Source organism: Pristis pectinata, chromosome 28 (assembly GCF_009764475.1).
Source record: "Pristis pectinata isolate sPriPec2 chromosome 28, sPriPec2.1.pri, whole genome shotgun sequence".
In the NCBI taxonomy this organism is placed as follows: domain Eukaryota; kingdom Metazoa; phylum Chordata; class Chondrichthyes; order Rhinopristiformes; family Pristidae; genus Pristis; species Pristis pectinata.
The window spans coordinates 7294922-7355869 of NC_067432.1; the positions used below are offsets into that span (position 1 = coordinate 7294922).

The 60948-nt window shown below is 44.5% G+C and overlaps 2 protein-coding genes across 2 annotated transcripts in view; one reads left to right on the forward strand and one right to left on the reverse strand.

Moving 5' to 3' along the window:
* The window catches only part of LOC127584102 (apoptosis-enhancing nuclease-like), a 13866-nt gene extending 10789 nt beyond the window's left edge, over nucleotides 1–3077 (reverse strand). Inside the window, exon 1 of the mRNA XM_052040666.1 lies at nucleotides 2974–3077. The gene's annotated coding sequence lies outside the window, so the exon portion shown is untranslated. The remainder of the gene's footprint in view (nucleotides 1–2973) is intronic.
* A 21543-nt stretch (nucleotides 3078–24620) lies between these two features.
* Nucleotides 24621–60026, forward strand: LOC127584036 (kelch-like protein 25). The gene is made up of 4 exons (XM_052040561.1): nucleotides 24621–24741; nucleotides 42171–44036; nucleotides 49660–49706; nucleotides 59480–60026. Exon 2 carries the CDS (start codon nucleotides 42206–42208, stop codon nucleotides 44018–44020), a length of 1815 nt encoding a protein of 604 aa, XP_051896521.1. The 5' UTR covers nucleotides 24621–24741; nucleotides 42171–42205; the 3' UTR covers nucleotides 44021–44036; nucleotides 49660–49706; nucleotides 59480–60026.
* The last annotated feature ends 922 nt before the right edge of the window (nucleotides 60027–60948 follow it).

The window sequence follows — 60948 nt, forward strand, 5'->3', positions numbered from 1 at the left end:
CCATGGCAAATCTACCCTCACTTCGACAAGTCTCATGGAATTGTTTACATCAAATGGAGAGCAGGTAAAGCAGAGCAAAAGCCCACTGCCTTCCTCTGTGCCAACCAACGCCATACCCCCCTCCTGCACTCTGAACCACCCCCTCCTCTGCTGCACCCTCTGCATCATCAACCCCTCTTCACTCCAAATTAATACCCTCCCCTCCAATTCAAGCCTCCCTACTCATCCTACCCCCACCATGCCCTCCCCCTGCTCCTCCCCATCCCTTCCTCATCCACTCTCCAATTCATGCGTCCCCTTCCCACGCTCCAAATCTTCCCCTCGCACTCCTCCCTCTCCCTCGTCCCCAACCCCCACCCTCGTCCTCCTCCTCCCTCTCTTTTCCCCCACACACCCTGCCAGTGCATTGCCTCCCCCGGCACCTCACTGCCGGCCCACATTTGTCTGGTTCAGATCCCCTTGTGTTGGGACGCAGGGTGGGTCTCTCGCTCCCCCCACCCATGTGTCTCTGTGTGCCCCCCCCGTCCTGTGTCCCTGTGTCTCCTCCGTCCCATATTCCCCCCATTCCTTTTATTGTCCGCCGCCCGTCCCATATCACTGCCCAATCCCTTATCCCATTTGTCCTTCTTCCCCCCCCTTCCACGTCACGTCTACACCCCACCATCCCGGTCCAGTGTCCATCATCCCTGTGCCCTCCTTCCCCCCATGTTCCGTGTCTCCCCACCCCCCCCCCGTCCCCCATCCCATCTCCCCCTTCCCATGACCCGTGTGTGTCCCCTCCATCTCCCGTGTCCCCCCCCCCCCAACCGTGTCCCTGGTCCCGGGTCTCCCCTCCACCCCCCTCCCCCCATGTCCCTGGTCCGGGGTCTCTCCCCCGCATGTCCCTGGGTCCAGGGTCTCCCCTCCACCCACCCCCCCCCATGTCCCTGGGTCCCAGGTCTCCCCCTCCCCCCCGCGTGTCCCTGGGTCCCGGGTCTCCCCTCCTCCCCCGCATGTCCCTGGTTCCCGGGTCTCCCCCTCCCCTCGTGTCCCTGGGTCCCGGGTCTCCCCCTCCTCCCCCGCGTGTCCCTGGGTCCCGGGTCTCCCCCTCCTCCCCCGCGTGTCCCTGGGTCCCGGGACTCCCCCTCCCCCCCCCCCCGTGTCCCTGGGTCCTGGGTCTCCCCCTCCCCCCCGTGTCCCTGGTCTCCCCCTCCCCCCCGCGTGTCCCTGGGTCCCGGGTCCGCCCTCCCCCCCCATGTCCCTGGGTCCCGGGTCTCCCCCTCCCCCCCCGGGTGTCCCTGGGTCTCCCCTCCCCCCCCCGGGTGTCCCTGGTCCCGGGTCTCTCCCTCCCCCCCGGGTGTCCCTGGTCCCGTGTCTCCCCCTCCCCCCCGGGTGTCCCTGGGTCTCCCCCTCCCCCCCCGGGTGTCCCTGGTCCCGGGTCTCCCCCTCCCCCCCTGGGTGTCCCTGGTCCCGTGTCTCCCCCTCCCCCCCGGGTGTCCCTGGGTCTCCCCCTCCCCCCCCGGGTGTCCCTGGTCCCGGGTCTCCCCCTCCCCCCCGGGTGTCCCTGGTCCCCTGTCTCCCCCCCCCCCCCCCCCCGTGTCCCTGGGTCTTCCCCCCCACCCGTGTCCCGGGTCTCCCCCTCCCCCCTGGGTGTCCCTGGTCCCCTGTCTCCCCCTCCCCCCCCCCGTGTCCCTGGTCTCCCCCTCCCCCCCGTGTCCCTCCCTCCCCCCCCGTGTCCCTGGGTCCCGGGTCTCCCCCCCCCCCCCCCGTGTCCTGGGTCCCGGGTCTTCCCCCCCCCCCCCCGTGTCCTGGGTCCCACCCTCCCTCCCTCCCTCCTCCTCCTCCTCCCCCCCTCCCTCCTCCTCCTCCTCCCCCTCCCTCCCTCCTCCTCCTCCTCCCCCCCTCCCTCCTCCTCCTCCTCCCCCTCCCTCCCTCCTCCTCCTCCCCCCTCCCTCCTCCTCCTCCTCCCCCCCTCCCTCCTTCCTCCTCCTCCCCCCCTCCCTCCTTCCTCCTCCTCCCCCCCTCCCTCCCTCCTCCCCTCCCTCCCCCCCCCCCCCGTGTCCCGGGTCTCCCCCCCCCCCCCATGGGTCCCGGGTCTTCCCCCCCCCCCATGGGTCCCGGGTCTCTCCCCCCCATGGGTCCCGGGTCTCTCCCCCCCCCCCATGGGTCCCGGGTCTCCCCCCCCCATGGGTCCCGGGTCTTCCCCCCCCCCCCCCCCATGGGTCCCGGGTCTCTCCCCCACCCCCATGGGTCCCGGGTCTCTCCCCCCCCCCATGGGTCCCGGGTCTCTCCCCCCCCCCCATGGGTCCCGGGTCTCCCCCCCCCCATGGGTCCCGGGGTGTCCCCCCCCCCCCCCATGGGTCCCGGGTCTCCCCCCCCCCATGGGTCCCGGGTCTCCCCCCCCCCCCCCCATGGGTCCCGGGTCTCCCCCCCCCCCCCCCCTGGGTCCCGGGTCTCCCCCCCCCCCCCCCCATGGGTCCCGGGTCTCCCCCCCCCCCCCATGGGTCCCGGGTCTCCCCCCCCCCCATGGGTCCCGGGTCTCCCCCCCCCCATGGGTCCCGGGTCTCCTCTCCCCCCCCCCCATGGGTCCCGGGTCTCCTCTCCCCCCCCCCCCATGGGTCCCGGGTCTCCCCCCCCCCCCCCATGGGTCCCGGGTCTCCTCTCCCCCCCCCCCCATGGGTCCCGGGTCTCCTCTCCCCCCCCCCCCATGGGTCCCGGGTCTCTCCCCCCCCCCCCATGGGTCCCGGGTCTCTCCCCCCCCCCCCCCATGGGTCCCGGGTCTCTCCCCCCCCCCCCCCATGGGTCCCGGGTCTCTCCCCCCCCCCCCCATGGGTCCCGGGTCTCTCCCCCCCCCCCCCATGGGTCCCGGGTCTCTCCCCCCCCCCCCCCATGGGTCCCGGGTCTCTCCCCCCCCCCCCCCATGGGTCCCGGGTCTCCCCCCCCCCCGTGTCCCCGGTCCCCGGTCCCCGGTCCCCGGTCCCCGGTCCCCCTCACCTGCCGCCGCTCCGGTCACCAGGCGCCACGTGCCACCCAGCACCACTTCCTTCAGCTGCTGATTGGTCCATGGGTTCACACCGTCCCGCCTTCCCCTGGACCTCATTGGCTGAGACGCCCCACGCCTTCATTTGATTTGACGCTCTCCCCCTACGTCACAGCCGCGCATGTTGGGACTTGCCCGCTGTCGGGGAGGCGGCTGGTGGCGCCGCCCGCTGCCCGTTCGCGCCGCCCTAGCGGCCGGAGGTCAGAGCCGCGGGAGGCGGCCGCCGGCGCCACCAAGTGATGGGAGGTCAGAGCTGCCACTTGCAAGGCGCTGCCTTGGGGTCGAGGATGATCTGCTTGCACTTCAGTCCCTTGGGGACTCAGTTTGGTGTTGAGCTCAGTGTGGAAGCTGCAGACCCTGACGGGAGGGATACAAGGGTAGTCTGGGAGGTGGTCTGCTCCTTCTGCCATTATTGCTTGTTCCTGATGCATGGATTAAGTATAAGAATTAGAACATAGAACAGCACAGGAACACGCCCTTTGGCCCACGATGTTGTGCCAAACTAATTAATCTAGTAATTAAATGCCTAACTAAACTACTGCCCACACTGCCTCCATTCTCTGCCTGTCTCTGTCGTGTTTGCCTCCACTACCACTCCTGACAGCACGTCCCAGGCACCCACCACTCTCTGTGTAAAAAAACTTGCCCCGTACATCTCCTCTGAATTTACCCCATCTCACCTTAAATGCATGCTCGCTAGTATTAGACATTGCGAACCTGGGAGAACGATACAGACTGTCTATGCCTCTCACGATCTTACAAACTTCTATCAGGTCTCCTTTCAGCCTCCCAACACTCCAGAGGAAACAACCCAAGTTTGTCCAACCTCTCCTGATAGCACCTGCCCTCTAATCCAGGCAGCGTCCTGGTAAACCTCAAAGAGACTTCGCAGTGGGGCAACAAACCGGAGATACAAGTGAGTCTGCAGATGGTGGAATCTGGAGCAACGCATACAAAATGCTGGAGGAACTCAGCAAGTCAGGCAGCATCTATGGAGGGAAATGAATAGTCGACATTTCGGGTCGAGACCCTTCATCAGGACTTCACCATCTACACTTGGTCAGGGGCCAAGGGATCATAGGAGGTGAGGATGTTGCATCTACCTCTAACCCGTACGTCTTTGGAATGTGGGAGGAAACCGGAGCATCTGGAGGAAACATACAAAGAGAGAACGTACAAACTCCTTACAGACAGCGGCGGGAATTGAACCCGGGTCGCTGGCGCTGTAATAGTGTTACACTAACCGATACCTCAATGCACTCTGTACTAACTCAGTGTAACTGCACTGTGTAATGAAGTGACCTGTACGATCGGTTTGTAAGACAAGTTTTTCACTGTACCTCAGTACAAGTGACAATAATAAACCAATACCAACACCAATCTTTGATTCTTCTGACCACCTGGTGATGTCTTCCTGCAACGGAGCTCAAACACCTCACCTGCCGCCTCTCCGGTCGCAGGGCACCACGTGCCACCCAGCTCTACTTCCTTCAGGTGCTGATTGGTCCATGGGGTCACACTGTCCTGCCTTCCCCTTGACCTCATTGGTTGAGATGTTCCATGGCTTCATTTAATATGACGCTTTCCCCGAAACGTCACCAGACGGTTCCTTACGTCACGGGTGCGCGTGTTGGGACTTGTGTACCTGTGACGCAAGTCCCAACACGCGTCCCAACAGGAGTAACGTGTCTGTGCTAGAAGTCTGGTGCTGGACATTCTGTTCAGCGTAATTATGACCTCAGTGCTGGAGATGTTGGGAGAGGGCACCAACATTAGTTTGTTTATTTTGTCAGTCTGCTTGGAGGATTTTGCAAAGACATGGTCAGTGGTATCTCTCCAGTACTTTGAAATGTCGTCTAAGACTGACAAGCATATAGAAAGGCAGGGATTGCTACTTCCCGGTGGCCTATGTGTCTTGTGTCAGATTTGGCATCTTGATTCTCAAACACCCCTTTCCTCAGAGAGCCAAAGAAGGGATGACTAGGACAAAGGGAATTTGACCCAGCCTCAGGTATCACAGGTATTTCCTCTGCACTTTCCACCCCCCTCCCTCCCACCCTCACTGCAATGAAAATTTAACTTGTTTTTCTTTCTTTCCCAGTTCTGATGAAGGGTCTTTGACATACAATGTTCATTCTGCTTCTTTTTCCACAGGTGCTGCCTGACCTGCTGAATGCTTCCAGCATTTTATGTTCTCGAATCTGACATTTATGCCTATGACTTTACCCTCACCCACCATATTAAACCACTTTCATTCTCCTAAAGACTTGGCTCAGGCTGCTCTCTTCATGAAAAAGAAGCCCCATTCTCTCAGTTTAATTCTCTTTCTTCTGAAACCTGCTCACATCTCTTTACTGCCTCATTTCAAATATATGGAGACCAGAACTGTGCACAGTTAATCTAACTAAACCTTCATTCAAGCTTCATCTAACTGCTCTGTTTTTCTGTGTTATCCCTTTGGCAAAGAGCCACAGTGCTTTATTTGCATTTATTTAACAGCATTATTAATCTGTTAATGCACAGACTGTTAAAGTGCAGCTGCCTTCCTTGGAAAATCCCTGGAGGGACCTTCTGAAACTAATCAACAATACAGGCTCAACAGCACAAATGTGACAACTAACATTAAACAAATAAAAGTGGGGAAGGCAGGGCAACAAATCCCACATTGCTATTCATGACTTACAAAACACGGATCTGATGAAGAATTTTTTCACGCAAAGAGAGTGGAATGCACGCTCTGAGTGTTGGCAGAGACTATTCTGGATGTCCTTAATGAATACTTTGCTTCAGTATTCACCAGTGAGAGAGACCTTGGCGTTTGTGAAGATGACGTATAACAGGCGGATACGCTAGGGCATGTCGATGTGAAGAAGGAGGATGTGCTGGAACTTTTGAAAAACATTAGGATAGATAAGTCACCGCGACGGGACGGGATGTATCCAAGGTTATTACGGGAAGTTAGGGAAGAGATTGCTGCGCCTTTGGCAATGATCTTTGCATCCACACTGGCCACAGGAGTAGTGCCAGATGATTGGAGGGTGGCAAATATTGTTCCTTTATTTAAGAAAGGGAGTTGGGATAACCCTGGGAATTACAGACCAGTGAGTCTTACTTCAGTGGTGGGCAAATTACCAGAGAAGATTCTTAGAGACAGGATTTACGAGCATTTGGAGAAGCATAGGCTGATTAGGGACATTCAACGTGGCTTTGTGAGGGGCAGGTCGTGCCTCACGAGCCTGATTGAATTATTTGAGGATGACAAAGCACATTGATGAAGGTAGAGCAGTGGATGTGGTGTACATGGATTTTAGTAAGGCATTTGATAAGGTTCCTCATGGAAGGCTCATTCAGAAAGACAGGAGGCATGGGATCCAGGGAAACTTGGCTGTGTGGATTCAGAATTGGCTCACCCATAGAAGACAGAGGGTGGTTGTAGATGGAGTGTATTCTGTCTGGAAGTCGGTGACTGGTGGTGTTCGGCGGAGATCTATTCTGGGACCCCCTACTCTTTGAGATTTTTATAAATGACTTGGATGAGGATGTGGAAGGGTGGGTCAGTAAGTTTGCTGATGATACAAAGGTTGGTGGTGTTGTGGATAGTGTAGAAGGTTGCTGTAGGTTACAACAGGACATTGATAGGATGCAGAGCTGGGCTGGGAATTGGCAGATGGAGTTCAACCCGGAAAAGTGTGAAGTGAAACACTTTGGAAGATCAAATTTGAAGGCAGAGTACAAGGTTAATGGCAGGACTCTTAGCAGTGTGGAGGAACAAAGGGATCTTGGGGTCCACATCCATAGATCCCTCAAGGTTGCCGCGCAGATCGATAGGGTTGTTAAGAAGGCATTTGGAACGTTGGCCTTCATTAGTCGGGGTATTGAGTTCAAGAGCCATGAGGTAATGTTGCAGCTCTATAAAACTCTGGTTAGACCACACCTGGAGTAGTGTGTTCAGTTCTGGTCACCTCATTATAGGAAGAATGTGGAAGCTTTAGAGAGGGTGCAGAGGAGATTTACCAGGATGCTGCCTGGATTGGAGAGCATGTCTTATGAGGATAGGTTGAGTGAGCTGGGGCTTTTCTCTTTGGAGAGAAGGAGGATGAGAGGTGGCTTGATAGAGGTGAACAAGATGATAAGAGGCATAGATCAAGTGGACAGAGACTTTTTCCCAGGACGAAAATGGCTAACACGAGGGTGCAGAATTTTAAGGTGATTGGAGGAAGGTATAGGGGGGAATGTGAGAGGTAAGCTTTCTTTAAACACAGGGAGTGGTGGGTGCGTGGAACATACTGCCAGCAGAGGTTGTGGGGGCAGATATATTAGGGACATTTAAGAAACTCTTAGATAGGTACATGAATAATAGAAAAGTGGAGGGCTATGTGGGAGGGAAGGGTTAGATAGATCTTAGGGTAGGATAAAATATTGGCACAACATTGTGGGCCGAAGGGCCTGTACTGTGCTGCAATGTTCTCTGCTCTATGTTCTACTTAGGACTATCAAAGACCTCACCCACCCTGGACATTCTCTCTTCTCCCCCCTCCCATTTGGCAGAAGATACAAAAGCCTGAAAGCACGTACCACCAGGCTCAAGGACAGCTTCTGTCCTGCCGTTAGACTATTGAATGATCCTCTAGTATGACAAGACAGCCTCTTGACCTCACAATCTACCTTGTTATGACCTTGCACCTTATTGTCTGCCTGCACTGCACTTTCTCTGTAGCTGTTAACACTTTATCCTGCATTCTGTTATTGTTTTCCCTTGTACTACTTTAATGCACTGATATGATGAAATGATCTGTATAGATGGCATGCAAAACAAAGTTTTTTGCTCTACCTCGGTACATGTGACAATAATAAACCAATTTACCAAGAAGTATTTAAGAAAGTGCTGTCAGACACTCTTTAAGACATTTAAGAAGTAACTCGATAAACACTAAGGCATAGAAGACGACGGACTAAGTGCTGATAAATGGGATCTGTATAGATGGGTGGTTGGCATGAACATGGTGGAGCGAAGGGCCTGTTTCCATGCTTAGTGGCTCTTTGACTTGTCTTCTCCTGAATCTTTTGGATTAGTGGGACAATGCCATTGCTGTGCAGTAGGTGTCAGTATGGAGGCAGTTACTGCTGCAAATTATCCAATCTTGTTCCAAGCTTCCCATTCAGAACCGTACACAAACACAAATCAGTACGTCCCCTTATGATCTCTCCATTGCAATTTCTGCAGCTCCTGGCTAGTTTGGATCCACTGAACCAGAACACACATCTCAGCCACATTTGGAACCAAAACTTCCATTTCGAGTTTATCGTCATGTACACGAGTACGGTGAGGTACAGGTACAATGAAAAACTTGCAGCAGCATTACAGGCACGTAGGTTCAGACAACACACAGAAGATAAATATACATAAGTTATACTTAATTATACCAGACAAGGAAAACAAAACCATGTAAAATAAGACATTAGTACAAAAAAAGCACAAGATAAGATATCTTTATTAGTCACATGTGCATCGAAACACACAGTGAAATACATCTTTTGCGTAGAGTGTGCTGGGGGCAGCCCGCAAGTGTCGCCACGCTTCTGGCACCAACATAGCACGCCCAGAACTTCCTAACCCGTACGTCTTTGGAAGAAACTGCAGGAAACCGGAGCACCCGGAGGAAACCTACGCAGACATGGGAAGAACGTACAACCTTCTTATGGACAGCGGCTGGAATTGAATCCGGGTTGCTGGCGCTGTAATAGTGTTAAGCTAACCGCTACACTACCGTGCCTGCCCACTTAGAGATAAGTCAATTTAAGAGAATCATTAACATTATAAAATGTCCCAAAATACCTCACCGAAGACTTATTAAATAAAAACTACCTATAGTGACAGTAGGTCAGAAAGATGAGGTGGAATTTGAGGAACACCAAAGGAGGAAACAAATGTGAAGTGGCAGGGAGGTAGAGAGAGGGAATTCTTGAGCTTTAAGCCTTGGCGTAGAGTCATAGAGGGATATAGCACAGAAATGGGTCCTTTGGTCCACTGAGTCTGTGCTGATGTTCACCTGCACAATATACACTAACATTATATTAATCCCATTTTTTTACTTTCTCCACACTCTTATCAAATCCCCCAGATTCTACCCACACACCTACATATTAAGGACAATTTACTAGCCAATTAAACCAACCAACCCTCACATCTTTGTGTGGTGGGAGGAATCTGGAGCACCTCAAGGAAACCCGCGCGGTCACAGTTATTTAATGACACCCTCTGTGCAACAATGGCATTGTCCCACTTCTCCAAACTCAACACAGACAGCACAGCGACAGTCTGGTGACTTCCAGCAGTTAGAGCCTTAGAGTCATCCAGCACAGAAACAGGCCCTTTGGCCCACCATGGCCATACTGACCCATCTACACTAATACCGTTTAGCAGCAGCTGGTCAGCAGGCTTCAGATTCAGATTAGTTTATTGTCACATACACCAGGGTGGAAGGAAATTCCTTGCTTGCATGAAGCTCACAGAATAAACAGTGTATGTGGTAACAATGAATACAATGAATACAGCGACAAGTGCAAAACAATGGAATGGTACAGCAGTGCAAATTGAGGTAATGCAAAAGGAAATGTTAAAGTGACAATAACGGAAGAGGTAGAATGAAGGGTTTGAGAATGTGCCAGCACCTCTGGGAAGGGGGTGTGAAAGAACTGAGCAGTTTCTCTGCCTTGATCATTCAAGTGCTCATCTAAATACTTCTAAATTAGTTCCTGACCACCTACCCTATCCACGCCCCTCAGGTCACCCCTCCAATGAAAACAAACATAGCCTATCCAGTCTCTCCTAGTAATAAAACGCCCCATGCCAGGCAACAGTTGTTGATGTCCATTTCAGTGGATGTCCCCAGGAACCACCCATAGGGAACAGCAAACTAGGTTTGGAAGATGTAACAAGCTACGAACTGATGCTGCATTAGTTTGAAAGATCTGGCGTAGAGATGTCCCGGAGGAGAGGTGTTCGGCCAGATTACTTTGAGAGCCTGTTTAGGAAATTATCCAAACACTCTGGCCAGCATTTTGTAAAATTGCACATAACGTCCCAATGTTATATGTTATATATGCCAACATTATACATTACTGTGCTCCAGGCTCTGCAGGAAATCATGACATATGCCTTTCTCACCACCCTATCGACTTGCGCTGCCACTTTCAGGGAACTACGGACTTGGACTCCCGAGGTCTCTCTATTCATTTTTTACCCAGAGAGTGGTTGGGGCATGGAACGCGCTGTCTGGGGTGGTGGTGGAGGCAGGTACATTGGTCAAATCTAACAGATTACTAGATAAGCATATGGAGGAATTTAAAATAGAGGGATACATGGGAGGAAGGGGTTAGATAGTCTTAGGCGAGGTTTGAAGGTCGGCATGACATTGTGGGCCGAAGGGCCTGTATTGCTGTATTGTTCTATGTTCTGTGTTCATCAACATTCCTGAGCGCCCTACCATTTACCGTGTATGTCCTACCCCTATTTTGCTTCCCAAAATGTATCACCTTGCACTTGTCGGGATTAAATTCCATCTGCCAATGCTCCGCCCAACTTTCCACCTGATCTATATTCTGCTGTAGCCTTGGACAACCTTCCTTGTTATCCACACCACCACCGATTTTTGTGTCATCTACAAACTTACTAATCATACCTCCTACATTCACATCCAGGTCATTAAGATATATCACAAACATCAAAAGTCCCAGCATCAATCCTTGTGGTCACAGGACTCGAATAAGAAAAATAGACTCCCATCACCAAGCCAATTTTGGATCCTTTTGTTCATCAACACTCCTTAGGGCCCAACCATTTACTGTGTACCTCCTGCCCTTGTTTTTGCCTCCCCAATGGGCATCATCTCACATCTGTCATTGTTCTGCCCAACTTTCCAGCTGATCTATGCCATGCTGTAGTCTTAGACAACCTTCTTCACTACCTACAAAACCACCAATTTTCATTTCAAATGTTTCATGGCAATATCTTTTGTAACACAGTTGACCGATGAACTCTCAGCACATAAAAAAATGTCATTACCAATGACGGCCACAAAACTACCAGATTGTCACGGAGGTGACTGTGTCCAAGCAGCTTCTAGTTCCCATTTTTGGTATCGCTATTTGCTGAGCTCAACTTGGAAAGAAGAGGAAGCAAAACAAAAACAAAAGGGATATTAAACGTGCAGGAGCTGAAGAATAATCAAAGGAGTTGAGCTAGGTTATATCCTGAGACTTCATCTTTGCATTTTCTGCTGTTCTCCTTGCAAACGGTTTCCTTCCTGTTCTCTTCTCCAAAGGAGCCACCTACCACTGAGCAAGGGGTCCAAGTGCATGGGAATATTCATAACAACATGCCCATTCCTCTCAGGCAGGAAGCATTGATGGACTCTTCAAACGAGAAAGCTGGGATAATGGCCAATCATGATCAAGCAGTTAGGTCACGGCTGATCTGTTTCTCACCCGCTTTGCTCCATATCCCTTGGCATTCCTATCTAACAAAAATGAAAGTACATCCTCACATTACATGTAGAGACATATATTCTATGGGGATATGGGTGAGAAAGCCTTGACTTCCAGTTTCCCATGGCTCAGTTGGTAGTACGCATGTCTCTGTGGGACAACTGTGGATTCAGGTCCCACTCCACTATTGAGTGTATCCTGCACAGGTGGAGATGCTGCCTTTAGAACCGAGGTGGGTACAAAAGATCCCATGACACCCTTCTGAAGGAAGACAGGGAATTACAAGTGTTCTGGTCAAAATCAACATGAATGAAACAGATTACAGAAACCTAATGGCCTGAACATTGAATTCTCCCACTTTAGGCAATCCCCACCCCCCTTCCCCACACCCCCCCCCCCCCCCCCCCACCAAGCTTCTTCTCTTCTTCCCTTTGTTAGCCTCTTTTTTCCAACCTTTTTTTCCTCTCTCTCCTTACCTTTGCCCCATCCCCCGGTGGATCTGCTCTCCCCTCCTCCCCCGCAGCTGCCTCTCACTGTTTCTTACCTATCACCACCCTGTGCCCACCCGCCTCCCCTCTTTTGTCCACCTATCGCTGCTCTGCTTTTCCCTCCGATATATTGGGCTTCCCCTTTTCCTATCTTCAGTCCTGAAGAAGGGTCCTGACCCGAAATGTTGACCACCTGCTTTTCTCCACGGACGCTGCCTGGCCTGCTGAGTACCTCCAGTATCATTGTGCTTTTCATCTGACTGAAACAGATTGTCTGGCATTCTTATTTAAAAGAGTTTGTTGTATGCAAATTGGTTACTGTTTTGTATGTTGCATAAGCACCTATCATTCCTCAAGGTTGCCACGCAGGATTGTTAAGAAGGCGTATGGAGTGTTGACCTTCATTAGTCGGGGTATTGAGTTCAAGAGCCGCGAGTTGATGTTGCAGCTCTATAGAACTCTGGTTAGACCACACTTGGAGTATTGTGTTCAGTTCTGGTCGCCTCATTATAGGAAGGATGTGGAAGCTTTAGAGAGGGTGCAGAGGAGATTTACCAGGATGCTGCCTGGATTGGAGAGCATGTCTTATGAGGATAGGCTGAGTGAGCTCGGGCTTTTCTCTTTGGAGAGAAGGAGGATGAGAGGGGACTTGATAGAGGTGTACAAGATGATAAGAGGCATAGATCGAGTGGACAGTCAGAGACTTTTTCCCAGGGTGACAATGACTAACACAAGGGGACATAATTTTAAGGTGATTGGAGGAAGGTATAAAGGGGATGTCAGGGTAAGTTTTTTTACATAGAGAGTGGTGGGTGCGTGGATCGCACTGCCAGCAGAGGTTGTGGGGGCAGATACATTAGGGACATTTAAGAGACTGTTAGATAGCCACATGAATGATAGAGACATGGTGGGGGGCTATGTGGGAGGGAAGGGTTAGATAGATCTTAGAGCGGGATAAAATGTCGGCACAACATTGTGGGCTAAAGGGCTTGTACTGTTCTATATTCTATTCAAAAATACTTAATTTGCTGTAAAGTGAGTTGGTAATTGCGGAAGGAATAAGAAAGGTGCTAAGGTGAAGGTACCAAGGCCAAAGATGCTGCCTGAGATCAGCTCATTGTGCGCTGGGACCTGCAACTGCTCCAATTCTCATCGCTTTCATTCATCAGAGCATATGTATGTTTTTCTGCAGAATTTCAGCCCCTGTATATCTCTTTCACCAACATACTCTTGTCACGAACCAGCAACAAAAGAAACACACTGAGCATGATTCAGCGTTAAAAACTATTTTATTAATTACTACTTATGATAATACGTAAAATAAAAGTAAAAATGTTAGTATGTTAGAATTCAAAAATGTTAAACCTCGAACGTTAACCCCAAAACTAAACTCGTCGTGTGTGTGTGGGTGTGGCAAAGACCAAAACTCCCAGTTCCGGAATGGTTCTTAAAGTTCAGTTCCGCAAGCCATAAGGTGAAACATGAGCAAGGGCTTCTTCAACAACCACCGTTGTCTGAAGATAAGACGTAGACGTAGAGAAACATAGAGAGAGTACATATGAAATCCAAATGTTCCACAATGGAACCCAAACGACACTTCAGTGTTTACTCGGTAGTGACTTCCTCACCCCGAAAAGCATCCGAATCGTGGTCGTCCACACACAAATACCTGTTTCCTTCTACAGGTCAGCAACAAAGTGAACTCCACCGGATTACTTCCAACTTCCATACATGGGTTTCAGTGGCAAACACAGTTATTGTTTCTCATCCATCGATAGAGAAAACAAGCAGGCTGGTGTCTCTCTCCCTTCTCTCTCTCTCTCTCCTTCTTCTTCTGCTGACTTCTTCAACAACATCATTACGTCCTTTATCTTCTATTGACGTAAGCACGCCCCACACACACATACACACACACTCTATCTTAAAGGGACTTTCACTGAGTCCGTAACACCTCCCACCTAAAAAAAAATTTTTCCCAAGAAAAATTTAACCGCGTATACAGTTAGTAATGTTAATAATTATCATGCTACACAACTACAGACTATCAGATTAGTACAGATACATGTTTCCCATTTAACATCGGGAAAGACAATCAGCAATCACATTATCTTTGCCTTTAATGTGAGTTATCATGAGATCAAACTCTTGCAAAATTAAACTCCAGTTTAACAGCCTTCTGTTCTTGTTTTTGACTTGGCTCAGAAACACCAATGGGTTATGATCTGTATATACAGTCAATGGTTTCTGAGCGGTGCAAACATATACACTGAAATGTTGCAAGGCTAAAACAAGCGACAGTAATTCTTTCTCTATGGTGGAATAATTCTTTGATGCTCATTAAATTTCTTTGAAAAGTAAGCTACAGGATGGTCAATATCATCAAGGTCACCCTTCTGCAACAACACAGCTCCTGCAGCTTCATCACTGGCATCTACTGCTAATGAAAATGGCTTTTCAAAGTCAGGTGATTTGAGCACAGGATGGTAGCATAAAATGGCTTCAGCTTCTCAAATGCTTCTTGACAAGAATCTGTCCAAACAAACTTTACTCCCTTCTTCAGAAGATTAGTTAAGGGAAGAGCAATATCAGCAAAATTTTTACAAAAATTTTCGATAATATCCAACCATTCCCAAAATCTTCTAACAGTCCCTCGTACCTGTGGGAATAGGGAACTCAGATATTGCTTGAACTTTTGCCTGAACAGGAGCTTGCTTGCCTTGACCTACAACATAACCAAGATACGTCACAGTGGCATGGCCAAATTCACTTTTAGCCAAGTTAACTGTAAGGTTAGCCTTGGAAAGTCTTTCAAACAACCTTTCTAACGCAGATATGTGATCTTCCCAATTATCATTCCCAGTCACTAAGTCGTCAATGTAGGCATCTGTATGTTTTAACCCATGAATCACTGAATTAGTCATTCGTTGAAAATGTTGCCGGAGCATTTTTCATTCCAAATGGCAAAACGTTGTATTCATACAATCCAGAAGGGGTTACAAAGGCTGAAATCATCTGTTAATGGAACACACCAGTACCCTTTTAATAGGTCAATCTTTGTAAGAATTTTGCCTTTCCCACTCTGGTCTATGCAATCATCCACCCTAGGAATAGGGTAAGCATCTGACTTGTTACAGCATTCACTTTCTGTAATCTGTGCAAATCTAACAGTTCCATCAGGTTTAGGTACAATAACACAGGGCGAATTCCAATTTGAAGTAGAATGTCTAATAATATCATTTTCCAACATGTATTTTATTTCCTGATCAACAAGTTTACTTTTTTCCACATTCATTCGATATGGGTGTTTGTTTGATTGGTTTTGCATCCCCAACATCAACATCATGGGTAATTATTTAGGTTCTGTTTGGAACATCTGGGAACAGATTTTTAAATTTTAAAATTAATTCTCTCATCTGTTGTTTTTGTGAAACTTGTAAATGGTCCAACTTCGTTTCAAGGTTCTCCATGATATTTGGTTTTTTAGTTTCGATGGAACAATATTTGTCTAAATTGGCCTTCCTCAACATCAACATCAGCATTCTAGAAACAACCTTTACATCATCCACCAAGGCCACAACTGAATCCCTCTCATAATAAGGTTTTAGCATGTTTACATGACAGAGTTGTGTTTTCTTGCATCTATCTGGTGTTTTGATTATATATGTTAGATCAGTCACTCGAGATTCAATAACATAGGGTCCAGAAAAATGAGATTGCAAGGGATTATTTTGGCTAGGGAAAAATACCAACACCTTTTGCCCCACTGCAAATGTCCTAGGCCGAGCACGTCTATCAAAATATGTCTTCATTCTTATCTGGCTGGTTTTCAAATTCTCTCTCGCTAGCTGGCAGACTCTCTCCAACCGAGTTTTAAAGTTTTGGACATAGTCCACAGACTCAAGTGCACTTCCTCATTAACCCATTGCTCTTTTAACAACTCCAAAGGTCCTCTCACCCTATGTCCAAATACAAGCTCAAACGGACTAAATCCTATTGACTCCTGGATTGATTCTCTAACGGCAAACAAAAGTAAATGAACGCCTTCGTCCCAATCCTTGGTGTTGTTCCACCATAAAATCCTTCCTCGACAAAGACAAATCTTTAAATTCAGGCTCACTGTAAGGATGTTGATCCTCCAGTGAAGACAGAAAAGTCTCAGATAAGGCATCATAATTTTCTTCCTGTTTAGGACTGTCACAAGGAACCACATCAGACTGCACCAGAGTGTCTGTCTTGGCTAATTCTTTAGCTCTATCTCGAGTCACCGCACATGATGGGTAAACATCTGATCATTCTCAGACTCATCAATCCTTGGTTTGGTCGTTAACCGTACCACAGGAACAATTTCTCCATCTGCAAGGTCATTTCCCAATAACAAAGAAACTCCTTCCACTGGCAAACTAGGTCTTATCCCTATCTTGACTGGTCCTTCTACGAACTTTGACTTTAAAATCACCCTGTGTAAAGGGACAGACATGGTGTCATCTGTAACGCCTCGCACCAGATTTACCTCACCAGTGTCACTTTCTTCACCAAAATTTAAAACACTGTCCAGCAAGAGAGATTGACTAGCCCCAGTATCTCTAAGAATTTTCACTGGCACCTGGGGTGACCCATCATTCAGTGAAACAAAACCCTCTGACACATAAGAACGGAATTCCTTTCTCACCTCCTTCAACTTTTCAGCTTTTACCCCTTGCAAGGATTGATCTTTAACAGCATCTCCTAAACCTTTTGATTTTTAATTGCCTGAAATCAAGCATTGGGCACAGATTCCTTCCTTTTCTTCAAAGGGCACAATTAGATATCACATGGCCAGGTTTCCTACAGTAATAACAAGTACGCTCAACAGGTTTCTCCAGCACGGGCTTCTTTTCATCTTTTCCTTTTTGATTACCTCCCAATTTAATCTCCGGTTTACCTGGATTGTCTTTGTAACTCTTTTGAAAGGTTTTAGGTTGTCCCCATTTGGATTTATGGGGTTAATCATCTGCCAACCTAGCAGTTTCTTGTAAAGTTTCCACTCCCTTTTCATTTAAATATGTTGTTAATTCAGCTGGAACACATCTTTTAAAGTCTTCCACTAATATCAATTCTTTCAATTTATCAAAATCCCCATCTACATTTTTAGCCATGTACAATCGTTCAAAACATATTCTCTTTCCATTGGCAAATTCCATATAAGTCTGATCTGCAGATTTCCTCAAGTCTCTAAATTTTTGTCTATAAGCTTCAGGTACCAATTCATAGGCCTTCAATATAGCTTGTTTTACCCTGGTATAATCAGCTGCATCCTCAGCAGACAAAGCAGAATAAGCTTTTTGAGCTTTACCTTTAATCACACTCTGTACCATAAGAGCCCATCCTTCCTTTGGCCAGTTTGAACTCACAGCAACCTTTTCAAAATGTTGGAAATACTGATCAACCTGATCTTCCTCAAAAGGAGGGACTAATCGAACCTCCCTGCTGGCTGAAAACCCATTACCAGAATCAGATTCCAAACTCTTTCGCTTCATTTGTAACTCATGCTGCCTCTGTTTCTCCTTCTCCTCACTATCCAGTTCCATCCTCTTCAATTCCATCTGCTTCATTGCTAGATCAGCCTCTATCTTCATCCGAGTTAGCTCTCGTTCAGCCTCTATCTTTAACTGGGTTTGCTCTCGTTTAGCCTCTAATTTCTTTTGTTCTCGTTCAGCCTTTAATTTCTTTTGCTCTCATTCAGCCTCTATCTTTTTTTGTCCCAACTCAAACTTCAGTCGTGTTTGTTCTAACTCCATCTTTGCTATCTGCACCTGTGCCTCAGAAATTGCTATTTCACTGCCAGGAAACTGTTTTAACACTTCCTTCTCAAACACCTTCTTCTCCAAATAATAGTCAACTATCATTCTATGAATAACTGCTTTTCTCATAGACTGCTTTACTTCTGTAAGGTTTAGCTTTGTAGCAATCTTTATCAAATCATCCTTTTTCTCCACCTCCAATCCCTTTAGGGTTGGTGACTCCAAAAATGCCTTAATATCCATTGCTGCTGGTTTCCACACACACAAGCCAATTAAAAAGAATTTATCAGACCTCCCTCAACAATCTTTGGATTGAATCCCGAACAAATCTCGTCAATCTGGGGAACTATCCCAGACGACACTCGTTAAGCTTTGGATTGGATCCCGGACGAATCTCGTTAACCTTGGGAACTATCCCGGACGACACTCCCAATTTTGTCACGAACCAGCAACAAAAGAAACACACTGAGCATGATTCAGTGTTAAAAACTATTTTATTAATTACTACTTATGATAATACGTAAAATAAAAGTAAAAATGTTAGTATGTTAGAATTCAAAAATGTTAAACCTCGAACGTTAACCCAAAACTAAACTCTTCGTGTGTGTGTGGGTGTGGCAAAGTCCAAAACTCCCAGTTCCGGAATGGTTCTTAAAGTTCAGTTCCGCAAGCCATAAGGTGAAACATGAGCAAGGGCTTCTTCAACAACCACCGTTGTCTGAAGATAAGATGTAGACGTAGAGAAACATAGAGAGAGTACATATGAAATCCAAATGTTCCACGATGGAACCCAAACGACACTTCAGTGTTTACTCGGTAGTGACTTCCTCACCCCGAAAAGCATCCGAATCGTGGTCGTCCACACACAAATACCTGTTTCCTTCTACAGGTCAGCAACAAAGTGAACTCCACCGGATTACTTCCAACTTCCATACATGGGTTTCAGTGGCAAACACAGTTATTGTTTCTCATCCATCGATAGAGAAAACAAGCAGGCTGGTGTCTCTCTCCCTTCTCTCTCTCTCCTTCTTCTTCTGCTGACTTCTTCAACAACATCATTACGTCCTTTATCTTCTATTGACGTAAGCACGCCCCACACACACAAACACACACACTCTCTATCTTAAAGGGACTTTCACTTGAGTCCGTAACACTCTTTTGTACTAACAAACAAACTGCTGGAGGAATTCAGCCGGTCAAGCAGCATCTCTGGGGGGAAAGGAACTGTTAGCATTTCGGGTCGAAACCCTGCATCAGGACCCTTTGCAATTATGAGTCTTGTTCATCTGTGCTGTGATAATTTACCTGGAACTTCTTAACTTATCCTTTTGTGCTGTGCAGTTATCAACTCTCAGAATCAGGTTTATTATCACTGATGTATATGTTGTGAAATTTGTTGTTTTGTGGCAGCAGTACAGTGCAAGATATTACATAAAATTACTATAAGTCACAAAAATAAATAACTAGTGCAAAAGAGGAACAACGAGGTAGCGTTCCTGGGTTTATGGACCATTCAGAAATCTGACGGTGAGGGGAAGCTGTTCCTGAACGTTGAGTGTGCGTCTTCAGGCTCCTGTACTGCCTCCCTGATGGTGGTAACGTGAAGAGGGCATGTCCCGGATGGTGAGGGTCCTTAATGATGGATGTCGCCATCTTGAGGCACCGCCTCTTAAAGATGTCCTCGATGGTGGGGAGGGTTGTGCCCGTGATGGAGCTGCCTGAGTCTGCTACCCTCTGCAGCCTCTTTCGATCCTGCGCATTGGAGCCTCCATACCAGTCAGAACACTCTCCACCGTACATCTGTAGAAATTTGCAAGAGTCTTTGGTGACGTACCAAATCTTCTCAAGTAGAGCCACTGGCGTGCCTTCTTTGTGATTGCATCAATGTGTTGGCCCAAGATAGATCCTCTGAGATGTTGATGCCCAGGAACATGAAGCTGCTCATTCTTTTTAACAACTCAGTCTGTCAGCATTAGGGTGTAGTGCTCTTTGTACTGAAATATCACCAAGGGTCTAATTGTAGACTGCTTTCAACTGAGAGGCAATATCATCTAATTACTGTTGTTTGGAATACAAAATAAATCTAAAGAAAATTGCAGTTACTCACAAATATTTAAATATAGAGGTCTGTAAGTTAGGAGGTTGTGGAATGGGAGTAGGGAGTCTTAAGATACTGCAGATGCTGGAAATGTAAATAAAAACAGAAAATATCTTTTTAACAGTCATCAACCTAAAATAATGATTTTATTTGTCTCCACGGATGTTTCCTGACCTGCAGTGCATTTCCTGTATTGGTTTTATATTGGAAACTCTAGGATAAAGAATGAAAAGTACATCCCCACTCTAGCACTAACCAAATGCAAGAAAATCGTACCTTGTTCGTTCTTATATGCACAAACAATCCATCTAACACAAACCACTCTCCTGCACATCAGACACAGGACAACATAAAGTAAAGTTAGTAGAGGATCTCTTTAATTTTTAACGTAATGTTTTCTGATGCTTTGGAAAATTACAGAATCAGGTTTATTATCACTGATGTATGTTGTGAAATTTGTTGTTTTGCAACAGCAGTACAGTGCAAGACATAAAAATTACCATTAGTTACAAAAATAAATAAATAGTGCAAAAGGGAAATAACGAGGTAGTGTTCATGGGTTCATGGACCCACCATTCAGAAATCTGATGGCGGAGGGGAAGAAGCTGTTCCTGAAATGTTGAGTCTTCAGACTTCTGTACCTCCTCCCCAATGCTAGTAATGTGAAGAGGCATGTCCCGGATGGTGAGGGTCCTTAATGATGGAGTAAGAATATCTCAGAAGTGGAAAACAATTTCCTAAATAAAAACTGTAAAATATTAGAAATGTAATCTGGGCCCTGATGCATCTCCAACACAGGTGAATATTTACAGGTGAATAGAGGTAAATGCAGGAAACATACACTGCTGGTCTTTTGCGTTGTGAAAGTTCTATCTTAATGATTGCCAGAGGCTGCAGACATTTAGCCTTGGTTTTAAGAACACGTGTCATTTATGCTTGAATCTCTTCAATCACTTGAGCTAAATATCAGCTTTGATGCTTGGTTTCACTGAAGATTTCTATGAAATTCTAGGAGAATATATCCAGGTACTTCTCTTGCACACTGCACCTCCTGGCCTTGAGGTAAGAATGCGAGCAAAGGATAGACTATATAGACGCTTGCCCACTTTTGTTCCTGAAACTTCTGAGTCCCGTGAGAGCACTGTTGTTTTAATGACTCTATTTTAATAATTTACTGTGGTTCTAAAGTACAGTCCCCACCTGCCTGGCTTCAGTAGACTATTCAGAAATTTATAAAACATGAAAACAGGAATGGACGGAGTTTAATGGCCAATAGTTAACTCTTTCCCATAAATTTCTTTGGAGCTTTACTTAGCACAGGTAAGAACAACTTAATGAGTTAATGTGGCCCTATGGGTAACATTCTTGGCTTTGGGACAATAAATTGTGGATTCAATTCCCACTCCAGAGACTTGAGCAGAAATAATACGGGTTGACATTCATGCAGTACAAAGTGAGTGCTGCACTGTCAGAGAAATTAAACTAAGGCCACAGGGACTCTGGAGAAAGATCATTGACCTGAAACACAAGACACAGAAAGAGGTCACTCTGCCAGATTTGCCCATGCCAGTTGAAAAGAGTTACCCAGTTTAGTCCCACCTTCCAGTGTTCAGTTCCTCGCCCTGCTGGTCATGATAATTCAAGTCTACATCCAAAAACGGTTTATATTTGTTGAGGGTTCCTGCTTCTGCCACCATTTCAACAGTGAGTTCCAGGACCCAGCTCTGGATGTAAATTCTTCTCATCTCTACCTCCTCCCCCCATTCCCACCCCCCCCAATCCTTCTACCAATTACTTTAAATCTCCTGGATTATGGCCCTTTGGGCCACAGACACCTAGAACCTGGCCTGCTGAGTATTTTCTGTTTTATTTCAGATTTCCAGCATTTGTATTATTTTGCTTTTGGTTCAAGATATAAAGATTGGTTAGAAATGATCCCAAATCCTAGTGAGGATATTCAGGGAACAAGAGGTCCCCATCTGAAATAAAAACAGAAAATGCTGGAAACATGCATTAGGGCAAGAGTTATCAGGAAGGGAATTAGAGTTCACGTTTCAGGTTGAAGATCCTTCATCAGAACTGGGAAAGTGAGAAAACAAGTTAGTTTTAAGTTATAGAGAGTGTGGGGAAGGACTGGCTTGGACAAAGGGAATATCCCTGATTGGGATGGATGGCAGAAAGTCAATATCATTGATAGGGTGAGGCTAGGATTGCTATGGTGGTAGGCTGATGATGATGATGATTGGTGGGTTAATGAGAGCAGTTTGTGTGTGTGTGTGGTGTGTGTGTGTGTGTGTGTGTGTGTGTGTGAGAGAGAGAGAGAGAGAGAGAGAGGGATAGACAGAGAGAAAACAAACTTAGGATGTACAAATGTTATGAAATGCAGAGTTGCAAGGAATGCTCAGCAGGTCAGGCTGTGCTAGTGAAGTGAGAAACACCAAGTCAATGTTACAGATTTATGACCTAAATCAGAACTGGCTTGTTCTGACACAAGCAAAGAAAGTGACTCAACTGAAGTTGTTGAATTTGATATTGAGTCCAGGGAATGCTGCAATGTGCCCAGACTGAAGCTGAGATGCTACTCCTCAAGCTTAGGTTGTTATAACAGTGCTGGAGATAATGCCATAGACAGTGATAGATCAGAGTGGGATGGAGAATTAAAGTGACAGGCAATTGGATGCTCAGGGGCCCCCTGTGGACTGAACCTCGGTGTTCTACAAAGTGGTCACTTGATCTACATTAAGGATGTAGAGGAGATCACATTTGGAGTACTGAATATAGTACGTTAGATTAGAAGACATGCAAGTTACCTGGAAAGACTGTTTACCCCTGGATGATGCAAGTGCATGAAGTAAAAGAGGGTGCTGCATCTCCTGCAGTTGCTTTGGAAAGTGCTGTTATAGGGGAAGTGGTTTAGTCGAGATGCAAAAGCAGATCAGGGAGGTGGAAAGGGAACGATCCCTTCGCAATGTGACGGTGGATGGGAGGAGAAGATGTGTCCTGGTGGTGGATCTCATTGAGGTAGTGGGAATTGCAAAACGATGATCCACTCATTGTGGAGGCTGGTGGGGTGGGGAAGTGAGGGCTGGAGATCTCTACTAGGGAACTCTATCCTTGCTTTGACCAGTCTTAAAATCAGGTAGATTATTCACGATTGAGTATATCAGGGTGTGTTGTAAGACAAGTTCGAAAGGTCTTGAAGGGTAAGGACTCCGGACACAGTCTTTGGAGTTAAAATGATTTATTTACAAAGACAACGCAGGACAGGATGAACGGGAATGAACACACACATACACACACACACGCACACGGGTGATCGCGAACGTGGGGGAAATCGTACCAAGGGTGAGATGCACACACACACGCACGACAAACTGGGTGCAAACGAATCAAGGAAGAAATAATACGACACCTGCTACCCCTCAACTCAGTGCAAGCATCGGCTCTATGGTCCCAGGGATCCTTAACTAATTTGTCTTAAGCAGTGCACAGCTTACCTCAGTGTCCCTCGGAGACGAAAGAGACAGAACCAAGCATGTGGCACTCTTTATACCGCTGCAGGGCTGGGGGTGGTCCAGCCCAGGTAGTTCAAAAGGGCCAATGGTCAAGTGTGCCAGGTACAAAGATGTTTAAAATGACCAATCATCAGATGTGCCCTGAGGAGCAGGGGTGGAGCCAAACCTTGATTGACAGTGGTGTGTCTTCCCCGCAGGTGATCAGTGCTGTCATCCGACCAGATGGGGTCAGTGTTGTCACGTAACAGCCACAGTCCTCCACAATACACAGGGGTATAGTCCCAGGAGGTGGCTATTTAGACCCCTAATCAACTTCCTCCGAGACAGCCCAGAAACAGGCCTTTCGGCCTTCCGGCCGCTGTCTGTAAGGAGTTTGTACATTCTCCCCGTGTCTGCATGGGTTTCCTCCGGGTGCTCCGGTTTCCTCCCACATTCCAAAGCCGTACGGGTTAGGAAGTTGCGGGCGTGCTATGTTGGTGCCGGAAGCATGGCGACACTTGCGGGCTGCCCCCAGAACACTCTACGCAAAAAGATGCATTTCACTGTGTGTTTCGATGTACACGTGACTAATAAAGATCTTATCTATCTTACCTTCGGCCCATTGCGTCCATGCTAGCCATCAACCACCCCTTTACACTAATCCTGCATTTATCCATTGTTTTATTCTCCCACATTCCCACCTACTCTCCCCCAGATTCTACCACTCACCTATACATAATGGGCAATTTTTGGTGGCTAATTAATCCAGCAACCTGCATGCCGTTGGGATGCGGGAGGAAACCGGAGCACCTGGGGAAACACACATGGTCACAGGCAAACTCCACACAGACAGTGTCCCAGGTCAGGATGTGTGCCCGGTGCTGTGTGGCAGTGGCTCCACCATTTCTGCTCACAAAGGTCGGTGAACATTTCCAATACTCTTTGCAAAAGGATGGGGAGGGGCTTGCAAATAGAGCTCTCAGTAAATGAACAGATATTTAATTGGGAAACCGTAATAAAGAGGTTGTGAGGCTAATGTGCAGATTATCTCATTAATTCAGCCAAGAGTTAAAAACTTGGCAAATGGGCGTGTTTTCCTCAATGCTGCCAAACGCCCGCCCACTCCAGCCGTCATTGGACGACATCCCCCTCTTTCAATCATTTTATTGACGGTGGCGATTGGTCTACCTTGTGATCAATCAGCATTAGGGGGACGCCTCCGCCGTGTTGTGGCCTTTGTTGACAGCTGAAACCCCGCCCTCCTGGCAGTTTCAGAGGACCCCGGATTGTATCCAGTGTCTGTTGCAAAGATTCATTTGATGGGAATCCTGCTTTAGGTCTCAGCGCTGGCGGGACATGTCCATCTCACCAAACCGTAAGTAGCAGTTTAAAAGCTGAAAGGATATTTAAAGATGACGCGTTCTTTAAAAAAAAAGTTGATTGCAAAAGGATTTTTCCGGAGCTTGCAAGAGTGAAACCAACCCTTGTCAGTTACCCCTGCTGGGAACTATATCGCTGGACACCCAGACATTACAGCCATGATTTCGGGGACATTATTTAATCTGTGATTTAATTTGTGATTTTGTTTTGGGGGGGGGATGTGGAGCAGTTAATCTTGGTGTTTTTGTGTGAATGATTTGGAGTTTGACCCTTCGAGTTTAGCTGGTGTGCGGCACTCTTTGATAACGTATATTATTTTAGTTGATCTCTACATTCAGTGTATTGATATGGTCACTGGAGAAAAGTGGCTGTATTTTCAGAAGGGTAAGGCCTGCGGCGTTATAAAGACATTCAGAGACGGTTGTTTATTATATAATTTTGTCCTATATAATCCACACTTACTGAATTCTTTACCCCCCAGAAGAGTGCAGTTTGTACCCTTGTTGGAGGGAGAGTGGTATTTAGTAGAAGGGTCGATGCAGTATTGTTCTACATACTGTTTTGTCGTGTTCACCGTTGGACTCAGGGTTCCTGGGCAGAAAGCGGATGGGGGAACGGAAATCATCCCGGGATCTTGCTCCTGATCGATGCTGGAATCTAAATATGTGCGGGTTTTGGTTGAGAACTGAAATTTTATTGCTGAAAGACGGTGGTAAAATTCTCAAATGGAGAAAGCTGAGGTGTGGGAGAGCTAGTCTATAACTGTATTGTGTGAAGCAAAATTTTCATTCTTTCTGCCCCGTTGGGATAGAGCATATCATTGCCGTAGCTTCACTAAAAAATATTAATTATAGCATTTTGAGAACGGCATTATCCCAAGAGGATGCAACAATTGATTCCTAATGTGCTTCGTGCAGAAAATTGACTTATTGTAAGTTAATTTATTCATTGCCGTTAAATAATGAAAACCCATAAGCTACAGGGGGCAAACAATTTTTTTTAAGGATTATGGGAATTTATAGCATAGCAGGAGGCCACTCAATTTACCCTGTGCAAAAAAAAATTATTGAGGATTAATTCCATTTGTAGCACTTGGTCTACCGCCCTGCAGGCACGTTACTTCAAGCGCCTGGGCAGATGTTTTTTAAATGTGATGGCGGTCCATCCCTACCGCCTTTTCATACACCTCTTACTTTTTGGATGAAACACTTTTTCCTCAGCTCCTCATTATTCTTTACCATTCACCTTAAATCTAGGTCCTCTAGTTCTGGACCTCTCTGCTATGGGAAATAAGATCTCCCTACACAACCTGTCCTAGCTCTCAATTTTATACAACCTATTTAAATCTCTTGTCAATCTCCTTTATTCTAAAGAAAACAATCTCAACCGGACCAATGTCGCCTCACAACTTACATTCTCCAACTGCACACGTATGTAAACCCTCCCCGCCATCGAGGACATCTTCAAGAGGCGGTGCCACAAGAAGGTGGCATCCATCATTCGGGACCCTCACCATCCAGGACATGGTCTTATATTTTTGGATCTGCTTGTGATGTGTTGAGTGTGAGTCTTCACTCTTCATATTTCATATAAACTAGACCAATTGTCATTCAGGTAATGCTTCAAATGATATCTGTCCATTCAGGTGAATGAATGTTGAAGATTTCACTGCCCCATTTAAACAAGCATGGAGATGCCTTGGCTAATTTTATTCCCATATTGAATAAACAGGATCAAATTAGTCATTCATTTTGCCATCTGTGGATCCTTGTGGTGTGTGAAATAGCTGTTTTCTTTTGCCTACATTGCATTTTACTGAAGCTTGTTCCTTTTGAGACGCAAGAGATTCTGCAGATGCTGGAAATCTGGAGCAACACACAAAACGCTGAAGAAACTCAGCGGGTCAGGCAGATCTATGGAGGGTAATGGACAGTCGACGTTTCAGGTCGAGACCCTTCATCAGTTGAAATGTCAACTGTCCATTTCCCTCCATAGATGCTGCCTGACCTGCTGAGTTCCTCCAGCTTTTTATGTGTTGTTCCTTTTGAGATATTTTGATAAGGCATTATAGGAAATGTAAGGACACCTTTGCATCCCTGCCTTTGTACTATGATTCTCAGGTGTGGTATTGGTAAATGAAGTGCTCTCAGCTGCTCATGAGCATGCTGACTTTGTGGACTGTAGTCAGACTGTAAACCATTCACGGTCAGAGTTCAAGAACATAATTGAGATTGTGTCCAGAAAATCCATGTCCGCTTACAATTCTTTCTCTTTAGTTCTTGTTCTTTTCCTCCATGCCAGTTGTGCTTAATTGATTTGACATATTATACATTTATAAAGGGGAGGGTTTTGAAATAAATGTGGCAATGTTCAGTCAGCAACCTCTCACCAGTGGTAGGACCACAGGTGATTCCCTGTTGTGGTTTCATGGAGTGGTCTCGTTCTGGAACGTTTCCATAGTACCAAAGGAAACTTGTGGTTGAACATCTGAGAATGTCACAAGCCTTCCTGATTGCTTGGCTCACTGCAGAAATCCCTGGAATGGATATTAAGCCATGAGCCACGTAGGAATTGGAAACACTTGCAGAGTTTATCCATTAGTTCAAGGGATGTGAACCTCTCCAGCAAGCCAGCACCTACCCTCCATCACTAATTGGCCTCCCATTGAGTGGCTTGCTGGACAATTTAGTTAAAAGTCAATCACACTGGTGGATCTAAAGGCAGAAGTAGGTGAGTCACAGAAAGGAGGACGGATTTCCTTTGTTGAAAGACATTAAGGAAGCAGATGTGTTTCTACAACAATCCAGTAGATTCATTGCTACTAGAATCTAAATTCAGATATATTTAATTACATTTAAACATCCCCTAGCTGTTGTAGTGTGATTCAGCCGTACCTGTGGATCAGTAGAGTAACCTTCTGCATGTTGGTCCAGTAACTTAACCATAGTGGAGGTTCAGAGGTCACCTCAGGAGGTTTCTGTGCGATCTAATTCTATGACACCTTCTAATTGTGGATACACTTTTCTTGCTTTTCAAATAACTGGGACCTCTGTGACTGAGATCAAAGATAAGCCACCTGCTGCAGAGAGGTAAAACTATCCTGGGAGAAGGAAGCAGCATCTCATTACACATCTCTTGGCTATATCCATTGGGCCCATATTGCTCAACTTAACCCTTAAAGTGTGAATCACTGTATAACAATCATGCGGAGATCATGTTTTCATTTTATTTCCTCTCACACCCCCAAACCACCCTAAGCTATTGATTTTTTTTGGAGGGGAGGTTGCTATGATGCCTACACCACAGGTAGGGGGAGAGTAAAACAGTGGGAACATGAGCAAACTGTGAACAGGTTGGGAGTGCCATTTATCCATTAGAGTACTGATGGCAGAAACTAGCTTATACTGCAATGCAATCAGCTTTTCTAACACTGGTTTGACCTCTGTATGATGGGGAAACTGCAGCGTTCCCCAGTCATAACTGTTGTGTCACATATCAAGATGAATCCTCACCCTCCTTGATAAATAGGAACTCTGATAGCCTGTTGGTTGCCAGAACTATTTTATAGGGATTACAAAGGGCCCACTTGGAGTCTATTTCCATTCATCTTGTACATTATTTCATTGTATACTCCAATGAACATGGCTTCAAAAAGTAACTTGGCATTGGAAAAAACGTCTTGCATTTTTACAATGCCTTTTTAAGCCACTCAAATGCTTCAGAGCCAGTTAACAACTTTTTGAAGGGTAGTTACTGTTGCCATTGCAAGAGACATGATGTCCAATTTGTGCACAGCAGGCTGCCACTAACAGCATTACGACAGTGATCAGATAATCTATTTTTGTAATGTTGAGTAAGAAGGATATGTTGGCCAAGGAAGCAGAAGGAACTTCACAGCTCCTCCAGAACAGTGCCCTGGGTTATTTTACAGTCAATTGAGAGGGCAGATGCAGGTTCATTTGAAGAGCAGTTCCTTTGACTATGCAGCATTTCTCAGTACCTTACTGGAGTATTATATGCCCAACTTTCTGACTTATCAAATGTGTTGTGCTTAACAGATTAGGGTCTCTACTTACCAAAGACAGTTTTGGTATCACAAGGAATTGGCATGATTTTCCTGTAGTTGGGAAACAGGTGTTTGTATGTTAGTGCAGTTAATCACACTGAGGTCAGAGTGGAAACACAATTCACTCAGAGATTCAGCAGTGACTGCTCCACCGGAGTGTTTTATCATTGTAAGATTAACAGTGAAGTTGCAGCTTGAATGTCAATGCACTTTAAATAGCAAAGTATCTGAAGGTACCAACTGCTGCTGGGAGAACTTGGGTGAATATATGGGTTTTGAGACTTTTACAATGGAGGAATCTAGAGAGCATTAGAAGGATCATAGCAGCTAAAGACTTCTTCATTGATGAGGTACTGACCTGGAAATCGAAAGGGTAAGATGTAAGCCTCCATAAGAAAGATGGAGAAAGGGCAGGCAGGGTTTTTTAAGTCAAGAATAAAGACTTTTCTATATCTTGTGGTATAGGGAGGACAGTAATAGATTCCCTTTTAAGAGTTTTCATTTTTTTTTAAACTTAAGTTTATGCTGGTGCCATTCGCAAATGGGAATTCCTTCATCTGCAAGCCTTCTATCAACATTTGCTTGAGTCAAGCTCAATGCAGCCCTTGCCTGATACTTAGGGAAATAACGGCAAAGCGATAACCAGGTGTAGGAATTCACAATGTTTCTCCATCCTTCAGTTATCTCACTGGGTTTGGTGACTTCAGCACGGATGACAGGTTGAATGTGGCAACCTCCGTACTGTCTGCACTCCTCCAGTTATGGCCTCTTTGATCATCTCCAACTTTAATCGCTGTCCCATTTGGAACCAGCTCTGGAAATCACCCTCCCTAAACCTCTCTCCTTTTAAAGTTGTTCTTTAAAATGGAGCTCTTTGACCAGGCATTTCCTTCGCATTTTGTTATGTGCTTCGTTATCCCATATTACTGCTTTTGTGAAATGCTTTGGTTCATTTTACTATGTTAAAGGCACTATATAAATACAAGTTGTTGTTGTTGTTTGGCAGGTTCAGCTGATTAAGGATGCCAACAGCTGAACCAATGGGGAAGAAGAGTTTGTAGTGCACAATGTGACACTTCCCTGCAGCAAGCATCTCGCATTACCGTACTTGGCTATCAAGGCTGCATTGGAATAGGTACAGAAGGTACATTTACTCTCCAGTACCTTGGTAATGTTACCAAGAGCTTGCAAACACAAAGGAGCTTTGTTTTGCTGAAATGGGTTAATTCCAATGAGCTTCATGCCAGCATATTCCACTAAGTGTAGCCATAGCCCTAGGCCAACTCTTTCACTGGACAATATCCAGGGTTGGAGCAGTGTTCTAGGGCTCTGAGCTCAAATGTTTACTGCTGGCCCAATATAGAAGAAAAGCCTCCTCCCTGGGAGCCTGTCAATGAATAATGTCAGGATCAAAGCCTTATAAGGGTTAGAAACATTACAGATATCACCTTTTGGTGGTCTGTGCACCAATGATTATTTACTAAATGGAAGTTTCGACAGAATTTTCAATTATCACTGTTGTATTTGAGTGGCTGATTCCAAAGTACTCTGGTTTTGTATCTTTGATTCCTACATAGGTTACAGGTCAAAGGAGTATTTTTCATATTATAAAGGATTGTTAATAGAAACTGACTGCAATAACCTAAGGACAAGAATGAGGCACCATTGGTACAAGATTATAAGTGAATGGTTTAGAAGAGTATTGAAAACTTCCTTGTACACAACATTTTAGATGCTTTGGAAATCAATTTCAGGATTGGTGGTTGAACCAGGAATTATGTTACCATTTTAGATACTCAAGATTGTATAGTGAATGAAAGGACTACGGGAACAGGTTTTACAAAGGTTATGAGGACTTTTGTTTCTTTGGGGTATCTACATTGACAACATGAACTAGATTGTCTGTTTCTGTGTTTTTCCTTCTCTGAATTATTAACATTTTTGCCAAAACATTAAAGCTTTGGTAAATTGTGTGGATTAACATGAATGAAGATAGGAAATGGAACATGCACCTCACTTGAAGAACAGTGTATCTTAATCCCAGGTCTCTCTGACTATAGCTTCCTGCATCAACTATCTCTGTGGAGATATTCCTCAGCCTCTATTTAAAAAAATCTGCTTGCTTTCCAATGATAGGAAATTGGGATGCAATATCAGCAGAGATCAGGTTTTGATTTGAGCCCTTAATATTTTTGAGCATTAAGCAAGCAGATATCCTGATAGCCATAATATAAATACTTAATCTTAATGGAGCACAACCTTTTTCAACCAAAGGATTCGGGTGAATAATTACTCTACAACTAGATGTCTGAGTAGCTTTTAAAAGTGATGGATTAACAACCAATCACTAATATTGATGAGCAAAGCCAATCTCCTAGCCTCAATGTATAAGCCAATCAGAGTAATAGCATCATTCCTCTGATGTTTTCAATTTTGCTGGGTCCTTATGTCAGCAATTCTCCATTCCTTCTGATGATGATGTCACCTTTCAAAGTTAAATGTGTGCCGATTCAAGCCTAGCTGCAGGAACTGAACAAGTGACCTAGCCTGACTCCACTACATTACTGAGTAAACTGGATCATCTCTCCAATAACATCACCCTACCTGTCCTATTGGATGCAAAATATCCCAAAGCACAAGTCCAGGGAGAGTTGGTAAGCATCTTGGCTGAAATTCCTCCTTTAACTTACAGATAATTTGCCCCTTATCTCATTGCTGGTTGTCAGAACATAGGAAATAGGACATCTGGCTTCTCAGGCTTGCTGTACCACTCAATAAGATTATGGCTAATTTGATCTTGGCTTTGACCCCATTTCCCTGTCTGTTCCCCATGACAACAGTAATCCAAAAATCTATCTATTTGATCCTGATTGTGGATCTTATTCTTTCCAAAATGGTTGCCCTGTTGCCTACAAAATAATTAATGCTGTTAACAACATCAAGCATGCTTGAATGGCATTGAAAAGGAACTATAGAAATGCAGCTGTTCTTCCTTATTTCAGATTGTACGGTGGAGCATTCACTAACGAGTGCTTTCTGACAATTTTGCATTCTGTTTATTGCATTCAAATCGAACAGGATTATTAAACTATAATCCAATGATTGGTTGAAGTTTTACTAAGGGCTAAATGCATGCACACCAGGTGCTAATTGTGCTTTGTAAGCGCCTCAACAGGACTTCAGATGCATTCCATTCTGTGGAAATCAATGGAAGGGAACATGCACTGTGAGTACCAATCAGTGTCCAGAATTCTCATGTATACTGTTGCTGACCAAATTCTTTGTAGGGACTTAAGATGTGCATCGGTGAAGTGACAGTTCTGCAATACCAGTCCAAACCAGCATGACATCTGCAGGTTGTGCCTGATGATGAGACTCTGCTCACTGGTTTCCTGAGGGGTTGGAATAGAGTTTTAGCTTTGGAATAGCACCATTTGAACTTGTTCTCTTTGAAACTGGGTTTAGTACCCAAAACTTCAGCACACTGCATACCAGTTTCTGTTCTGTGAGCCACAGTTTGCAGTCACGTTTGTTAAAATCCTTCATTTTATTCCATCTATAGTGAAATGACTCGGGCAGCATGGTGGTGGTTGCACAATTGGTCCATTGTCCGAGGACTGCAGACAGGGAGGGGGAAATACAATCACACATTTTGTTGCTGAAGGCCACTCTGTGAGCACAGGTATGGGCAAGGACAAGCTGGAGTCCAGTCACAATCACCCAACACGATTGACCAATACGTTGTTCCTTGTTCCAAAACTCTATTGTGACCCAAATTTGACTTTTTACTCACTTGCATAGGATTTGTATTCTGACACATCAGTTTCATGGTATAAGTCCTTCCAGCCCATAGGCACAAACGAGTGTTTGGGAGACTGGTGGAATGCATTTGCTGGCTGCTGTGGGGCTACAGGCATCTTCTGCTGGGTGGGCACTCAGTTCACGGCCCTTTCCCTCAACGTCACCAAAACAGAAGAGTTGGTCATTGACTTGTTGACTGGGGGGGGGGGGGGGGGGGGGGGGAAGGTGGTGGTAGGAGTGCACATGCTCCTGCTTAGGTCAATAGTGTGGAGGTTGAGAGTTTCAAGTTCCTACATTGAAACATTGCCAATATCCTGTCCTGGTCCAATCACATTGACGCCACGGCCAAGAAAGCTCACCAGCGCCTTTACTTCCTCAGAAAGCTGAAGAAATTTGGCATGTTGTGTTTGACACTCACCAATTTTTATCAATGGCCCATAGAAAGCATCCTGTCTGGATGCATCATGGCTTGGTACGGCAACTGCTCTGCCCACGAATGCAAGAAATTGCAGAGTTGTGGACGTGGCTCAGCACATCACTGAAACCAGCCTGCCCTCCATGGACTCTGCCTACACTTTTCACTGCATCAATAAAGCAGCCAGCATAATCAATGATCCCATCCACCCAGGACATTCTCTCTTCTCCCCTCTTCCATCGGGCAGAAGATACAAAAGCTTGAAAGCACATACCACCAGGCTCGAGGACAGCGTCTATCCCGATGTTATGACTACTGGTCTCCCTAGTACGATAAGATAGACTCTTGACCTCACAATCTACCTCGTTGTGACCTTGCACCTTACTGTCTACCTGCACTCTCTCTGTAACACTTTATTCTACATTGTTGTTTTACCTTGTACTACCTCAATGCACTGTTGTAATGAAATGATCTGTATGGAAGGTATACAAGTTTTTCACTGTACCTTGGTACATATGACAATAATAAACCAATTTACTAATTCCGACTTGTGAACTGTTCAGGTTATGAACCGTTCACAGGAATGGAACCCTGCTGTAACCTGTGGATGACCTGTAAAACCCATTTACTTCAAAGAGCCTGTACTTGATATCTCTACATGTTAATTGCTGGTAAGACATCCCCAAATCCTGTCTGTCTGCCGACCTGTAAATATTCAGTTTACAATGTATCAGAACACTCCTGTGCATTACAGATGTAAATGTAAGTTAACAACTCCATGATCTCTTGATTTTGTAAAACTTGGCTCAGGAAAATTGTTATGTGACTTTCTGCCTGGTCTTAAAGGTAGAAACACCCAATAGGTGCTGTGCAATTTTAGTGTCTAGCTTCTTGTGGCCCAGGAATCACTTATACGCTTTTAGATGTTTGAGCTTCAGCAGGAATAGTGGCTTGACACTGGTGCTGGGAGGGAGATATCACAATTAAATCCAATCCTTTTTGTTACCAAGAAGAATTTTCACACTCTCTAGCAATTCATTGCAACAAACTCCTCTGGTTTTTTTTATCCTCTTGGATGCTGGGACTAAAACTGGCACATGTGGGTCTGCTCCCACTGAGATTAACACATCAGCAGGGACAATCAAAAGAACTGCAGATGCAGGAAATTTAAAATAAAAACAGAAAAAGCTGGAAATACTCAGCAGGTCAGGCCACATCTGTAAGAGAAACAGTTAACATTTCAGGTCACAGACTCTTCATCAGAGCTCAGCAGGAGACTTTATATGATTTAGGACATCAGGCAATGTTTTTACACAATAAGGAATTAGAGCTGGAATCTTGCAGTGTTTTATGACTTCAGGTTTATTTCTGATTTAACTTCAGAAACTACTCTATTTTCAATCTTTGGGATGAAAATTTCATGGCACAATCCAAGAAAGATTTTGGCAAAAAGGATTAAACAAAACAACACTATTTGTAATTTATTTTTATTGCTTTTGGGTCAAGGTGATGACATGTGGAGATAGATAAACCTATACCCTGTCTGCCTGCTGACCTGCAAATATTCAGTTTATAATGTGTCAGAACATTACTAAGCATTATAGATATCAATGTAAGTTAACGACTCCACGATTTCTTGATTTAGTAAAAGTTGGCTCAGCAAAAATTGTCGTTACTTTCTGCCTGTGCTTAAACAAAGGTAGAAAGCACCCAGTAGGTGCTGTGCAATTTTAGTGCATAGTTTCTTGTGGTCCAGAGATCCTCCCATTGTGACTGCCACATTTACATTAGTGCCTCCATTATGTCTTGAAAAATGAGTGAACACTTGGCTAAAGTCAGTAAAGGGCAGGCACTGTTGATATTAGAATATCCCAACACTCTTTCACCTATGAGAGGCTGGGTTCAGGAATTCACTGCCTGAGACAAAAGCTCTCATCACATTTTAAAAGTACCTGCATGAGCAGCTTTTGTTGTTACATGTTACTAAACAAGAGGTGCAGTAGAATAGTCTGAATTGCTATTTTTTTGCACAAAACTTCCTGAATGAGCCAGATGCTTGCACAGCAGCTTTCTATGCCATACATTTCAGTAAGCTTCCAGAGTTGGTAAATAAATTGTTACTGCTGGTTGACTTGTGTTGATTATACCATAGATTACTGTCATGACCTCCACTATAATTAACATTGCTGTGGTAGTACTTGAGTGGCAAGAATGAAAATGCATTGCTTGTACTGGTGTTTTGACTTGTCTTTCTACCTGCCGTCACTTCAGTAACATGTTGATGCTAGACTAAATACTTTAAAAACATTTATCTAGATTAAATTCTTGCTGGTAGTTGAGGTCCAAGGTAGGTGCAGTCACTAAGTGCCTGGAAGCTTCATCCATCTATTGCATTAATATGGCTAGAAGCCCAAGATGGCCAGCTCATAGGCGCAGGTACAGTTTTGCAAGGCAAAGGATAAACTGAAAAAATAGCTGCAATACATGGTCAGGAATGAAGAAGTCAAGGGGAACAGTGAGCCAAGAGTGCTTTTTTTTCCTGGTCCATTAACAAAACAAGAATTCCATTGTCTTGACTTTAAATTCAGCAAATTTTGTGTGTGTAGACTTAAGTCAGTGGTGACCTTTCCACTGGCTGTCTCTGTATTATTAGTTTACAATTTACAAGTTACTAAAATTAACCTTTTCTTAATACTGCACAGTAATTGGTTCATCACAGCACAACAGGCATTTCGCAATGAAATGAATTCCCTTGAGCATTAGTTTAGCAAGTTATAACTCAAGGGTTTATTTTCTAAGTTTGTACACCCCATTGGGCTCAGCCAATCTACTGCCACAATATTGTTCAATCCCTGATGTGGTGTCAAATGAATTGATCTGAATCATTTTGGTGATCCTTGGCCCTATGGTTGGGAAGGGGACAAATTCAGGGAGGGCTCTTGCCTCTCCTATTGGCATTGAAAACAGTGAAAGTATTGATGTCAGAAGTCAACACAGGGTTTGGCTCTCATGGCCAAATCTAATTGAAAAGATGGTCAGTCATGGTCAAGAATAATCAGAGATGTTCCCTTTGTTATGTCCATGCCCCCTTACTTCAAACTAATTTGTTTTCTCTCTTTCCCAATTCTGATCTCAGGACTGAAATATTAACCCTGTTTATCTTTCCACAGGTACTGCCTGACCTGCTGAGTATTTCCAGCATTTTTTTATTTTAGATTTCCGACATCTGCAGTTTTGATTTTCCATGATGCAATGGTTTCACATATTGAAAAATTGTTTAACTGGATTTAAATATTTTTAAAATTATGAAAAAAGGCAACTCCGTAAACTCCTAGAAATTAAAAAAAATTCACAAAATAAAAATCCTGTGTCACTTGTCTGTTCAAGTCAATCCAAGACTGATGACCCCATTCACATGAATGGGATTGCCTTACACACACCAACCATCTCTGGCATATAGCTGGGGGCAGGTGTGAAGGGCATTCAGCCGCTTAGCTCAGGATGTGTTGTGCTTCACCCATGGACTCAGTGGTGGGTGCAGCAGTGGAGTGGGAGGTTAGATATGCATGCACCTGATTAGCCTCCAGGCCATTTCTGACTTTGAAATGGGCAGGTGTGGAAGTCATGATCAAACTCACCAAAATGCTGCAGTTAGCTGGCAGTTCTCCACGGTATTGTAGGCTGTAGAACTGTACCATCTGGCTCAATTTGGGTTATCAACCCGCTCCATCCAGACAAGACACAGCTGTGTGCATCAATTACCCACCTTCTGGTCATTCAATATCTTAGATGTCTTAATATATCATAAATATTTCATTCTTTGTAGTTGAGGGAATGAGAACATTACTGCTTGCAGTTAAGCAGAACTGCAGGGTGGAACAGTACACCCTACAAGTGGAATCTATCATATTTACTTTTTATAATGGGGAATTCCTTTACCTCCTGATGCTTGTTTTACCACTGCAAACTTTGTCAGACCACACACCCCTCAACCACTTAAGTACTTCATCTTGCATGCCTCAGATAACTGAACTCTGGCTCTATGCCATTTGCACACCTAACCTAGCTTCTGAAATCTGCCTAGCCTTGTCTTGGTAGAAAGCTGCTGGGCAGTGATTATGCACTTAAGTACCTAAGAAAACAATGTTTACCTTGTTATATGACAGATAAAACGAGCATTTACAAAGTGTTTAATATCTTTAGATTTCAAATAAGATATTTACTTAGTTTAGTTATTCTTGATATTATATGTGCCAAGGATCAGTACATTCCAGGAATATGCTTGTACAGATATTCTTTGGAACTGGTGAAGCTACATCTGTGAGATCCCTATCGTGGGTATCAAGCAGAAGTTTCCTCCTTCCAATAGAAAAGGATAAATTTGGAATTTATCAACGTTGAGCAAATTCTCAGCCTGAAATTACTGATACTGTACAGCATAGTAACAGGCCCTTTGACCCAGCACATCTATGCCGACCATCATGTCTATCTGTACTATTCCCTCTTGCCTGCATTAATTCCATATCCCTCTGTGCCTTGCTTATTCAAGTATCTGCCCCGGTGGCTCTTAAATGTTGTTACTGTTCCTGCTTCCACCTCCTCTGGCAGCTCACTGCAGATACCAACTGGTTTTAGTGTGAAAAACTTACTCCTTACATTGCCTTTAAACTTCTGCCCTCTCAACTTAAACCTGTGTCAAAAATATTGCCTCAGAGCAAAAACATATTATGCAAATGACAAATTGCAATTGTCACAGCTCTTCAAAGATACAAGTCATTTTTCTTGGTTTCACTGCATACTTTCATATTTCCATAACATAGGAAAAGGCTATTTTGGTCCATTGAGTTCATGCCTGCTCAGGGAACAGTCCTATCCCTTCACCAGCCTACTACCCACCTACACTAGGGCCAATTAACCAACCAAACTGCACGTCTTTTGAGATGTAGGAGGAAACCGGGATATCTTGGAGAAAGTGCAAACTCCACACAGACAGCACTGAAGGTTGGGATTGAACCCAGGTTGCTGGAGATGAGGCAGCAGCTGTTCTAACTACACCACTGTCCAACTCATTTGTCTTTAGTTAGGGTAGTTACAGTTTGTCCAGTTCCTGATAATCCAAAATTAAACTGAAGGCTCATTGTTGGATGTGGTATTAGTCAACTGAGACTTAATGTCTATCCATTACTGCTGATACGGTGACACCCATTACAACTGTCCACTGAATGCACTGCAGTTTGGTTCATTGGTCCCAGCTCTACAATCTCTTCCAACAAGCAAAAGGGCAGCTGGAGCATGGAAGCACCTTCAGATCCTACATCTGGATACAACATCAACCTATTTCACTGGTCCTTAACTATCAATGGTTCAAAATTCTGAATTTTTAAAAAAAAAAGCTACTGCCAGTACAGTGTTGTCACAAGAACAGCCCTAGTTCAAGAGCTACCAACTCCTTGAACAACCGTGGAAAGGCAATGAAAGCCAGCGTGCATTAACTGCAATGTAATAGTGGGCAGGGCAGAGGAAGGCCCCATTTGCTTACTCATACGGGTCTTACAAATAATTCCAAAGAATAAATTTTTTTGTACCCTGAACAATATTTCCTCTCTCAACAAATTAACTCTAAAATAACCTGCTTTCACATATTGCAGCTACAGACTGTGGTATTTGACTGTATAAGAATCGTTGCATCTCAATGATTCTTCCAGAGCACATTGAGAGTTTTCTACAAAGTGAAAGGATGCTACAATCTGTCCCCAGGTTACCAACACTCAATTTATGGACACCCCTACATACAAATGAGCTCCCACATTATTAAATACTTACAAACGGCAGAACTAGTTTTCTCTCTCCACTTTTACTAATTGTTCTTTCAAATCAGTCATATATGCTTTTGATGCCATGCATTATAATACTGTGGAGATATGGTTACCACAGTGATTTTTGTATATTTTCCAACGTATGGACGTATGTAAAAACCCATTCGTTACTTGTATATAAATTAGTTTTTAAAATATTTGTTAGAGATTACAAAGGCAGGCTATATCCACGATTTGTCTGGGTAAAAGGGAAATAGTATTGTGATTTCTTCATGAGACCACTCTTAAGTGTGTTTTTGTTGAGCCTATGCAGGATGCTACTTTGGGAATCATCAGAGTGTAGATTATGGTATATGTTAGCATGTATGAAATAGAGGATGCACAGAAAAGTGGAGTATTTGTTAAATGGAAAGCGGCTGGGTAGCTTTCATTGTTCTAAGGGACCTGGGAGTTTGAGTACAAGTTATTAAAGGCTAACATGCAGATGCACCAAACAATTAAGGAGGCAAATAGTATGTTAGCATTTATTATGAGAAGAGTTGAATCCAGAAATAAATTAATCAAGATGAAATTGTATAGGACTTTAGTGAGACTGGAAATATTGTTTGGTTTGGTCTCCTTTCCTAAGGAAGTACCCAGCGTAGAAAGATTGCAGTGAAGCTTCACTAGACCGGTTCCAGGGAGTGGGGGGCAGAGGAACTGTGCATGAGAAGACATTGACTAGACTATGATTGTACTCTCTAGAGATTGAAGGAATGAGAGAAGATTGCATTGAAGCTTACAAAATTCTTAAAGGGCTTTACAGGTTAGACAGAGGGAAGATAGTAGCCCTGGCTGAAGTCAGGGCAGAGCTTTACTATTTAAAAAAAAGGCAGGTTGTTTAGGTTTGACTGAAGAGAAATTTCCTGAGGGTGGTGAACCTGTGGAGTTCTCTATTTTGGTGTGCTCTGGAGGCTCCGTTGATGTATTCATACAAAATATTGATTGATAGATTCATGGACATTGAGAGAACCAAGGGTTCTGGAAAGGTGCTGGAAAATGGCAGGAAGTAGAATATCAGAAATGACCATAATGAATTGTGGAGCAGTACCAAAGGACTGGACTATTCCAGTGATCCTATTTATATTAACGTATTCAAATATTGTTTAATTAGCTTGCTCATGTCAGGCTGTTTTGAATGAATTGCGTTATACCTTGCTGCAAGATTTTCTGTTAAGCAAAGGATGTGATCAATTCTAGGCAAAGCTTAGAAAGCTATCAGGTTAGTAAAAACTACATGATAGAAAACATCCAGTGAGCTTGCATTCAATTCCTATTGTGTCATTTAATACAAAAATCATCTTTGTTATTTGACTGTGTGAAGCAATGCTGGGGAGTTTAATGCAAATATGAATCACTAAATATTGAAAAACACAAGTTTTTGGGGAATTCAAACTGTTCATTTTATGAAATTTATGTAGCAAGAGATTTGAGCTTTTGGCAACTTCCATGCCACTACTGACCTCTTAGTTTTGAGAAATCCCGTTAAGAGCAGCTTGGAGCAAGTCTGTTTTTTGATAATGGCATTGTTACTGGTTTGTGTGAAGGCCAGGTCCCAGTAGAGTGACTGCACTTAAAAGTACCCAGCACTGAGGTCATTATCACAGCCGAGTTGACCTCCTTCCACAATAACCAATCAAGAGAAGGAATTCCAACTCTTTTCTCCATTCAAGGTACAGAGGCCAATCCCACTGCTCTGGCCAAGATCAACTAGTTCAGCACAAGCCAGAATTTAAACCCAGTGGCTCTGATTTTCTCATGGAATCTGGCTGTCACTGACAAGCCTAGCAGCTAGCATCCATGACTACCCTGGAGAAATCGCAGTGAAATTCTCCAATTCTAATATTGTAAGCACGTCCAAAGTGCTGCTGGAGATTAACTTCCAGCATACTGCACTAGTGGTGGGGAAGATTCAGCAATATTTCCAAACCTGTGTGTTTAGTCATGGAGTTATACAACACAGAAACAGGCCCTTTGGCCCAACTCGTCCATGCTGACCAAGTTACCTATTTGAGGTAGTCCCATTTGCATGCATTTGGCCCATATCCCTCTAAACTACTCCTGTCCATGTAAATGTTGTAATTATACTCACCACTACCACTTGCAACTCGTTCTATATATCCACCACCCTCTGTAATTCCCTGGCTTGTCCTTGCAGCCTTTCTTGAATAAAGACACATTATCCACCCTCCAGTCTGCCAGTACCTCACACAAGGCTAAGGAAGATGAAAATATCTCTGCCAGGCCCCTGAAATTTCTTCACTAGCTACCCACAAGGTCCTAGGATACACATGCCTGGAAGATGCAAGTTGTAGCCCAGTGATTTGTTGATTAGGTGGCAGCAAGCTTGGATAGTACAAAGGGGTTATTTGAATGAGGTGTTGTGATCTAACAGTAAGTTATGACCACTCTTTGTACAGCAATCATCTACCACGACCACATTTCACATTGTTCTTTCCACGTATAGCGTTGACTAAGAGTGTTACTCGCATTTACGATTTATTATGTTTCGAAACAAAACTTGATTTCTGTATTCTTTCACTGTTACTTACTGTGTCAATGAAAAGGTGATAAAACTTTTGATTCCTATCCTAGGGTCACACTGATTAAAGCTCACTGGACCAGTTTATCATAAAATCACAGAACAGTACATAGTACAGGCCCTTCGGCCCACAATGCTGTGCCGACCTTTAAACCTCACCTAAGACTACCTAACCCCTTCCTCCCCCCATATCCCTCTATTTTAAATTCCTCTATATGCTTATCTAGCAATCTCTTGAATTTGACCAATGTATCTGCCTCCACCACTGCCCCAGGCAGTGCATTCCATGCCCCAACGACTCTCTGGGTAAAAAAACCTTCCTCTGATATCTCCCTTGAACTTCTTCTGCCCCCTCCCCCCCCATTACTCATATTGAGCATTGGTGCCCTGGGAAAGAGGCACTGGCTGTCCATCTATTCCTCTTAATATTTTGTACAGTTCGATCATGTCTCCTCTCATCCTCCTCTCCAAAGCGTAAAGCCCTAGCTCCCTTAGTCTCTCTTCATACTGCATACTCTCCAAACCAGTCAGCATCCTGGTAAATCTGGGACATCCTTGTAAATCTGGTAACTATTCCATGTATAGATGGAGTGATACTGACCAGTTAAGTTGATAAGGGAAACAAATTCTAAGTGGGTTTTGCATTCTGGGCTCTTTCCCAGATGTGGTGCGCTTTAGTCTTAGAAAATTGCTTCGGATGTCCTGGACTCTGAATCTGAAAGCCGTGCCTTTTTTTGTTTTGCAGCGGGATCCTGAGCGCCCAATGCGTGAGGTCCGACCATGTCGGTGAGCGAGCATGAGAACCGCAAGTCCCGCAGCCAGGGCCCGGCCAACACGTCGCTGTTCCACAAAGCCTCGCACCCGGACAGCGTCCTCGCCCAGCTGGACAGCCTGCGCCGGCGGCGCCTCTTCACCGACGTGACCCTGCGGGCGGGCAGCCGCTCCTTCCTCTGCCACCGGGCCGTGCTGGCCGCCTGCAGCCGCTACTTCGAGGCCATGTTCAGCAGCGGGCTGCGGGAGAGCCGGGCGGGCGAGGTGGACCTGGGCGACGCCGTGCACCCCGAGGTGCTGGAGCTGCTGCTCGACTACGCCTACACGTCGCGGCTGGCCGTCAGCCGGGACAACGCCGAGTCGCTGCTGCAGGCCGGCGACATGCTGCAGTTCCACGACGTGCGGGAGGCCGCCGCCGAGTTCCTGGAGGGGAGCCTGGGCGCCGCCAACTGCCTGCGGCTGCTGCTGCTGGCCGACGCCCACCAGTGCCGGCGCCTCCACCGCCAGGCCTGGCGCATGTGCCTGGCCCACTTCGAGGAGGCGGCCGAGGCGGGCGACGACGACGACGACTTCTGCCGCCTGCCCGAGGCCCAGCTGGCCGAGCTGCTGGCCTCCGACGAGCTGGAGGTGGACGACGAGCGGGTGGTGCACCGGGCCCTCATGAGGTGGGTTCGACACGACGCCGACGCCCGCCGCCCGGCCCTGCCCCGCCTGCTGCGTCACGTCCGCCTGGGGCTGCTGCCTTCCGGTTACCTGGAGCGGGCGGTGGCACGTGACCGGCTGGTGGCGGCCGACGCGCCGAGCATGCGCCTGGTCGACCAAGCCCGGCGCTGCCAGCGGCGGCGGCTGCTGCCGTTGCCTAGCGACCAGCAGGCGGCGGCGGCCGCCAACGACGACCCCTGCGCCCGCCCTCGCCGGGCCGGACACACGCTGTTGATCCTAGGCGGCCGCACCTTCATGTGCGACAAGATCTACCAGCTGGACCAGCGAGCCCGCCGCATCGTGCCCAGAGCCGAGCTGCCCAGCCCGCGCAAAGAGTTCAGCGCCTGCGCGGTGGGGGCCAAGGTCTACGTCAGCGGGGGGCGGGGCTCCGAGAACGGAGTCTCGCGAGACGTCTGGGTCTACGACACGGCGGCCGGCGAGTGGAGCAAGGCGGCGCCCATGTTGGTGGCGCGCTTCGGCCACGGCTCGGCCGAGCTGCTGGGCTCGCTGTACGCGGTGGGCGGTCACACGGCGGTGGCGGGCGTCTTCCCGGCCTCTCCGTCCGTGTCGCTCAAGCAGGTGGAGCGCTACGAGCCGGCCGCCAACGCCTGGGCCATGGCGGCGCCGCTGCGCGATGGCGTCAGCAACGCGGCGGTGGTGAGCGCGCGGCTGCGTCTTTACGTCATCGGGGGGGCGGGGCCGAGGCGGGAGGGCGCGCCCACCGTGCAGCGCTACGACCCGGCCGACGACCGGTGGGCGGTGGCGGCCGCCTGCCCGCAGCCCTGGCGCTACACGGCCGCCGCCGTGCTCGGCAGCCAGATCTTCATCATGGGCGGCGACACCGAGTTCACGGCCGCCTCCGCCTACCGCTTCGACTGCGACAGCAACCAGTGGACGCGGGTGGGCGACATGACGGCCAAGCGCATGAGCTGCCACGCCGTGGCCTCGGGCAACAAGCTGTACGTGGTGGGCGGCTACTTCGGCACGCAGCGCTGCAAGAGCCTGGACTGCTACGACCCGGCGTCGGACACCTGGAGCAGCATCACCACCGTGCCCTACTCGCTGATCCCCACCGCCTTCGTCAGCACCTGGAAGCACCGCGACCTGCTGGACACGGATTAGGAGGAGAGGGCGGGAGGTGAGGTCCCCCTGCTATTGGTTTATTATTGTCACTTGTACCGAGGTACGGTGAAAAACGTTGTTACGTACCAGCAGCAGTAGAGCCACACCGAGTCATGTATAGGTGCTAGAAACTATTTTATTAATAACTACTTGTAATAGAAAAGTAAAAACGTTAGATATTAAACATTAACCCCAAAACTAAACCTGAAGTGTGTGTGTGGCAAGTGCCCAAACTCCAAGTCTAGGGATGGTTCTCAAAGTTCAGCAAGTCATCAGGTGAAATCTGAGCAAAGGCTTTTGCAAAACCGCCGTTGACTGAAGAGAAAATAGAGAGAAATTACGAAATCCACGGGTTCCATGATGGAACCCATACGACACCTCGATCTCCGATGATCTCCATTGCTTTGTTCCGAGGTATCTGCCACCCCGAAAGCATTTGATACGTGGCCGCCCACAGAAATACCTGTTTCCCACTACAGGTTAACAACAAAGTGGACTCCACTTGATTGCTCCAAAAATCCATACGTGGATTGTAGTGACAGACACAACTATTGTTCTTCATCCATCGATACAGAGACCAGCAGTCAGTGTCACACTCTCACACTCTCTCTCTCTCCTTCCCTCCGACTCTCACTGAGCAAAACCGCCAGCATGTTGTATAGTCTTGCTGTCTTGATGACACCACACACACTACTACTCTACTGTCCAAGTGCCTTAAAGGGACATTCACCAAATAGCAACCTGACTCGTAACAACTTGTCTTGCATACTGATTGTACAGATCAATTCATTATACAATGCAGTTACATTGAGTTAGTACAGAGTGCATTGATGTAGTACAGGTAAAAACAATAACAGTAAAGTGTCACAGCTACAGAGAAAGTGCAGTGCAATAAGGTGCAAGGTCACGACAAGGTAAATTGAGTCCATCTCATCGTATATGGGAACCGTTCAATAGTCTTATCACAATGGGGTAGAAGCCGTCCTTGAGCCTGGTGGAACATGCCCTCAGGCTCCTGTATCTTCTACCCGATGGAAGAGGAGAGAAGAGAGAATGTCCTGGGTGGGTGGGGTCTTTGATAGGAGCCACGAGAAACTGCAGATGCTGGGGTCTGGAGCAGCGAGTAATGTGCTGGAGGATCTCAGCGGATCGAGCAGCATCTGTGGGAGGGAAAGGAACGTCTTGGGTCCAAAACCTTGCTTCAGGACTGATAGTGGAGTGGCCAGTATCAGAAAGACGTGGCTGCAGTAGCAAATCTTGATAATGTGGTCCAAGAGCAGTAGAAACCAGAGAGGGGGAGCAGTTGAGAGAGGATCTCATAGGACTCCTGTCGAAGAGAGGATGAAAACTTCACAGTTTGCATGCCTTGAAGAGACTTTGCAGTGGAGTAGTAAAATGGAGAGATAAGAGACTGCACGTGCTGGAATCTTGGGCAACAGAGAACCTGCTGGCATTTCTGACTCTGAAGAAGTTTTACTTCTCTCGATGAGAGTTCTGAGACCCTCGCTCACTGCTCCGCCTCCGGTTTCTTCTGTTCTTCGACCACGTTCCTACCAAGATTTGCTACTACAGCTACATATCATTCCTTTTTATACTGGCTGTCTTCCCTCTCCACTTTTAGTCCCGATGCAGCGCATTGATCCAAAACGTCGACAATTCCTTTCTGCCCACAGATGCTGCTCGACCCGTGAAGTCCCTTCAGCAGATTTTGTTGTGTAAAGGAATAGGTGGAGTGGGGCAGCCAATGAGTAGCTGCAGGTGGGGACACTTTTGACACCTAGTGGGTGACCACGAGGACCGAACTGTGACTTGCAATTGGAGACAATTTTATCAAAAAGGAGGGGGCAGTGTGTCCATTTGTTAACCCCTCTTTACCCACCACCCCCCTCCCACCCCAATCAAATCAGACCATCTTGCATAAGGCCTGATGCAGGGTCTTGAGCCAAACTGTCAACATTTCTTTTGCCCCAATAAAATGCTGCTCGACCCACTGTGTTGCTCCCAGTAGTTTGCTCCAGATTCCAGCATCTGCAGTCTCTTGTGTCTCCATCTAGTATGAAGTCTAGCTCTTTTGGTTACAGTTCAAGTACTTTTAAAATGTGAGGTTTTTGCCTCTACTGCTCTTATTAGATGAAAACTGTTTCCTTGTCTTCCTTCAAATTCTCATACCAATTAGTGCCCCCTTGATTCTGGCCTTCATGCTAAGGGCAATGGATCCATTTCTTTTTTAGTAGTCTGCCACCTCATAATCTTATAAATCACCCCTATCTTTCAGTAAATGAAAATTTTAAAAAAAGCATATGAGGGTGCTGCAATTTTATGATGAAAAATTGGGGATAACAACAGAAAATACTGGGAACACTCAGCAGGTCAAATGCCATCTATGGAGAGAGAAACAGAGTTAATGTCTCAGGTCTAAGATCCTTCCTCAGAATGAGAAAGAAGGGAAACCATTTACTTTCAGTTGCCTGGAAGGATGGGGAAGGGTGAGTAGAACAAAGGAAATATCTCTGGCCACTTGAATTCTCCATCCCACTGCCCTTCTGATCTACCTGTCTCTGGCCTTGTGCACCGTTACAACGACGCCCGATGCATGCTTGATGAACAACATTTCATCTTCGGGGCATGTGAGCTTTAGGTGACAAGCTTTTTCTGCCTGTATCAGAAGGGCCCATTTTTTCCAGACATCCATCTTTGATTTTGGTGGCTCAGTTTTTCTCTCTCCATTAGTATAGTTTGGCCGGCTGGACATTTCCCAGAGCCCTACTTTTAGCAACACATAACAGAAACAAGAATAATCTGCTTCTAATTGACACACTAATCCAGTTGATTTGCAGTTGGAATCTGATTCTATCCTGCAGGAATGATCCCTTTTTGTTCTATCATCCCTCCATGTCTTCAACTGTTCTTATTGCATCTCCCTCACTTCCTCACAGTTCTCTGGACTGAATTCATTTTGTCACTTTTCTGGACAGTGATGATAGGGTTGTGACCTTGGCTTAGACAATTTTTTTTTAATCTACACAACACGTTAATCTTCTGAGGTGTCTCACGGGAATGTTATTTTAAAGGAAAACTTTGATGCCAAGCCACTTGAAATATTGTCACAGGATCATTACAAAAGGAATCAACTTGGTCCATCAAGTTGATGACTGCCTCCTAGTGGGAGTGGGGAGGAGGGTACATAGCCACTCCTATGCCTTACTTTGCTGATACTGATCAAGAATACCACCTTGCCTGAAACTTCCTTCCCTATCAGAGAGCCACCAAACCCCAATATGGCTGGACCTAAACCCTATTTTTACTTTGGGGTCAGAATTATAGAATTGTTGTAGCATTAGAAGAAATGATTTGGCTTATTATTCCACAGAGTACCAGTTTGGGCTCAATCTGTTCAATCACACCCTGCTGTCCTTTCCCAACAGTCTTGCAAATTATTTTCCTTTTGAGTGCCTATTTGAAAGCCCGAATTGAATGGCTTTCCATCTTGCTTGCAGACAGCAAGTTCCAGGTCATAATCACATGGCATTAAAACAAATCCTTGTTTCAATCCTCTGCTCTTCATTTGCAGTTTGTGTTTTCTTGTTGGTAAAGGAAATAGATTTTCAACTGAAGGTGCGGTCATCGAAGGTGGAGAGACAGAATTCAGACATAGTCACACGGCCTGAGTTAGACGAAGCAGGAATGCCAACAAAGAGCATTCATGTCTGTGGAAGGATGTCCATAGTTGTTCCTGATACTGTGATGAGAAATTATTCGGGGGTCAGAACTCTAATTGGCTCACGCAATAAGAGGGACCAGTTAAATGAAATGCTGGAGATTCATCAAACTGCACTCTGAGGAAAAAAGCACTGAAGCTTTTCTATGCTTAGTTTAGGAAACTTGAATTGTAAGCCAATGGTTTGGTTAACTGGTGGCCATGTTTTGTTTCCTTGTAGGCAATTCTTTCTATTGTTTTCTCACTCATGTTTCACTGGTAGTTTTTCTCAGCTCTTTCATTTGCTAAGAAGGCCACATTTTCATCATTGTGAATAAAGTAATTACACCTGAATTCCCTATTCCTAATATTCTTTAGTGACTACTTTGTATTTTAAATATCCTACAGGAAAGATCTTTTTTATCTATTCAACATGCACAAAATGCTGGAGGAACTCAGCAGGTCAGGCAGCATCTATGAAGGGAAATAAATAGTTGACGTTACGGGTTGAGACCCTTCATCAGGACTTCTTTATCTATTGAATCTAATCACTTAATTCTACAAACTTCTTTCAGGCTCCCCCTATTCTTATAGAACAAATAATCCCAGTTTATTAGGACTATTCTGACAACTGTATCCTTGCATTTGCAAATGTTTTTTTGCTTTTTTTCCTTTGTATATAACCTTTTTGGAAATATAGAGGTAGAATAATGCTTGATGTTAGTTTAACCAAGGTTTTGTATTTATACATTACTCATAGCTAATTTGTGTACTTTATTGTTGGAGCAGCCAGGTCTTGTAAGCCACAAGAAAAGGTTTATGTAACTGGTAATCATGGTTTATTTCCTCACAGATCATTCGTATCACTCACAAATTTCCCTTAAATTGGTTCCACAGTGTTCCTTTGCCATTAGTATTGCAGCACAGTGCTTGCATGATGTTTTATGTTAACATAGAGACTCAACCTCTAATGCTAAAGTCCATGAAAATCTTAACAATGAGAAACATCTTTAAAGGAAAGTAGAATGAAATTGTGGACTTGGCAGCCTGAGCTATAAGCAAAATTTGACAGGTCATTATTTGTGATTAACTAAACTTTGCAAAGCTGCATTCTTGAATATCCAGTGGACCATTTATTTATTGGGATGTCCTGAAAACCAGAAGCACAAAAGGCAATGTTAGCATCTCTAATGAAGCACATTCTTAAAATATTGGTAGTGTGTCCAAGGATAGGCTCTTTTTCCTGCAACGTAGTGAAGACCCTCATTCTCTGTTCTGCCACCTTTTGTTTGTGACTTGGCAAAGTCAAACCTAGGCAAGCAATATACTTTTAATCTGGGAGAGATGTACACTCTCTGGAGTGGACAAAAAATTTTTGACTTGTACAATGTTTGAATTTTGTTAACATGCTGACGTTGGGTACAAGGGTCTCCTTGTAACAGGCTGCTATTTCCACAATTCCATCCTAATTCTGTTCTCTTTGCATATCACATTCACTATTAAAGTTTCCATGAACATTAGATAGTAACTCAAGCTCTAATGCTATAAACCCCATTTCAGTATGTTAACAAAATCAATGCAAATTTGCTACATTTTTGTCCACTCTAGGACTGTATACCTTTCTTAAACTAAAAGTATATTTCTTGCATTTGTTTAATTTTGTCAAGTCACAAACTTGAATTATTGGCTAAAGTCTATGAAAACTTAACACTGGAGAAGCATACAGTAAGTTTTAAGTATTGGCATTATGTCTGAAGACAGGTTTATCCTTCTCTAATATGCAATGAAGAACTTCATACTCTGTCCTCTGATCCTTTGGAAGGTTGGTGGTCTTACCTTGTAAACTATTGTTGTTTTGGACTGTTGTGTTTCATGTCTGTAAAGTATTTTGTTTCTTTAATGTGCTATGTTCTCAGCCAAAGTCTGGCATTTCTTTTTACAGGTTCGACTAGACACCTCACAGCTGCTTTGAATGGGCCAAGCTATCATGTGAGTGTCCCAATCACTTATCAGAAAATGAGATATTTACTGTATAAAATCTGAATCGAGTAATGCGATTTGCTTGGCACATGACATGCCAACAAACTTGAGTCTCAGCAGATTTTTTTTCCCCTGCTTACCAAGGTTGACAGCTGCCTGCTTCTTTTGGTCTTCCTCCAGTTGATCATGAATATCCTTTCTCTTTCCTAGAGTTAAGGCACTGCCTGGTGTGGCGTCTAGCCATGGAGATCTGGAGCTGTAGGATTGATTCCCTAATTTGTGTTTAACTGGTTACTTTTAGCCAGGTCTGCATTAGGGCACTGTATTCGTCTTAGTAACTTTCATTGGTAAGGATTACCTAGAGTTGAAGATACTTGAGCTGGCTGGCTTTTGAATGAAACTTATAAAGCACGGGAGAAAAAGATGTGGCACTTTTATGTGGTGCTGTATACTTTCAGGATGTTTCAGTGCCTTCAGCCAGAGGAGCACTTTTGAAATTTGCTATTGCTTTGACAGGCAAAATATGGCAGCTGATTTATGCACAACAAGCTCCCTTGTGCAGCAATGTGATCTGTTTTTAGTAATGTGTGTTAAAGGATAAATTCTAATCAGAACACCTGGGATAACTACCTTGCCCTAATTTAAAATGGGATCTTTAATGCCAATCTAAAATAGCACTGGGGGCCGGTTTCACATTCCATCCTCCTTCAATAGTGCAGCACTCCCTCAGTATTAGCCCAGATTTTGTGCCCAGTTTCTGGAGTGGTAGTTGAACCTGATTGAGCTTAATGCTCTTCACAATGAAGAGGCAGATTGTATTGCTGTCTAGTATGTGAAACATGAAAATTTGTGACCTACTGGAAGACATCTGAAGCCCGTGGAAAGATTACCTAGTAGGGAATTGATAACTGGGGGGGGGGGGGGGTGCAAACTAGAGATGTCAAAATGTCAAGGAGGAATTATGCTCTGCAAGAGTTAATTAAAAGTACTTTAGAAATTAGGAAGTGGCAGTAGGTGATATAGCACAATTAATTTTTCAATCAACAGTACCCTTATGACTGGAAATCGTGTAAAAATCCCAAAATTCAAAGGCAGCCAAACTAGAATAGCCATTTTTAAAGAAACGTTTTATGCTTTAGATAGTTTGTTTTATTGAAAGGAACTATCTGTAAAATCCTGTCTATTTTCATTATAACAGTACGCTTAAATTTCAGATATTTTAATATTATGCACCATAGTGTTTTTCTGATTTTTTGTTTTTATTGTTTCATTTCCTCTTCGCTGCAAGATGCACCCTTCAGTGTCACCTCTAAAATTGTTCATTGTCCATGTGAGTCTGCACTATCATAATTGATGTTCGTTACTGACCATTCACAAACCTGTGTGTTTATGGAAAGGAATTACTAAATGGCTTTCATTGGACAATTTTTCAGCTCCCACTTTCAACTTCTGCCCAAGCTGGGGTCATTAAAACCCAATGGAGTGACCAAGTTGCACTGAAGAACTTCAGTGCAGTCTGGTGCTTGAATTTGGATGACATTGTCATTCACTTGCATTCTGTTGTAGTGGTGGATGAGTGTCTTGTAAAGATCTCTGTCTGTGGGTGCAGAGATAGATGATGAGGCCAACCTGGAATTGGCAGACTCTGCTGCAACTGGGATATGTTTCGCAGTGGAACTGATGTTAAGCTTTTCCACAACATCCATTTTTTCCATTCCCACCATTTGTTTTTGAGGTGTTGAAATCCTCACAACAGACTCTTGCTAGTTGGGAGCATTCCTAAATGATAGTCTCACAGTTTGGTGTTGATGTTGCACTACTTGATATTTGCTTTGATGAAATCCTAGCAGTGCTTTTTCTGTCCTCTTGAGTATGCTATGATTGATCTTACAGAAAGAGGATTGCTGTGGGAATCTGTAATTTGGCTTCAGAACAATATGGCTAGCCCAGTGAAATTTGACTGGTGTTTTTTTGCTGTGATGTTTTGTTTGCTTGGAAACTGAGACTGATTCATCTGTCTTCACTGCATGCAAGATCTTCCATGGATAGCAGGGAGGAAGCTTCTTTAGTATCTTGTTGTCAATGTCACCTTCCTGCCCGACAGAGCAGCAAGGGGATTGCAACAATAGACTATGAGAGCTTGGTTTCAACTCTGGCACTATACCCCATTACATGTTGTACATTACTGTTGAGTCCATGGTGGAGTTTTAAACAATGAGCATTAATCAAGCATTTGAACAACGAGGACAAAGGATTCGAGAGAGGGAGAGAGAGAGAGAATTATATTGAAAGTCAGTCACTTTAGAAAACAACCTGCTGTGCTTAGGCTGCCAACAATATGTCGTCCCAGTTGAATTATACTGTTGCTTCTCCAATTGGACTCAAACATGACTTCCAGACATTAGAAGGCTTTCAGATCTCCATTGAGCTGTTTCCTTCTCAATTCTCCTGTGAAGTTGTCCCCACCAGAGAAGAGATGATTATGTGTATTGTGATGTGGGAATAATGCAAGCCTGACAGGCATTGTCAGACAGGTCACATTAAATTGTACAGCTCCACATAGCTACGCTTGCTCAGTCTCATAATAAAGTTCTCTGTGTGGCATTGAAATTTGAATTGGGGGCAGGGCAGTTGGAGGTTTATTAACTCATCTCACACTCTGGTGGCTCATTTGGTATATGTTTCCCTTTGTGGAGATCAGCTAACATTTTTGGATTGTGCTCTGTACTGAGTCAGCTAATCTCAAATATACTGATAAAACTATTCTTCCTTGGTTAGGGAGGGCTTGAAATTAGTCACGGTTCCCAATCACTGTCTTCTCCCTACTGCGCAGTTGTTGTTAGAGGACGATGCTGGATTTGTTAGTAATAATTGTGGAATAGCCAGCTATTGCTGAGTAGTGGTCACAACTAAAATATCAAAGGAATTCTAGTGTCCATGGAATCTCTCTTTAGGGAAGCAATTCATTCTGGTTATAAGAAGCAGTCCAGAAGGGAATTAATTATGATTTTTTGGCATCGAGTATACACAGAAAACTGCTTGACTCCAGTATGAGGCTGTGTTTGCATTAATTAACAAAAAATCAAGAGGGAGTTAGCTTTAAATAACCATTATGTTAGAAGCTGACTGCATCAGATAAACTAGAAGGACCCTTACTATCTCTAAGTTATTTTGTATTTTCTTTACTTCAAAGACAAAACTTGAGTATAAATTTTAACTAGCTGCTATAGGAAATAAGGAAAGGCTAATTAATCGAGCCTCCAATGTTTCAGAAGAATAAAAAATGTTAAAAACGTTTCATAACCCAGAGACCTTCCAAAGTCTCTTTCATTGAATTAGTTTGCAACTGACTTTCTATGCAGGCAAATTTTGCAGCTGACGTTGGTAGGAATGTGATTACATAAATAAGAATGACTAATCTGCTTGTGGCTTTAGTTAAGGAAATGTCTACTATAGCTCAGTAGACTGTGTGATCTTTCATGGCAAGTTACAATTTATCTAACAGCTTTGTATAAAATACCAAAAAAAGCAGTTAGCATAACGCAGTTACAGCGCCAGCAACCTGGGTTCAATTCTGGATGCTGTCTGTAAGGATTTTGTACGTTCTCCCAGTGTCTGCTTGGGTTTCCTCCCATATTCCAAAGATGTACAGGTTAGGAGTTGTGGGAATGCTATGTTGGTGCCAGAAGAGTGGCAACACTTGCGGGCTGCCCCCAGCACATCCTCAGTAACACAAAAAGACACATTTCACTATGTGCTTCGATGTACATGTGACTAATGAAAAAAATATTTTATGAAAGGAGGAAGGAAAACAAAAACATGGTATACAGTAGATAGAGGAGGAGTTTCTGGAATTAATACCAGAGGGAAGGACCAAGCCAACTGAGGCTCTGAACTTGTAGTAAGATGAAGAGGCACAAGATCTCATGGTCTGCAGGCCATTATCTTTGCAACAAGTAGAAGGAGCCTCATTTTTGTACGCTGCCTGATAGATGACTTCCCTACCCCCTCCATCCCCACAATATAGCACCAGACTGTCAGATGTTGGGTATGCTACTTTTTATTCCTATCGCCTTCAAAGTTATGACAGTTGCCATGCTACGCTAATATGTAAACCACTTTATCACCTGGTTCCACAAAACTTCCGTTGAGCTAATCTTGCACGATCCTTGCACTGCGATGCTGCTGTGTTTGTGTTGTTAAGCCAGAAAAGTTTACTGTGGTTCTGTTAACAATGCCATTCAAGTAACCTTCCGTTTGCTCAAAAGGCTCCTTTGTTTCTTCTTGTCATCAGTGACTTGCTTTCCAAAGAGAACCGGAAAGGCCAGCAATTGAATCCTAAGCAAGGTGAAAGTTAATATCCTTGAGAGGTGCAATTAGAACACCTGAGTACCTTTTAAAGAATGACTTGCCTAGACTGGAAGGGAGGAGCATTGGCATTTTCTCAATTCAGTAACGGAAAGTACGTATCCGTCTTAAACCTATGTAAACAAGAGAAACTTCTCACTTTTTTCTATATTGCTTGTAATTTTTATACTGATCCTCTCCAGATAACATTTTTATTTATTAGCTACATAAAATTTCTCTCTGAAATTACTGATTTGAACTGTTACAAGGATCAAGGGACTGCAAATAACCAACAAGTAGCAAACTTGTTAGTGGTTCTCCTGTGTCCCAGGCGATATTCCCTAACAGCATTAAGTTGTTATCTCCTTGCTGTATTGGGTTCAATTGTGTGCAAGAAGTTGCTACATTAATCTACATGATGCCTGTAATGAAGTAATTCATTTTGTGTGAACTGCTTTGTGCTTTCTTGTGTTGGAATTCCTCTTCATATTTAGTTAAAGAAGTTCTTCAGAATCTAAATAGAACCACACAAGGTTCCTCGCTAGTTCTTGTCTGAGTACGGTGTCTTCCTATAGGGAGAACACATGGATTCCAAATTGGGCAACTAGAGACTCTACTTGGGGAGGTTTCTTGGTTTGTTTTCAACTTGTAAGTTAGCTTCTGCAACCCAACCCATCTCTTGTGTTGCAGCTTGCACACAGCACCAAGCCTGAGAGGCCCTGGATGCTGAAGCGAAAAAATGCTTCTAAATCTCTGTCAAAACACTTCAGAGATGACTCTAGAAGCCTGATATCATTGAACTCCAAGGAATTTGCTCAAAAGAGCTGTTACCAAACTCGAAGGATGAAAGTTGTATTTTCTTAATGAGAAACATTTGAGCAGCAGTAGGCAAATCAGTTCTTGATTCTCTTCCTTGATTCCACTTTCCTGCCCTTTTTCCATATCTGAACATGCAAAAAATGTATTTAACTGATGTGACATGTGATGAAAATTGACCATTGTAACCCTGAATTGTAAAGCTTATTGAGATGTGTTGGAGGATAGAATATTCAAAGCTGTCTTTAGCACCTGGAATTTGAGGCAAGCAGCCTGTCAAATAAGTGGAAGCAATGGAAGGAGAAACTTTCTCCTCATCAAGTTGGCAATGGCTAATAAAGAACAGAAAACTAAAGTGAAGATGCTATTGTATTTAGTTTTGAGATAGAGCTTCAGCAAACAATCAGACCTACCAAAGAATGCTAGAAGAATTTATCAATGCAAGTCTTTGCATGGAGAGTTGCAGTAATCAATGAGAACATGGACTACTTCAAGTTTTTCCAGAAACACAAGGCAAACGTGAAGATGTTGACACATACTTGACTAAATTTGCAAATTCAGTGATGTGAGGGACTTGTTAGTCTGTGACAAGCGAGGATGTGAAATTTCAGATGCAGATTGAGGAAGCTTTTGAGAGAAACTGTCTTAGATTTGGCAGTGTGTGCCAAAGTCTTTTGTTCCTAAGCCATTCAAAGCTCAGTTGATGAGGTTAGTTGTAGACAAGAAAAGTTCATCCATGCAGTTTAAATTGAGGCACAGGGAAAGGACATAATTTAAACTCTTCTTATATTGTGGCAAATGGTATGCATGGCAGAGGAAGAAATACCCAGATTATGGGAATGAATGCCACAAGTCCAAAAAGAAGAATTTCGTTTCATTCCGAGGGCAGATAAAGAAAGACGAGAAGCAAGGAGAGGAGTTACTAGTAAAGGGAGAGAGAAGGCCAGTTCTCAATGTTGCACAAGTGACCACAGTTGCAGTGAGATGTCTCAGAGTGAATGACTGGTTCAAATTCACAGTATTGAACTCTGGCAGAGAGGAAATGGAATAAGTGAAGACAGTGGAAAAGGCCAAAAATCCAATGCAGTTTTTTTTGCTGTTACTGGCATAGTAAGATGAGAGGAACAGTTTTGGCTAGGCAGGAGTGAAACATTTACCCTAAAATGTCTGCAAGGAAATTTAGAGAAATTACAATGGACTAATGATGTACAGCCCAACTGCAGTACCACTGGATGTATGAGAGTTGAAAATGAAAAATCCCATGAAAGAAAGGGTAGAAAGCAGAGCCTGAAGAGGTGAGTGCCAATCTTGGTTGCTTTGCAGCCCAGCTAATGGAATGGATTACAGTAAGGACATGGAATGCCTTTCCTAGAGGAGATTGTGAATCACTATACTGGTCAGGAATGAAAGCAGAAGTGAAAGACTTCTGATGAAAAATGCCGTGCCTTCTTCATGATTGCATCAATGTGTTGGGCTTAAGATAGATCCTCTGAGATGTTGACACCCAGGAATTTGAATCTGCTTACCCTTTCCACCACTGACCCCCTCAGTGAAGAATGGTGCGTGTTCTCCCGACTTTTCCCTTTCTGAAGTCCGCAATCAATCCCTTGGTCTTGCTGACGTTGAGTGCGAGGTTGTTGTTGTGACACCACTCAACCAGCCAATCTCCTTCACTCCTGTACACCTCTTCATAGTCTTCTGAGAGTCTGCCAACAACAGTGGTTCATTGGCTAATTTATAGATGGCATTTGAGCTGTGACTAGCCACACAGTCATGAGTGTAGAGAGAGTAGAACAGTGGGCTAAGCACGCATTCTTGAGGTACGCCTGTGTTGATTGTCAGGAAGAGATTTTACTACCGACCCACACTGACTGTGGTCTCCTGATAAGGAAGTCGAGTATCCAGTTGCAGAGGGAGGTGCAGAGGCCCAGGTTTTGAAGCTTGTTGATTAGTACTGAGGGGATGATGGTGTTGAATGGCGAGTTGTAATGGATAAACAGCATCCTGTTCAGGAATAAATGTATGACTCACCACGAACCCACAGATTAGGGGGCACACTACAATATCTAAAGTAGGAACCACTGCTGAAACCTAATCATATAATACAATGTTCAAAATGCATAAAGCTTATGTAAGATTATCATGCAGTCTTCTGATCACTATTACCAAAAAGATTTAGAAATCCTGAAGGAAGTAATGAACTGAGAGGGTACAATTATCAGGAAAGACTTGACAAGCTTGCAATTCTGTGATTTTGATGGTTCTTTCACCTTGAATGCTGACTACTTTTCCCTTTTTTTCTTCCTGAATTATCTTCAAAGTGAGAATGGACAAACTTCCCCAAAATACTCAGATTTACATCCCATTTCCCAGACAAATATAATTACCACTTTTGATATCTTGGTCTCATAGGGAAATCAGACCAATTATATGGGCGCTTAACACTTCAAACTTTGGTTTTCTCTCTGGTTTCTTTCATTTGTACTTTCTGGCAGTCAGTTAATGTTGGCAGGCATTGGAGCTAAGCCTGAACCTATCATGTACACCCCAGAGGGAGAGGTTATTGGATATCAAACAAAAGAAGGAAAATGGGACAACGGAGCTGCTGTGTCCTTTGGCAAGTTTTTTTAATGAACTCCTATATGGCATAAGTAGGTAGTCTATGTATGTGGGGACATAGAAAGGCATTGATAAAATTTTGGAATATCTCACGCAAATTATGTTTTTAAACTATCAGCTGGTTTCAACACTATTCTCCCAATTGAGCTTGGCTATGTGAGGAATAGTCTGGGTTAACTTGCCCTGTCACTTTAATTCTCTGTCTCACTTTCACCCTTGCCTTTTTGTAGTATCTTCTGTTTCAGTGAGCAGTGTAAGTTTGATTAATGGGACCTCATCTTGTGACTATGCACATTAGTCTTCTGAATTTTCACTTCAGTGATTTCAGATAGCAAGGATTTCCTGCATTTCCACCGTTCCCTCAGATAATGATTCTGCACTTTTAGCTTCTCAGGGCTGTTAGCCTGCACAGTCACCACTTTTGTCATCTTGCATCTCCTGCATTTCACTTTAGCACACAACTTTTCCTGGTTTTAAATTACTGCAACATAAAAAGCTATTTTACTATTGTTTCTATGTTGTAACCATACAATAAATTTATTTTAAACACTGATTTATTTTTTCCCCATTCCTAGTGGGTGCAATCCCTGCCTGATGCAGTGATCAGCTATTTGGGTCATGCAGGTTCAAGCTTCATTCAGCATGTGCCAATCTAACTGGTCGTGCAGTTCCAGTTAGCCTTGAGCTAAAGAAAAGAGAAAGTGCCGACAATTCACAAGAACACAAGATAGTAGTCACCACCAGTCTCCTCAAGTCTGTCCCATCATGGTGATCAATTGGTGACTCTTCTGTACTGGTTCTCCATCACCCTCAGTGTCTTGATCTTTCAAATATTTATTTACCTCTACCTTAAATATATCTAATGATCTGGTCTCCACAACCCTTGGGGGGTGGGGGGCAGAGAATTCCAGAGATTCACCACGCTCGGAAGAAATTTCTATGCACCTCAGTTTTATGTGACTTGCCCCATATTTTGCAGCTATGTCCCCTTGTGACTCTCCCATTCGTGTAAACATGTAACCTATCAAACCTCTTTAGGATTTTATCTGGTTGAATAAGGTCACTCTCATTCTCCTAAACTCTGAGGAATACAGACCCAAACTGTCTAGCCTATCTTGATAGGACAACCTTCTCATCCCAGGAAATAGTCTGGAGGCTGTCCATAGGAGATTCACCAATGCTGCTATGTCCTTTTTAGGTAAGGGGACTAAAGGTTCCATGTTCAAATGTACCAGAGGCCAAACATGTAACTACACCCACTATGTGGAATGATTTGACAATGATGGTGAAGCAGATAATTCAGAGAGGTTCTGGATACTCTTAATGAATTAAATGCCACTGAGATGAATGGAGAAACCATGGCATTGAGCAGATGTGTCCTTTGTGTAATTGGTCTGTTGTTTTAATGGGACCTGTATTTCACCTTTCTCCTACTAAATAGTAAAGTAAAAATGTGTGGTTAGTTCATTGTGTCCTAAAGCACTTTTTGTATGGTATTGTACTTGTCTGTGAAAATATCACTGACCTGTGCAATTCTTGAGGAATTATGTGAGATGGAGTAGTCTCAGTGTTCATTGTTTGTGGCACTTTAGACCACATTTTGTTCACTCCTCTCCCACAAACCCTGGCACTTTTTGTTTCTTATTTTAATCATAAATGGCAAATCTATTTAGACTTGATCTATATTAGAAACAGGATGTACAGTTACCATTGGCATCAATATGTGTGAAGCATCTTAGACAACCTGTTCCACTCCCCCATCTGATGCTAGGCTTCAGAATAAAGACATCTGTTCCAATTCACCCCCACCAATTCTCAGATGACATCTAACTAGCAATGGTTTTAAGATGTTTTGAACACATCGATGGGCACACTGAACACTTCTCACAATTCTGAACTTTTTTTTATAACAAACCTTATTGTTTCAGTCTTGTCACAAATCAAGTCGTAATATGTTAGTAATCACTCTTTGTAAAGTAGTCCTTCTGCTTTATCTGCAGGAATCTTCACATCAAGCTGTTGGCAGCTATCCTTCCGAAGATCTTGGACAAAGGCTTCCCTTGGCCCATGAGACCCACAGAGCCGAAGGCTGCCAAATCTGTGTCAGGCTGGCTAATTAGTATTGCTCTCATTGTAACTGGGAGTTTGACAGATATGACATTTTGAAGCGTATGGGAAAAGATGATGAAGAGGAGAGAGTTGGGTAAAGGATGACGTTTGGAGTGAAACCTTGGAACGCCACAGCACTGGCAAGTGGAGTTTGTGTAAGGTTGCTCTAAGATTTCAGTGAAACTAGTTACAGAGAAAGCAGCACAGTTTCTTCATGAAACGACTGTTCATTTGCACTGAGCCACTTTCAAAGGGGCTACTAAAATTTTAGAATTTTTTTTTAAATTAGGAAAAGGACAATAGATCTCCAACAGAGAGCATGGGAAGTTACTTTGAATATTTCAGGAAGTGTGCACAATTTTTATGAAATATTGTTAGTTAATATGTTGAAAATAGATTAACTGTTGAACTTTTAAATAAAAATGTTTTGGATTTCCATTTCTGTGGTTGCATTATTACCTTCTCTCCAAACTGAAAAGTTTAAATAATGTATTTAAACTGTGAAGCCTCTAAGTCAAATCTTGAAAAGAGAGGATGAGGATACACAGGGTTACTTTATGAAATAGACTAGGCTATCAGTACAAGGGCAGCTTAAGAGCATATTCACTCAGTCCAATTCCTAGAGCAGCATCTCACTAGAAAGGAGCCCTAGGTCTGGGAATCGGGCACTAAAGTTTTAGCCCTATGTCTGACTTGAAAGGTTTGATGCTCTGTTCCAAGACTTTGACATCAGTGAGGTTAAGTGAATTGCAATTGCATTGCACTAACTCAATGGGCCAAATGACCTCCATCCACAGTGCAACCTTTTATGATTCTGTGTATTTATAAACTATGATGGACAGGACAGGGTAGTCCGTCCCACTGAACTGTGAATTGTGCATCATCCTGAACGATCTCAAACCAATCCACAAGCCAGCGAACCCTGTATTACGGAAATTCAAACTTACAGAATTCACAAATCGCTACCCCAAAATTTGAGGTATGGAATAAAATTAGGTCTCTCAGAATTTGGGTGGGGGAAGAAAAGTAACACAAAACGAATTTATTTTTCAAGCCTTGTTTGGTAACACATGTTCAAGTGACACAGCTTCACATCACAGAAAATCACAATCTGGGCTGTTTTCCAGCAAGACGAACCCCCCCCCCCCCCCCCCCCCCCCCCCCCCCCCAGATAATGTGGAGGGGGTGTGTCACCTGTAATCCCTTGGGAGCAGCAAAAATACAAAGCCAGTTCTCTTTTTGGAGGAAGGTATGGGTTGGGTTAGGTTAGGGAAAGGAAATCTGGAAAGTCTGGGCTTTGGGAAAAATCTATGATACTACTCTGGCTATACTACATATTTGGCATTGAATTAGATTTTGG

What these genes read in the sequence shown, in the direction of transcription:
- LOC127584036 (XM_052040561.1), top strand. Translation starts at nt 42,206, where the DNA reads ATGTCGGTGAGCGAGCATGAGAACCGCAAGTCCCGCAGCCAGGGCCCG.